We start from the raw sequence: 71,608 nt of genomic DNA, 5'->3' as shown, positions 1-71,608 counted from the left end.
TTCTCGGCGAGCTGAGCACTTTTTCTGAATTGTGCCGCTCCCGTCACTCTGGTTAGGTTGGCATCGAAAAAAACGCTATCGGGTGCTTTAGAGTGCCGAGTTATTCACTGCGCATGAAGAAATGACCACCTCCAACGTTTGGTTTATGTTTAATAAGCATTTTTAATTTTATTGCTTAAATCGCATTTTCTCGGCGAGCTGAGCACTTTTTCTGAATTGTGCCGCTCCCGTCACTCTGGTTAGGTTGGCATCGAAAAAAACGCTCTCGGGTGCTTTAGAGTGCCGAGTTTATTACTGCGCATTAAGAAATGACCACCTCCAACGTTTGGTTTATGTTTTATAAGCATTTTTAATTTTATTGCTTAAATCGCATTTTCTCGGCGAGCTGAGCACTTTTTCTGAATTGTGCCGCTCCCGTCACTCTGGTTAGGTTGGCATCGAAAAAAACGCTCTCGGGTGCTTTAGAGTGCCGAGTTTATTACTGCGCATTAAGAAATGACCACCTCCAACGTTTGGTTTATGTTTTATAAGCATTTTTAATTTTATTGCTTAAATCGCATTTTCTCGGCGAGCTGAGCACTTTTTCTGAATTGTGCCGCTCCCGTCACTCTGGTTAGGTTGGCATCGAAAAAAACGCTCTCGGGTGCTTTAGAGTGCCGAGTTATTCACTGCGCATGAAGAAATGACCACCTCCAACGTTTGGTTTATGTTTAATAAGCATTTTTAATTTTATTGCTTGAATCGCATCTTCTCGGCGAGCTGAGCACTTTTTCTGAATTGTGCCGCTCCCGTCACTCTGGTTAGGTTGGCATCGAAAAAAACGCTCTCGGGTGCTTTAGAGTGCCGAGTTTATCACTGCGCATGAAGAAATGACCACCTCCAACGTTTGGTTTATGTTTTATAAGCATTTTTAATTTTATTGCTTAAATCGCATTTTCTCGGCGAGCTGAGCGCTTTTTCTGAATTGTGCCGCTCCCGTCACTCTGGTTAGGTTGGCATCGAAAAAAACGCTCTCGGGTGCTTTAGAGTGCCGAGTTTATCACTGCGCATGAAGAAATGACCACCTCCAACGTTTGGTTTATGTTTTATAAGCATTTTTAATTTTATTGCTTAAATCGCATTTTCTCGGCGAGCTGAGCACTTTTTCTGAATTGTGCCGCTCCCGTCACTCTGGTTAGGTTGGCATAAAAAAAAACGCTCTCGGGTGCTTTAGAGTGCCGAGTTTATCACTGCGCATGAAGAAATGACCACCTCCAACGTTTGGTTTATGTTTTATAAGCATTTTTAATTTTATTGCTTAAATCGCATTTTCTCGGCGAGCTGAGCGCTTTTTCTGAATTGTGCCGCTCCCGTCACTCTGGTTAGGTTGGCATCGAAAAAAACGCTCTCGGGTGCTTTAGAGTGCCGAGTTATTCACTGCGCATGAAGAAATGACCACCTCCAACGTTTGGTTTATGTTTAATAAGCATTTTTAATTTTATTGCTTAAATCGCATTTTCTCGGCGAGCTGGGCGCTTTTTCTGAATTGTGCCGCTCCCGTCACTCTGGTTAGGTTGGCATCGAAAAAAACGCTCTCGGGTGCTTTAGAGTGCCGAGTTATTCACTGCGCACGAAGAAATGACCACCTCCAACGTTTGGTTTATGTTTTATAAGCATTTTTAAATTTATTGCTTAAATCGCATTTTCTCGGCGAGCTGAGCGCTTTTTCTGAATTGTGCCGCTCCCGTCACTCTGGTTAGGTTGGCATCGAAAAAAACGCTCTCGGGTGCTTTAGAGTGCCGAGTTATTCACTGCGCATGAAGAAATGACCACCTCCAACGTTTGGTTTATGTTTTATAAGCATTTTTAATTTTATTGCTTAAATCGCATTTTCTCGGCGAGCTGAGCACTTTTTCTGAATTGTGCCGCTCCCGTCACTCTGGTTAGGTTGGCATCGAAAAAAACGCTCTCGGGTGCTTTAGAGTGCCGAGTTTATCACTGCGCATGAAGAAATGACCACCTCCAACGTTTGGTTTATGTTTCATAAGCATTTTTAATTTTATTTCTTAAATCGCATTTTCTCGGCGAGCTGAGCGCTTTTTCTGAATTGTGCCGCTCCCGTCACTCTGGTTAGGTTGGCATCGAAAAAAACGCTCTCGGGTGCTTTAGAGTGCCGAGTTTATCACTGCGCATGAAGAAATGACCACCTCCAACGTTTGGTTTATGTTTTATAAGCATTTTTAATTTTATTGCTTAAATCGCATTTTCTCGGCGAGCTGAGCGCTTTTTCTGAATTGTGCCGCTCCCGTAACTCTGGTTAGGTTGGCATCGAAAAAAACGCTCTCGGGTGCTTTAGAGTGCCGAGTTTATCACTGCGCATGAAGAAATGACCACCTCCAACGTTTGGTTTATGTTTTATAAGCATTTTTAATTTTATTGCTTAAATCGCATTTTCTCGGCGAGCTGAGCGCTTTTTCTGAATTGTGCCGCTCCCGTCACTCTGGTTAGGTTGGCATCGAAAAAAACGCTCTCGGGTGCTTTAGAGTGCGGAGTTATTCACTGCGCATGAAGAAATGACCACCTCCAACGTTTGGTTTATGTTTAATAAGCATTTTTAATTTTATTGCTTAAATCGCATTTTCTCGGCGAGCTGAGCGCTTTTTCTGAATTGTGCCGCTCCCGTCACTCTGGTTAGGTTGGCATCGAAAAAAACGCTCTCGGGTGCTTTACAGTGCCGAGTTATTCACTGCGCATGAAGAAATGACCACCTCCAACGTTTGGTTTATGTTAAATAAGCATTTTTAATTTTATTGCTTAAATCGCATTTTCTCGGCGAGCTGAGCACTTTTTCTGAATTGTGCCGCTCCCGTCACTCTGGTTAGGTTGGCATCGAAAAAAACGCTCTGGGGTGCTTTAGAGTGCCGAGTTTATTACTGCGCATTAAGAAATGACCACCTCCAACGTTTGGTTTATGTTTTATAAGCATTTTTAATTTTATTGCTTAAGTCGCATTTTCTCGGCGAGCTGAGCACTTTTTCTGAATTGTGCCGCTCCCGTCACTCTGGTTAGGTTGGCATCGAAAAAAACGCTCTCGGGTGCTTTAGAGTGCCGAGTTATTCACTGCGCACGAAGAAATGACCACCTCCAACGTTTGGTTTATGTTTTATAAGCATTTTTAATTTTATTGCTTAAATCGCATTTTCTCGGCGAGCTGAGCGCTTTTTCTGAATTGTGCCGCTCCCGTCACTCTGGTTAGGTTGGCATCGAAAAAAACGCTCTCGGGTGCTTTAGAGTGCCGAGTTTATTACTGCGCATTAAGAAATGACCACCTCCAACGTTTGGTTTATGTTTTATAAGCATTTTTAATTTTATTGCTTAAATCGCATTTTCTCGGCGAGCTGAGCGCTTTTTCTGAATTGTGCCGCTCCCGTCACTCTGGTTAGGTTGGCATCGAAAAAAACGCTCTCGGGTGCTTTAGAGTGCCGAGTTATTCACTGCGCATGAAGAAATGACCACCTCCAACGTTTGGTTTATGTTTAATAAGCATTTTTAATTTTATTGCTTAAATCGCATTTTCTCGGCGAGCTGAGCGCTTTTTCTGAATTGTGCCGCTCCCGTCACTCTGGTTAGGTTGGCATCGAAAAAAACGCTCTCGGGTGCTTTAGAGTGCCGAGTTATTCACTGCGCATGAAGAAATGACCACCTCCAACGTTTGGTTTATGTTTAATAAGCATTTTTAATTTTATTGCTTAAATCGCATTTTCTCGGCGAGCTGAGCACTTTTTCTGAATTGTGCCGCTCCCGTCACTCTGGTTAGGTTGGCATCGAAAAAAACGCTCTCGGGTGCTTTAGAGTGCCGAGTTTATTACTGCGCAATAAGAAATGACCACCTCCAACGTTTGGTTTATGTTTTATAAGCATTTTTAATTTTATTGCTTAAATCGCATTTTCTCGGCGAGCTGAGCACTTTTTCTGAATTGTGCCGCTCCCGTCACTCTGGTTAGGTTGGCATTGAAAAAAACGCTATCGGGTGCTTTAGAGTGCCGAGTTATTCACTGCGCATGAAGAAATGACCACCTCCAACGTTTGGTTTATGTTTAATAAGCATTTTTAATTTTATTGCTTAAATCGCATTTTCTCGGCGAGCTGAGCACTTTTTCTGAATTGTGCCGCTCCCGTCACTCTGGTTAGGTTGGCATCGAAAAAAACGCTCTCGGGTGCTTTAGAGTGCCGAGTTTATTACTGCGCATTAAGAAATGACCACCTCCAACGTTTGGTTTATGTTTTATAAGCATTTTTAATTTTATTGCTTAAATCGCATTTTCTCGGCGAGCTGAGCACTTTTTCTGAATTGTGCCGCTCCCGTCACTCTGGTTAGGTTGGCATCGAAAAAAACGCTCTCGGGTGCTTTAGAGTGCCGAGTTTATCACTGCGCATGAAGAAATGACCACCTCCAACGTTTGGTTTATGTTTTATAAGCATTTTTAATTTTATTGCTTAAATCGCATTTTCTCGGCGAGCTGAGCGCTTTTTCTGAATTGTGCCGCTCCCGTCACTCTGGTTAGGTTGGCATCGAAAAAAACGCTCTCGGGTGCTTTAGAGTGCCGATTTTATCACTGCGCATGAAGAAACGACCACCTCCAACGTTTGGTTTATGTTTTATAAGCATTTTTAATTTTATTGCTTAAATCGCATTTTCTCGGCGAGCTGAGCGCTTTTTCTGAATTGTGCCGCTCCCGTAACTCTGGTTAGGTTGGCATCGAAAAAAACGCTCTCGGGTGCTTTAGAGTGCCGAGTTTATCACTGCGCATGAAGAAATGACCACTTCCAACGTTTGGTTTATGTTTTATAAGCATTTTTAATTTTATTGCTTAAATCGCATTTTCTCGGCGAGCTGAGCACTTTTTCTGAATTGTGCCGCTCCCGTCACTCTGGTTAGGTTGGCATCGAAAAAAACGCTCTCGGGTGCTTTAAGTGCCGAGTTTATTACTGTGCATTAAGAAATGACCACCTCCAACGTTTGGTTTATGTTTTATAAGCATTTTTAATTTTATTGCTTAAATCGCATTTTCTCGGCGAGCTGAGCACTTTTCTGAATTGTGCCGCTCCCGTCACTCTGGTTAGGTTGGCATCGAAAAAAACGCTATCGGGTGCTTTAGAGTGCCGAGTTATTCACTGCGCATGAAGAAATGACCACCTCCAACGTTTGGTTTATGTTTAATAAGCATTTTTAATTTTATTGCTTAAATCGCATTTTCTCGGCGAGCTGAGCACTTTTTCTGAATTGTGCCGCTCCCGTCACTCTGGTTAGGTTGGCATCGAAAAAAACGCTCTCGGGTGCTTTAGAGTGCCGAGTTTATTACTGCGCATTAAGAAATGACCACCTCCAACATTTGGTTTATGTTTTATAAGCATTTTTAATTTTATTGCTTAAATCGCATTTTCTCGGCGAGCTGAGCACTTTTTCTGAATTGTGCCGCTCCCGTCACTCTGGTTAGGTTGGCATCGAAAAAAACGCTCTCGGGTGCTTTAGAGTGCCGAGTTTATTACTGCGCATTAAGAAATGACCACCTCCAACGTTTGGTTTATGTTTTATAAGCATTTTTAATTTTATTGCTTAAATCGCATTTTCTCGGCGAGCTGAGCACTTTTTCTGAATTGTGCCGCTCCCGTCACTCTGGTTAGGTTGGCATCGAAAAAAACGCTCTCGGGTGCTTTAGAGTGCCGAGTTATTCACTGCGCATGAAGAAATGACCACCTCCAACGTTTGGTTTATGTTTAATAAGCATTTTTAATTTTATTGCTTGAATCGCATTTTCTCGGCGAGCTGAGCACTTTTTCTGAATTGTGCCGCTCCCGTCACTCTGGTTAGGTTGGCATCGAAAAAAACGCTCTCGGGTGCTTTAGAGTGCCGAGTTTATCACTGCGCATGAAGAAATGACCACCTCCAACGTTTGGTTTATGTTTTATAAGCATTTTTAATTTTATTGCTTAAATCGCATTTTCTCGGCGAGCTGAGCACTTTTTCTGAATTGTGCCGCTCCCGTCACTCTGGTTAGGTTGGCATCGAAAAAAACGCTCTCGGGTGCTTTAGAGTGCCGAGTTTATCACTGCGCATGAAGAAATGACCACCTCCAACGTTTGGTTTATGTTTTATAAGCATTTTTAATTTTATTGCTTAAATCGCATTTTCTCGGCGAGCTGAGCACTTTTTCTGAATTGTGCCGCTCCCGTCACTCTGGTTAGGTTGGCATCGAAAAAAACGCTCTCGGGTGCTTTAGAGTGCCGAGTTTATCACTGCGCATGAAGAAATGACCACCTCCAACGTTTGGTTTATGTTTTATAAGCATTTTTAATTTTATTGCTTAAATCGCATTTTCTCGGCGAGCTGAGCGCTTTTTCTGAATTGTGCCTCTCCCGTCACTCTGGTTAGGTTGGCATCGAAAAAAACGCTCTCGGGTGCTTTAGAGTGCCGAGTTATTCACTGCGCATGAAGAAAGGACCACCTCCAACGTTTGGTTTATGTTTAATAAGCATTTTTAATTTTATTGCTTGAATCGCATTTTCTCGGCGAGCTGAGCGCTTTTTCTGAATTGTGCCGCTCCCGTCACTCTGGTTAGGTTGGCATCGAAAAAAACGCTCTCGGGTGCTTTAGAGTGCCGAGTTATTCACTGCGCATGAAGAAATGACAACCTCCAACGTTTGGTTTATGTTTAATAAGCATTTTTAATTTTATTGCTTAAATCGCATTTTCTCGGCGAGCTGAGCACTTTTTCTGAATTCTGCCGCTCCCGTCACTCTGGTTAGGTTGGCATCGAAAAAAACGCTCTCGGGTGCTTTAGAGTGCCGAGTTTATTACTGCGCATTAAGAAACGACCACCTCCAACGTTTGGTTTATGTTTTATAAGCATTTTTAATTTTATTGCTTAAATCGCATTTTCTCGGCGAGCTGAGCGCTTTTTCTGAATTGTGCCGCTCCCGTCACTCTGGTTAGGTTGGCATCGAAAAAAACGCTATCGGGTGCTTTAGAGTGCCGAGTTATTCACTGCGCATGAAGAAATGACCACCTTCAACGTTTGGTTTATGTTTAATAAGCATTTTTAATTTTATTGCTTAAATCGCATTTTCTCGGCGAGCTGAGCACTTTTTCTGAATTGTGCCGCTCCCGTCACTCTGGTTAGGTTGGCATCGAAAAAAACGCTCTCGGGTGCTTTAGAGTGCCGAGTTTATTACTGCGCATTAAGAAATGACCACCTCCAACGTTTGGTTTATGTTTTATAAGCATTTTTAATTTTATTGCTTAAATCGCATTTTCTCGGCGAGCTGAGCACTTTTTCTGAATTGTGCCGCTCCCGTCACTCTGGTTAGGTTGGCATCGAAAAAAACGCTCTCGGGTGCTTTAGAGTGCCGAGTTTATTACTGCGCATTAAGAAATGACCACCTCCAACGTTTGGTTTATGTTTTATAAGCATTTTTAATTTTATTGCTTAAATCGCATTTTCTCGGCGAGCTGAGCACTTTTTCTGAATTGTGCCGCTCCCGTCACTCTGGTTAGGTTGGCCTCGAAAAAAACGCTCTCGGGTGCTTTAGAGTGCCGAGTTATTCACTGCGCATGAAGAAATGACCACCTCCAACGTTTGGTTTATGTTTAATAAGCATTTTTAATTTTATTGCTTGAATCGCATTTTCTCGGCGAGCTGAGCACTTTTTCTGAATTGTGCCGCTCCCGTCACTCTGGTTAGGTTGGCATCGAAAAAAACGCTCTCGGGTGCTTTAGAGTGCCGAGTTTATCACTGCGCATGAAGAAATGACCACCTCCAACGTTTGGTTTATGTTTTATAAGCATTTTTAATTTTATTGCTTAAATCGCATTTTCTCGGCGAGCTGAGCGCTTTTTCTGAATTGTGCCGCTCCCGTCACTCTGGTTAGGTTGGCATCGAAAAAAACGCTCTCGGGTGCTTTAGAGTGCCGAGTTTATCACTGCGCATGAAGAAATGACCACCTCCAACGTTTGGTTTATGTTTTATAAGCATTTTTAATTTTATTGCTTAAATCGCATTTTCTCGGCGAGCTGAGCACTTTTTCTGAATTGTGCCGCTCCCGTCACTCTGGTTAGGTTGGCATCGAAAAAAACGCTCTCGGGTTCTTTAGAGTGCCGAGTTATTCACTGCGCATGAAGAAATGACCACCTCCAACGTTTGGTTTATGTTTTATAAGCATTTTTAATTTTATTGCTTAAATCGCATTTTCTCGGCGAGCTGAGCGCTTTTTCTGAATTGTGCCTCTCCCGTCACTCTGGTTAGGTTGGCATCGAAAAAAACGCTCTCGGGTGCTTTAGAGTGCCGAGTTATTCACTGCGCATGAAGAAATGACCACCTCCAACGTTTGGTTTATGTTTTATAAGCATTTTTAATTTTATTGCTTAAATCGCATTTTCTCGGCGAGCTGAGCGCTTTTTCTGAATTGTGCCGCTCCCGTCACTCTGGTTAGGTTGGCATCGAAAAAAACGCTCTCGGGTGCTTTAGAGTGCCGAGTTTATTACTGCGCATTAAGAAATGACCACCTCCAACGTTTGGTTTATGTTTTATAAGCATTTTTAATTTTATTGCTTAAATCGCATTTTCTCGGCGAACTGAGCACTTTTTCTGAATTGTGCCGCTCCCGTCACTCTGGTTAGGTTGGCATCGAAAAAAACGCTCACGGGTGCTTTAGAGTGCCGAGTTTATTACTGCGCATTAAGAAATGACCACCTCCAACGTTTGGTTTATGTTTTATAAGCATTTTTAATTTTATTGCTTAAATCGCATTTTCTCGGCGAGCTGAGCACTTTTTCTGAATTGTGCCGCTCCCGTCACTCTGGTTAGGTTGGCATCGAAAAAAACGCTCTCGGGTGCTTTAGAGTGCCGAGTTTATCACTGCGCATGAAGAAATGACCACCTCCAACGTTTGGTTTATGTTTTATAAGCATTTTTAATTTTATTGCTTAAATCGCATTTTCTCGGCGAGCTGAGCACTTTTTCTGAATTGTGCCGCTCCCGTCACTCTGGTTAGGTTGGCATCGAAAAAAACGCTCTCGGGTGCTTTAGAGTGCCGAGTTTATCACTGCGCATGAAGAAATGACCACCTCCAACGTTTGGTTTATGTTTTATAAGCATTTTTAATTTTATTGCTTAAATCGCATTTTCTCGGCGAGCTGAGCGCTTTTTCTGAATTGTGCCTCTCCCGTCACTCTGGTTAGGTTGGCATCGAAAAAAACGCTCTCGGGTGCTTTAGAGTGCCGAGTTATTCACTGCGCATGAAGAAAGGACCACCTCCAACGTTTGGTTTATGTTTAATAAGCATTTTTAATTTTATTGCTTGAATCGCATTTTCTCGGCGAGCTGAGCGCTTTTTCTGAATTGTGCCGCTCCCGTCACTCTGGTTAGGTTGGCATCGAAAAAAACGCTCTCGGGTGCTTTAGAGTGCCGAGTTATTCACTGCGCATGAAGAAATGACAACCTCCAACGTTTGGTTTATGTTTAATAAGCATTTTTAATTTTATTGCTTAAATCGCATTTTCTCGGCGAGCTGAGCACTTTTTCTGAATTCTGCCGCTCCCGTCACTCTGGTTAGGTTGGCATCGAAAAAAACGCTCTCGGGTGCTTTAGAGTGCCGAGTTTATTACTGCGCATTAAGAAACGACCACCTCCAACGTTTGGTTTATGTTTTATAAGCATTTTTAATTTTATTGCTTAAATCGCATTTTCTCGGCGAGCTGAGCGCTTTTTCTGAATTGTGCCGCTCCCGTCACTCTGGTTAGGTTGGCATCGAAAAAAACGCTATCGGGTGCTTTAGAGTGCCGAGTTATTCACTGCGCATGAAGAAATGACCACCTTCAACGTTTGGTTTATGTTTAATAAGCATTTTTAATTTTATTGCTTAAATCGCATTTTCTCGGCGAGCTGAGCACTTTTTCTGAATTGTGCCGCTCCCGTCACTCTGGTTAGGTTGGCATCGAAAAAAACGCTCTCGGGTGCTTTAGAGTGCCGAGTTTATTACTGCGCATTAAGAAATGACCACCTCCAACGTTTGGTTTATGTTTTATAAGCATTTTTAATTTTATTGCTTAAATCGCATTTTCTCGGCGAGCTGAGCACTTTTTCTGAATTGTGCCGCTCCCGTCACTCTGGTTAGGTTGGCATCGAAAAAAACGCTCTCGGGTGCTTTAGAGTGCCGAGTTTATTACTGCGCATTAAGAAATGACCACCTCCAACGTTTGGTTTATGTTTTATAAGCATTTTTAATTGTATTGCTTAAATCGCATTTTCTCGGCGAGCTGAGCACTTTTTCTGAATTGTGCCGCTCCCGTCACTCTGGTTAGGTTGGCCTCGAAAAAAACGCTCTCGGGTGCTTTAGAGTGCCGAGTTATTCACTGCGCATGAAGAAATGACCACCTCCAACGTTTGGTTTATGTTTAATAAGCATTTTTAATTTTATTGCTTGAATCGCATTTTCTCGGCGAGCTGAGCACTTTTTCTGAATTGTGCCGCTCCCGTCACTCTGGTTAGGTTGGCATCGAAAAAAACGCTCTCGGGTGCTTTAGAGTGCCGAGTTTATCACTGCGCATGAAGAAATGACCACCTCCAACGTTTGGTTTATGTTTTATAAGCATTTTTAATTTTATTGCTTAAATCGCATTTTCTCGGCGAGCTGAGCGCTTTTTCTGAATTGTGCCGCTCCCGTCACTCTGGTTAGGTTGGCATCGAAAAAAACGCTCTCGGGTGCTTTAGAGTGCCGAGTTTATCACTGCGCATGAAGAAATGACCACCTCCAACGTTTGGTTTATGTTTTATAAGCATTTTTAATTTTATTGCTTAAATCGCATTTTCTCGGCGAGCTGAGCACTTTTTCTGAATTGTGCCGCTCCCGTCACTCTGGTTAGGTTGGCATCGAAAAAAACGCTCTCGGGTTCTTTAGAGTGCCGAGTTATTCACTGCGCATGAAGAAATGACCACCTCCAACGTTTGGTTTATGTTTTATAAGCATTTTTAATTTTATTGCTTAAATCGCATTTTCTCGGCGAGCTGAGCGCTTTTTCTGAATTGTGCCTCTCCCGTCACTCTGGTTAGGTTGGCATCGAAAAAAACGCTCTCGGGTGCTTTAGAGTGCCGAGTTATTCACTGCGCATGAAGAAATGACCACCTCCAACGTTTGGTTTATGTTTTATAAGCATTTTTAATTTTATTGCTTAAATCGCATTTTCTCGGCGAGCTGAGCGCTTTTTCTGAATTGTGCCGCTCCCGTCACTCTGGTTAGGTTGGCATCGAAAAAAACGCTCTCGGGTGCTTTAGAGTGCCGAGTTTATTACTGCGCATTAAGAAATGACCACCTCCAACGTTTGGTTTATGTTTTATAAGCATTTTTAATTTTATTGCTTAAATCGCATTTTCTCGGCGAGCTGAGCACTTTTTCTGAATTGTGCCGCTCCCGTCACTCTGGTTAGGTTGGCATCGAAAAAAACGCTCACGGGTGCTTTAGAGTGCCGAGTTTATTACTGCGCATTAAGAAATGACCACCTCCAACGTTTGGTTTATGTTTTATAAGCATTTTTAATTTTATTGCTTAAATCGCATTTTCTCGGCGAGCTGAGCACTTTTTCTGAATTGTGCCGCTCCCGTCACTCTGGTTAGGTTGGCATCGAAAAAAACGCTCTCGGGTGCTTTAGAGTGCCGAGTTATTCACTGCGCATGAAGAAATGACCACCTCCAACGTTTGGTTTATGTTTTATAAGCATTTTTAATTTTATTGCTTAAATCGCATTTTCTCGGCGAGCTGAGCGCTTTTTCTGAATTGTGCCGCTCCCGTCACTCTGGTTAGGTTGGCATCGAAAAAAACGCTCTCGGGTGCTTTAGAGTGCCGAGTTTATCACTGCGCATGAAGAAATGACCACCTCCAACGTTTGGTTTATGTTTTATAAGCATTTTTAATTTTATTGCTTAAATCGCATTTTCTCGGCGAGCTGAGCGCTTTTTCTGAATTGTGCCGCTCCCGTCACTCTGGTTAGGTTGGCATCGAAAAAAACGCTCTCGGGTGCTTTAGAGTGCCGAGTTTATCACTGCGCATGAAGAAATGACCACCTCCAACGTTTGGTTTATGTTTTATAAGCATTTTTAATTTTATTGCTTAAATCGCATTTTCTCGGCGAGCTGAGCGCTTTTTCTGAATTGTGCCGCTCCCGTCACTCTGGTTAGGTTGGCATCGAAAAAAACGCTCTCGGGTGCTTTAGAGTGCCGAGTTATTCACTGCGCATGAAGAAATGACCACCTCCAATGTTTGGTTTATGTTTAATAAGCATTTTTAATTTTATTGCTTAAATCGCATTTTCTCGGCGAGCTGAGCGCTTTTTCTGAATTGTGCCGCTCCCGTCACTCTGGTTAGGTTGGCATCGAAAAAAACGCTCTCGGGTGCTTTAGAGTGCCGAGTTATTCACTGCGCATGAAGAAATGACCACCTCCAACGTTTGGTTTATGTTTAATAAGCATTTTTAATTTTATTGCTTAAATCGCATTTTCTCGGCGAGCTGAGCACTTTTTCTGAATTGTGCCGCTCCCGTCACTCTGGTTAGGTTGGCATCGAAAAAAACGCTCTCGGGTGCTTTAGAGTGCCGAGTTTATTACTGCGCATTAGGAAATGACCACCTCCAACGTTTGGTTTATGTTTTATAAGCATTTTTAATTTTATTGCTTAAATCGCATTTTCTCGGCGAGCTGAGCGCTTTTTCTAAATTGTGCCGCTCCCGTCACTCTGGTTAGGTTGGCATCGAAAAAAACGCTCTCGGGTGCTTTAGAGTGCCGAGTTATTCACTGCGCATGAAGAAATGACCACCTCCAACGTTTGGTTTATGTTTTATAAGCATTTTTAGTTTTATTGCTTAAATCGCATTTTCTCGGCGAGCTGAGCACTTTTTCTGAATTGTGCCGCTCCCGTCACTCTGGTTAGGTTGGCATCGAAAAAAACGCTCTCGGGTGCTTTAGAGTGCCGAGTTTATTACTGCACATTAAGAAATGACCACCTCCAACGTTTGGTTTATGTTTTATAAGCATTTTTAATTTTATTGCTTAAATCGCATTTTCTCGGCGAGCTGAGCACTTTTTCTGAATTGTGCCGCTCCCGTCACTCTGGTTAGGTTGGCATCGAAAAAAACGCTCTCGGGTGCTTTAGAGTGCCGAGTTATTCACTGCGCATGAAGAAATGACCACCTCCAACGTTTGGTTTATGTTTAATAAGCATTTTTAATTTTATTGCTTAAATCGCATTTTCTCGGCGAGCTGAGCGCTTTTTCTGAATTGTGCCGCTCCCGTCACTCTGGTTAGGTTGGCATCGAAAAAAACGCTCTCGGGTGCTTTAGAGTGCCGAGTTATTCACTGCGCATGAAGAAATGACCACCTCCAACGTTTGGTTTATGTTTAATAAGCATTTTTAATTTTATTGCTTAAATCGCATTTTCTCGGCGAGCTGAGCACTTTTTCTGAATTGTGCCGCTCCCGTCACTCTGGTTAGGTTGGCATCGAAAAAAACGCTGTCGGGTGCTTTAGAGTGCGGAGTTTATTACTGCGCATTAAGAAATGACCACCTCCAACGTTTGGTTTATGTTTTATAAGCATTTTTAATTTTATTGCTTAAATCGCATTTTCTCGGCGAGCTGAGCGCTTTTTCTGAATTGTGCCGCTCCCGTCACTCTGGTTAGGTTGGCATCGAAAAAAACGCTCTCGGGTGCTTTAGAGTGCCGAGTTATTCACTGCGCACGAAGAAATGACCACCTCCAACGTTTGGTTCATGTTTTATAAGCATTTTTAATTTTATTGCTTAAATCGCATTTTCTCGGCGAGCTGAGCGCTTTTTCTGAATTGTGCCGCTCCCGTCACTCTGGTTAGGTTGCATCGAAAAAAACGCTCTCGGGTGCTTTAGAGTGCCGAGTTATTCACTGCGCATGAAGAAATGACCACCTCCAACGTTTGGTTTATGTTTAATAAGCATTTTTAATTTTATTGCTTAAATCGCATTTTCTCGGCGAGCTGAGCACTTTTTCTGAATTGTGCCGCTCCCGTCACTCTGGTTAGGTTGGCATCGAAAAAAACGCTCTCGGGTGCTTTAGAGTGCCGAGTTTATTACTGCGCATTAAGAAATGACCACCTCCAACGTTTGGTTTATGTTTTATAAGCATTTTTAATTTTATTGCTTAAATCGCATTTTCTCGGCGAGCTGAGCACTTTTTCTGAATTGTGCCGCTCCCGTCACTCTGGTTAGGTTGGCATCGAAAAAAACGCTCTCGGGTGCTTTAGAGTGCCGAGTTTATTACTGCGCATTAAGAAATGACCACCTCCAACGTTTGGTTTATGTTTTATAAGCATTTTTAATTTTATTGCTTAAATCGCATTTTCTCGGCGAGCTGAGCACTTTTTCTGAATTGTGCCGCTCCCGTCACTCTGGTTAGGTTGGCATCGAAAAAAACGCTCTCGGGTGCTTTAGAGTGCCGAGTTATTCACTGCGCATGAAGAAATGACCACCTCCAACGTTTGGTTTATGTTTAATAAGCATTTTTAATTTTATTGCTTGAATCGCATTTTCTCGGCGAGCTGAGCACTTTTTCTGAATTGTGCCGCTCCCGTCACTCTGGTTAGGTTGGCATCGAAAAAAACGCTCTCGGGTGCTTTAGAGTGCCGAGTTTATCACTGCGCATGAAGAAATGACCACCTCCAACGTTTGGTTTATGTTTTATAAGCATTTTTAATTTTATTGCTTAAATCGCATTTTCTCGGCGAGCTGAGCGCTTTTTCTGAATTGTGCCGCTCCCGTCACTCTGGTTAGGTTGGCATCGAAAAAAACGCTCTCGGGTGCTTTAGAGTGCCGAGTTATTCACTGCGCATGAAGAAATGACCACCTCCAACGTTTGGTTTATGTTTAATAATTATTTTTAATTTTATTGCTTAAATCGCATTTTCTCGGCGAGCTGAGCGCTTTTTCTGAATTGTGCCGCTCCCGTCACTCTGGTTAGGTTGGCATCGAAAAAAACGCTCTCGGGTGCTTTAGAGTGCCGAGTTTATTACTGCGCATTAAGAAATGACCACCTCCAACGTTTGGTTTATGTTTTATAAGCATTTTTAATTTTATTGCTTAAATCGCATTTTCTCGGCGAGCTGAGCACTTTTTCTGAATTGTGCCGCTCCCGTCACTCTGGTTAGGTTGGCATCGAAAAAAACGCTCTCGGGTGCTTTAGAGTGCCGAGTTTATCACTGCGCATGAAGAAATGACCACCTCCAACGTTTGGTTTATGTTTTATAAGCATTTTTAATTTTATTGCTTAAATCGCATTTTCTCGGCGAGCTGAGCGCTTTTTCTGAATTGTGCCTCTCCCGTCACTCTGGTTAGGTTGGCATCGAAAAAAACGCTCTCGGGTGCTTTAGAGTGCCGAGTTATTCACTGCGCATGAAGAAATGACCACTTCCAACTTTTGGTTTATGTTTTATAAGCATTTTTAATTTTATTGCTTAAATCGCATTTTCTCGGCGAGCTGAGCACTTTTTCTGAATTGTGCCGCTCCGTCACTCTGGTTAGTTTGGCATCGAAAAAAACGCTCTCGGGTGCTTTAGAGTGCCGAGTTTATTACTGCGCATTAAGAAATGACCACCTCCAACGTTTGGTTTATGTTTTATAAGCATTTTTAATTTTATTGCTTAAATCGCATTTTCTCGGCGAGCTGAATTGTGCCGCTCCCGTCACTCTGGTTAGGTTGGCATCGAAAAAAACGCTCTCGGGTGCTTTAGAGTGCCGAGTTATTCACTGCGCATGAAGAAATGACCACCTCCAACGTTTGGTTTATGTTTTATAAGCATTTTTAATTTTATTGCTTAAATCGCATTTTCTCGGCGAGCTGAGCACTTTTTCTGAATTGTGCCGCTCCCGTCACTCTGGTTAGGTTGGCATCGAAAAAAACGCTCTCGGGTGCTTTAGAGTGCCGAGTTTATCACTGCGCATGAAGAAATGACCACCTCCAACGTTTGGTTTATGTTTTATAAGCATTTTTAATTTTATTGCTTAAATCGCATTTTCTCGGCGAGCTGAGCGCTTTTTCTGAATTGTGCCGCTCCCGTCACTCTGGTTAGGTTGGCATCGAAAAAAACGCTCTCGGGTGCTTTAGAGTGCCGAGTTATTCACTGCGCATGAAGAAATGACCACCTCCAACGTTTGGTTTATGTTTAATAATTATTTTTAATTTTATTGCTTAAATCGCATTTTCTCGGCGAGCTGAGCGCTTTTTCTGAATTGTGCCGCTCCCGTCACTCTGGTTAGGTTGGCATCGAAAAAAACGCTCTCGGGTGCTTTAGAGTGCCGAGTTTATTACTGCGCATTAAGAAATGACCACCTCCAACGTTTGGTTTATGTTTTATAAGCATTTTTAATTTTATTGCTTAAATCGCATTTTCTCGGCGAGCTGAGCACTTTTTCTGAATTGTGCCGCTCCCGTCACTCTGGTTAGGTTGGCATCGAAAAAAACGCTCTCGGGTGCTTTAGAGTGCCGAGTTTATCACTGCGCATGAAGAAATGACCACCTCCAACGTTTGGTTTATGTTTTATAAGCATTTTTAATTTTATTGCTTAAATCGCATTTTCTCGGCGAGCTGAGCGCTTTTTCTGAATTGTGCCGCTCCCGTCACTCTGGTTAGGTTGGCATCGAAAAAAACGCTCTCGGGTGCTTTAGAGTGCCGAGTTTATCACTGCGCATGAAGAAATGACCACCTCCAACGTTTGGTTTATGTTTTATAAGCATTTTTAATTTTATTGCTTAAATCGCATTTTCTCGGCGAGCTGAGCGCTTTTTCTGAATTGTGCCGCTCCCGTAACTCTGGTTAGGTTGGCATCGAAAAAAACGCTCTCGGGTGCTTTAGAGTGCCGAGTTTATCACTGCGCATGAAGAAATGACCACTTCCAACGTTTGGTTTATGTTTTATAAGCATTTTTAATTTTATTGCTTAAATCGCATTTTCTCGGCGAGCTGAGCACTTTTTCTGAATTGTGCCGCTCCCGTCACTCTGGTTAGGTTGGCATCGAAAAAAACGCTCTCGGGTGCTTTCAGTGCCGAGTTTATTACTGCGCATTAAGAAATTACCACCTCCAACGTTTGGTTTATGTTTTATAAGCATTTTTAATTTTATTGCTTAAATCGCATTTTCTCGGCGAGCTGAGCACTTTTTCTGAATTGTGCCGCTCCCGTCACTCTGGTTAGGTTGGCATCGAAAAAAACGCTCTCGGGTGCTTTAGAGTGCCGAGTTATTCACTGCGCATGAAGAAATGACCACCTCCAACGTTTGGTTTATGTTTTATAAGCATTTTTAATTTTATTGCTTAAATCGCATTTTCTCGGCGAGCTGAGCACTTTTTCTGAATTGTGCCGCTCCCGTCACTCTGGTTAGGTTGGCATCGAAAAAAACGCTCTCGGGTGCTTTAGAGTGCCGAGTTTATCACTGCGCATGAAGAAATGACCACCTCCAACGTTTGGTTTATGTTTTATAAGCATTTTTAATTTTATTGCTTAAATCGCATTTTCTCGGCGAGCTGAGCGCTTTTTCTGAATTGTGCCGCTCCCGTCACTCTGGTTAGGTTGGCATCGAAAAAAACGCTCTCGGGTGCTTTAGAGTGCCGAGTTATTCACTGCGCATGAAGAAATGACCACCTCCAACGTTTGGTTTATGTTTAATAAGCATTTTTAATTTTATTGCTTAAATCGCATTTTCTCGGCGAGCTGGGCGCTTTTTCTGAATTGTGCCGCTCCCGTCACTCTGGTTAGGTTGGCATCGAAAAAAACGCTCTCGGGTGCTTTAGAGTGCCGAGTTATTCACTGCGCATGAAGAAATGACCACCTCCAACGTTTGGTTTATGTTTAATAAGCATTTTTAATTTTATTGCTTAAATCGCATTTTCTCGGCGAGCTGAGCACTTTTTCTGAATTGTGCCGCTCCCGTCACTCTGGTTAGGTTGGCATCGAAAAAAACGCTCTCGGGTGCTTTAGAGTGCCGAGTTTATTACTGCGCATTAAGAAATGACCACCTCCAACGTTTGGTTTGTGTTTTATAAGCATTTTTAATTTTATTGCTTAAATCGCATTTTCTCGGCGAGCTGAGCACTTTTTCTGAATTGTGCCGCTCCCGTCACTCTGGTTAGGTTGGCATCGAAAAAAAGGCTCTCGGGTGCTTTAGAGTGTCGAGTTATTCACTGCGCACGAAGAAATGACCACCTCCAACGTTTGGTTTATGTTTTATAAGCATTTTTTAATTAATTGCTTAAATCGCATTTTCTCGGCGAGCTGAGCGCTTTTTCTGAATTGTGCCGCTCCCGTCACTCTGGTTAGGTTGGCATCGAAAAAAACGCTCTCGGGTGCTTTAGAGTGCGGAGTTATTCACTGCGCATGAAGAAATGACCACCTCCAACGTTTGGTTTATGTTTTATAAGCATTTTTAGTTTTATTGCTTAAATCGCATTTTCTCGGCGAGCTGAGCACTTTTTCTGAATTGTGCCGCTCCCGTCACTCTGGTTAGGTTGGCATCGAAAAAAACGCTCTCGGGTGCTTTAGAGTGCCGAGTTTATTACTGCGCATTAAGAAATGACCACCTCCAACGTTTGGTTTATGTTTTATAAGCATTTTTAATTTTATTGCTTAAATCGCATTTTCTCGGCGAGCTGAGCACTTTTTCTGAATTGTGCCGCTCCCGTCACTCTGGTTAGGTTGGCATCGAAAAAAACGCTCTCGGGTGCTTTAGAGTGCCGAGTTTATTACTGCGCATTAAGAAATGACCACCTCCAACGTTTGGTTTATGTTTTATAAGCATTTTTAATTTTATTGCTTAAATCGCATTTTCTCGGCGAGCTGAGCACTTTTTCTGAATTGTGCCGCTCCCGTCACTCTGGTTAGGTTGGCATCGAAAAAAACGCTCTCGGGTGCTTTAGAGTGCCGAGTTTATTACTGCGCATTAAGAAATGACCACCTCCAACGTTTGGTTTATGTTTTATAAGCATTTTTAATTTTATTGCTTAAATCGCATTTTCTCGGCGAGCTGAGCACTTTTTCTGAATTGTGCCGCTCCCGTCACTCTGGTTAGGTTGGCATCGAAAAAAACGCTCTCGGGTGCTTTAGAGTGCCGAGTTATTCACTGCGCACGAAGAAATGACCACCTCCAACGTTCGGTTTATGTTTTATAAGCATTTTTAATTTTATTGCTTAAATCGCATTTTCTCGGCGAGCTGAGCGCTTTTTCTGAATTGTGCCGCTCCCGTCACTCTGGTTAGGTTGGCATCGAAAAAAACGCTATCGGGTGCTTTAGAGTGCCGAGTTATTCACTGCGCATGAAGAAATGACCACCTCCAACGTTTGGTTTATGTTTAATAAGCATTTTTAATTTTATTGCTTAAATCGCATTTTCTCGGCGAGCTGAGCACTTTTTCTGAATTGTGCCGCTCCCGTCACTCTGGTTAGGTTGGCATCGAAAAAAACGCTCTCGGGTGCTTTAGAGTGCCGAGTTTATTACTGCGCATTAAGAAATGACCACCTCCAACGTTTGGTTTATGTTTTATAAGCATTTTTAATTTTATTGCTTAAATCGCATTTTCTCGGCGAGCTGAGCACTTTTTTTGAATTGTGCCGCTCCCGTCACTCTGGTTGGCATCGAAAAAAACGCTCTCGGGTGCTTTAGAGTGCCGAGTTTATTACTGCGCATTAAGAAATGACCACCTCCAACGTTTGGTTTATGTTTTATAAGCATTTTTAATTTTATTGCTTAAATCGCATTTTCTCGGCGAGCTGAGCACTTTTTCTGAATTGTGCCGCTCCCGTCACTCTGGTTAGGTTGGCATCGAAAAAAACGCTCTCGGGTGCTTTAGAGTGCCGAGTTATTCACTGCGCATGAAGAAATGACCACCTCCAACGTTTGGTTTATGTTTAATAAGCATTTTTAATTTTATTGCTTGAATCGCATTTTCTCGGCGAGCTGAGCACTTTTTCTGAATTGTGCCGCTCCCGTCACTCTGGTTAGGTTGGCATCGAAAAAAACGCTCTCGGGTGCTTTAGAGTGCCGAGTTTATCACTGCGCATGAAGAAATGACCACCTCCAACGTTTGGTTTATGTTTTATAAGCATTTTTAATTTTATTGCTTAAATCGCATTTTCTCGGCGAGCTGAGCGCTTTTTCTGAATTGTGCCGCTCCCGTCACTCTGGTTAGGTTGGCATCGAAAAAAACGCTCTCGGGTGCTTTAGAGTGCCGAGTTTATCACTGCGCATGAAGAAATGACCACCTCCAACGTTTGGTTTATGTTTTATAAGCATTTTTAATTTTATTGCTTAAATCGCATTTTCTCGGCGAGCTGAGCACTTTTTCTGAATTGTGCCGCTCCCGTCACTCTGGTTAGGTTGGCATCGAAAAAAACGCTCTCGGGTGCTTTAGAGTGCCGAGTTTATCACTGCGCATGAAGAAATGACCACCTCCAACGTTTGGTTTATGTTTTATAAGCATTTTTAATTTTATTGCTTAAATCGCATTTTCTCGGCGAGCTGAGCGCTTTTTCTGAATTGTGCCTCTCCCGTCACTCTGGTTAGGTTGGCATCGAAAAAAACGCTCTCGGGTGCTTTAGAGTGCCGAGTTATTCACTGCGCATGAAGAAAGGACCACCTCCAACGTTTGGTTTATGTTTAATAAGCATTTTTAATTTTATTGCTTAAATCGCATTTTCTCGGCGAGCTGAGCGCTTTTTCTGAATTGTGCCGCTCCCGTCACTCTGGTTAGGTTGGCATCGAAAAAAACGCTCTCGGGTGCTTTAGAGTGCCGAGTTTATTACTGCGCATTAAGAAATGACCACCTCCAACGTTTGGTTTATGTTTTATAAGCATTTTTAATTTTATTGCTTAAATCGCATTTTCTCGGCGAGCTGAGCGCTTTTTCTGAATTGTGCCGCTCCCGTCACTCTGGTTAGGTTGGCATCGAAAAAAACGCTATCGGGTGCTTTAGAGTGCCGAGTTATTCACTGCGCATGAAGAAATGACCACCTTCAACGTTTGGTTTATGTTTAATAAGCATTTTTAATTTTATTGCTTAAATCGCATTTTCTCGGCGAGCTGAGCACTTTTTCTGAATTGTGCCGCTCCCGTCACTCTGGTTAGGTTGGCATTGAAAAAAACGCTCTCGGGTGCTTTAGAGTGCCGAGTTTATTACTGCGCATTAAGAAATGACCACCTCCAACGTTTGGTTTATGTTTTATAAGCATTTTTAATTTTATTGCTTAAATCGCATTTTCTCGGCGAGCTGAGCACTTTTTCTGAATTGTGCCGCTCCCGTCACTCTGGTTAGGTTGGCATCGAAAAAAACGCTCTCGGGTGCTTTAGAGTGCCGAGTTTATTACTGCGCATTAAGAAATGACCACCTCCAACGTTTGGTTTATGTTTTATAAGCATTTTTAATTTTATTGCTTAAATCGCATTTTCTCGGCGAGCTGAGCACTTTTTCTGAATTGTGCCGCTCCCGTCACTCTGGTTAGGTTGGCATCGAAAAAAACGCTCTCGGGTGCTTTAGAGTGCCGAGTTATTCACTGCGCATGAAGAAATGACCACCTTCAACGTTTGGTTTATGTTTAATAAGCATTTTTAATTTTATTGTTTGAATCGCATTTTCTCGGCGAGCTGAGCACTTTTTCTGAATTGTGCCGCTCCCGTCACTCTGGTTAGGTTGGCATCGAAAAAAACGCTCTCGGGTGCTTTAGAGTGCCGAGTTTATCACTGCGCATGAAGAAATGACCACCTCCAACGTTTGGTTTATGTTTTATAAGCATTTTTAATTTTATTGCTTAAATCGCATTTTCTCGGCGAGCTGAGCGCTTTTTCTGAATTGTGCCGCTCACGTCACTCTGGTTAGGTTGGCATCGAAAAAAACGCTCTCGGGTGCTTTAGAGTGCCGAGTTTATCACTGCGCATGAAGAAATGACCACCTCCAACGTTTGGTTTATGTTTTATAAGCATTTTTAATTTTATTGCTTAAATCGCATTTTCTCGGCGAGCTGAGCACTTTTTCTGAATTGTGCCGCTCCCGTCACTCTGGTTAGGTTGGCATCGAAAAAAACGCTCTCGGGTGCTTTAGAGTGCCGAGTTTATCACTGCGCATGAAGAAATGACCACCTCCAACGTTTGGTTTATGTTTTATAAGCATTTTTAATTTTATTGCTTAAATCGCATTTTCTCGGCGAGCTGAGCGCTTTTTCTGAATTGTGCCTCTCCCGTCACTCTGGTTAGGTTGGCATCGAAAAAAACGCTCTCGGGTGCTTTAGAGTGCCGAGTTATTCACTGCGCATGAAGAAATGACCACCTCCAACGTTTGGTTTATGTTTAATAAGCATTTTTAATTTTATTGCTTAAATCGCATTTTCTCGGCGAGCTGAGCGCTTTTTCTGAATTGTGCCGCTCCCGTCACTCTGGTTAGGTTGGCATCGAAAAAAACGCTCTCGGGTGCTTTAGAGTGCCGAGTTATTCACTGCGCATGAAGAAATGACAACCTCCAACGTTTGGTTCATGTTTAATAAGCATTTTTAATTTTATTGCTTAAATCGCATTTTCTCGGCGAGCTGAGCACTTTTTCTGAATTCTGCCGCTCCCGTCACTCTGGTTAGGTTGGCATCGAAAAAAACGCTCTCGGGTGCTTTAGAGTGCCGAGTTTATTACTGCGCATTAAGAAATGACCACCTCCAACGTTTGGTTTATGTTTTATAAGCATTTTTAATTTTATTGCTTAAATCGCATTTTCTCGGCGAGCTGAGCGCTTTTTCTGAATTGTGCCGCTCCCGTCACTCTGGTTAGGTTGGCATCGAAAAAAACGCTCTCGGGTGCTTTAGAGTGCCGAGTTTATTACTGCGCATTAAGAAATGACCACCTATAACGTTTGGTTTATGTTTTATAAGCATTTTTAATTTTATTGCTTAAATCGCATTTTCTCGGCGAGCTGAGCACTTTTTCTGAATTGTGCCGCTCCCGTCACTCTGGTTAGGTTGGCATCGAAAAAAACGCTCACGGGTGCTTTAGAGTGCCGAGTTTATTACTGCGCATTAAGAAATGACCACCTCCAACGTTTGGTTTATGTTTTATAAGCATTTTTAATTTTATTGCTTAAATCGCATTTTCTCGGCGAGCTGAGCACTTTTTCTGAATTGTGCCGCTCCCGTCACTCTGGTTAGGTTGGCATCGAAAAAAACGCTCTCGGGTGCTTTAGAGTGCCGAGTTATTCACTGCGCATGAAGAAATGACCACCTCCAACGTTTGGTTTATGTTTTATAAGCATTTTTAATTTTATTGCTTAAATCGCATTTTCTCGGCGAGCTGAGCGCTTTTTCTGAATTGTGCCGCTCCCGTCACTCTGGTTAGGTTGGCATCGAAAAAAACGCTCTCGGGTGCTTTAGAGTGCCGAGTTTATCACTGCGCATGAAGAAATGACCACCTCCAACGTTTGGTTTATGTTTTATAAGCATTTTTAATTTTATTGCTTAAATCGCATTTTCTCGGCGAGCTGAGCGCTTTTTCTGAATTGTGCCGCTCCCGTCACTCTGGTTAGGTTGGCATCGAAAAAAACGCTCTCGGGTGCTTTAGAGTGCCGAGTTTATCACTGCGCATGAAGAAATGACCACCTCCAACGTTTGGTTTATGTTTTATAAGCATTTATAATTTTATTGCTTAAATCGCATTTTCTCGGCGAGCTGAGCGCTTTTTCTGAATTGTGCCGCTCCCGTCACTCTGGTTAGGTTGGCATCGAAAAAAACGCTCTCGGGTGCTTTAGAGTGCCGAGTTATTCACTGCGCATGAAGAAATGACCACCTCCAATGTTTGGTTTATGTTTAATAAGCATTTTTAATTTTATTGCTTAAATCGCATTTTCTCGGCGAGCTGAGCGCTTTTTCTGAATTGTGCCGCTCCCGTCACTCTGGTTAGGTTGGCATCGAAAAAAACGCTCTCGGGTGCTTTAGAGTGCCGAGTTATTCACTGCGCATGAAGAAATGACCACCTCCAACGTTTGGTTTATGTTTAATAAGCATTTTTAATTTTATTGCTTAAATCGCATTTTCTCGGCGAGCTGAGCACTTTTTCTGAATTGTGCCGCTCCCGTCACTCTGGTTAGGTTGGCATCGAAAAAAACGCTCTCGGGTGCTTTAGAGTGCCGAGTTTATTACTGCGCATTAGGAAATGACCACCTCCAACGTTTGGTTTATGTTTTATAAGCATTTTTAATTTTATTGCTTAAATCGCATTTTCTCGGCGAGCTGAGCGCTTTTTCTGAATTGTGCCGCTCCCGTCACTCTGGTTAGGTTGGCATCGAAAAAAACGCTCTCGGGTGCTTTAGAGTGCCGAGTTATTCACTGCGCATGAAGAAATGACCACCTCCAACGTTTGGTTTATGTTTTATAAGAATTTTTAGTTTTATTGCTTAAATCGCATTTTCTCGGCGAGCTGAGCACTTTTTCTGAATTGTGCCGCTCCCGTCACTCTGGTTAGGTTGGCATCGAAAAAAACGCTCTCGTGTGCTTTAGAGTGCCGAGTTTATTACTGCGCATTAAGAAATGACCACCTCCAACGTTTGGTTTATGTTTTATAAGCATTTTTAATTTTATTGCTTAAATCGCATTTTCTCGGCGAGCTGAGCACTTTTTCTGAATTGTGCCGCTCCCGTCACTCTGGTTAGGTTGGCATCGAAAAAAACGCTCTCGGGTGCTTTAGAGTGCCGAGTTATTCACTGCGCATGAAGAAATGACCACCTCCAACGTTTGGTTTATGTTTTATAAGCATTTTTAATTTTATTGCTTAAATCGCATTTTCTCGGCGAGCTGAGCGCTTTTTCTGAATTGTGCCGCTCCCGTCACTCTGGTTAGGTTGGCATCGAAAAAAACGCTCTCGGGTGCTGTAGAGTGCCGAGTTATTCACTGCGCATGAAGAAAGGACCACCTCCAACGTTTGGTTTATGTTTAATAAGCATTTTTAATTTTATTGCTTAAATCGCATTTTCTCGGCGAGCTGAGCGCTTTTTCTGAATTGTGCCGCTCCCGTCACTCTGGTTAGGTTGGCATCGAAAAAAACGCTCTCGGGTGCATTAGAGTGCCGAGTTATTCACTGCGCATGAAGAAATGACAACCTCCAACGTTTGGTTTATGTTTAATAAGCATTTTTAATTTTATTGCTTAAATCGCATTTTCTCGGCGAGCTGAGCACTTTTTCTGAATTCTGCCGCTCCCGTCACTCTGGTTAGGTTGGCATCGAAAAAAACGCTCTCGGGTGCTTTAGAGTGCCGAGTTTATTACTGCGCATTAAGAAATGACCACCTCCAACGTTTGGTTTATGTTTTATAAGCATTTTTAATTTTATTGCTTAAATCGCATTTTCTCGGCGAGCTGAGCGCTTTTTCTGAATTGTGCCGCTCCCGTCACTCTGGTTAGGTTGGCATCGAAAAAAACGCTATCGGGTGCTTTAGAGTGCCGAGTTATTCACTGCGCATGAAGAAATGACCACCTTCAACGTTTGGTTTATGTTTAATAAGCATTTTTAATTTTATTGCTTAAATCGCATTTTCTCGGCGAGCTGAGCACTTTTTCTGAATTGTGCCGCTCCCGTCACTCTGGTTAGGTTGGCATCGAAAAAAACGCTCTCGGGTGCTTTAGAGTGCCGAGTTTATTACTGCGCATTAAGAAATGACCACCTCCAACGTTTGGTTTATGTTTTATAAGCATTTTTAATTTTATTGCTTAAATCGCATTTTCTCGGCGAGCTGAGCACTTTTTCTGAATTGTGCCGCTCCCGTCACTCTGGTTAGGTTGGCATCGAAAAAAACGCTCTCGGGTGCTTTAGAGTGCCGAGTTTATTACTGCGCATTAAGAAATGACCACCTCCAACGTTTGGTTTATGTTTTATAAGCATTTTTAATTTTATTGCTTAAATCGCATTTTCTCGGCGAGCTGAGCACTTTTTCTGAATTGTGCCGCTCCCGTCACTCTGGTTAGGTTGGCATCGAAAAAAACGCTCTCGGGTGCTTTAGAGTGCCGAGTTATTCACTGCGCATGAAGAAATGACCACCTTCAACGTTTGGTTTATGTTTAATAAGCATTTTTAATTTTATTGTTTGAATCGCATTTTCTCGGCGAGCTGAGCACTTTTTCTGAATTGTGCCGCTCCCGTCACTCTGGTTAGGTTGGCATCGAAAAAAACGCTCTCGGGTGCTTTAGAGTGCCGAGTTTATCACTGCGCATGAAGAAATGACCACCTCCAACGTTTGGTTTATGTTTTATAAGCATTTTTAATTTTATTGCTTAAATCGCATTTTCTCGGCGAGCTGAGCGCTTTTTCTGAATTGTGCCGCTCACGTCACTCTGGTTAGGTTGGCATCGAAAAAAACGCTCTCGGGTGCTTTAGAGTGCCGAGTTTATCACTGCGCATGAAGAAATGACCACCTCCAACGTTTGGTTTATGTTTTATAAGCATTTTTAATTTTATTGCTTAAATCGCATTTTCTCGGCGAGCTGAGCACTTTTTCTGAATTGTGCCGCTCCCGTCACTCTGGTTAGGTTGGCATCGAAAAAAACGCTCTCGGGTGCTTTAGAGTGCCGAGTTTATCACTGCGCATGAAGAAATGACCACCTCCAACGTTTGGTTTATGTTTTATAAGCATTTTTAATTTTATTGCTTAAATCGCATTTTCTCGGCGAGCTGAGCGCTTTTTCTGAATTGTGCCTCTCCCGTCACTCTGGTTAGGTTGGCATCGAAAAAAACGCTCTCGGGTGCTTTAGAGTGCCGAGTTATTCACTGCGCATGAAGAAATGACCACCTCCAACGTTTGGTTTATGTTTAATAAGCATTTTTAATTTTATTGCTTAAATCGCATTTTCTCGGCGAGCTGAGCGCTTTTTCTGAATTGTGCCGCTCCCGTCACTCTGGTTAGGTTGGCATCGAAAAAAACGCTCTCGGGTGCTTTAGAGTGCCGAGTTATTCACTGCGCATGAAGAAATGACAACCTCCAACGTTTGGTTCATGTTTAATAAGCATTTTTAATTTTATTGCTTAAATCGCATTTTCTCGGCGAGCTGAGCACTTTTTCTGAATTCTGCCGCTCCCGTCACTCTGGTTAGGTTGGCATCGAAAAAAACGCTCTCGGGTGCTTTAGAGTGCCGAGTTTATTACTGCGCATTAAGAAATGACCACCTCCAACGTTTGGTTTATGTTTTATAAGCATTTTTAATTTTATTGCTTAAATCGCATTTTCTCGGCGAGCTGAGCGCTTTTTCTGAATTGTGCCGCTCCCGTCACTCTGGTTAGGTTGGCATCGAAAAAAACGCTCTCGGGTGCTTTAGAGTGCCGAGTTTATTACTGCGCATTAAGAAATGACCACCTATAACGTTTGGTTTATGTTTTATAAGCATTTTTAATTTTATTGCTTAAATCGCATTTTCTCGGCGAGCTGAGCACTTTTTCTGAATTGTGCCGCTCCCGTCACTCTGGTTAGGTTGGCATCGAAAAAAACGCTCACGGGTGCTTTAGAGTGCCGAGTTTATTACTGCGCATTAAGAAATGACCACCTCCAACGTTTGGTTTATGTTTTATAAGCATTTTTAATTTTATTGCTTAAATCGCATTTTCTCGGCGAGCTGAGCACTTTTTCTGAATTGTGCCGCTCCCGTCACTCTGGTTAGGTTGGCATCGAAAAAAACGCTCTCGGGTGCTTTAGAGTGCCGAGTTATTCACTGCGCATGAAGAAATGACCACCTCCAACGTTTGGTTTATGTTTTATAAGCATTTTTAATTTTATTGCTTAAATCGCATTTTCTCGGCGAGCTGAGCGCTTTTTCTGAATTGTGCCGCTCCCGTCACTCTGGTTAGGTTGGCATCGAAAAAAACGCTCTCGGGTGCTTTAGAGTGCCGAGTTTATCACTGCGCATGAAGAAATGACCACCTCCAACGTTTGGTTTATGTTTTATAAGCATTTTTAATTTTATTGCTTAAATCGCATTTTCTCGGCGAGCTGAGCGCTTTTTCTGAATTGTGCCGCTCCCGTCACTCTGGTTAGGTTGGCATCGAAAAAAACGCTCTCGGGTGCTTTAGAGTGCCGAGTTTATCACTGCGCATGAAGAAATGACCACCTCCAACGTTTGGTTTATGTTTTATAAGCATTTATAATTTTATTGCTTAAATCGCATTTTCTCGGCGAGCTGAGCGCTTTTTCTGAATTGTGCCGCTCCCGTCACTCTGGTTAGGTTGGCATCGAAAAAAACGCTCTCGGGTGCTTTAGAGTGCCGAGTTATTCACTGCGCATGAAGAAATGACCACCTCCAATGTTTGGTTTATGTTTAATAAGCATTTTTAATTTTATTGCTTAAATCGCATTTTCTCGGCGAGCTGAGCGCTTTTTCTGAATTGTGCCGCTCCCGTCACTCTGGTTAGGTTGGCATCGAAAAAAACGCTCTCGGGTGCTTTAGAGTGCCGAGTTATTCACTGCGCATGAAGAAATGACCACCTCCAACGTTTGGTTTATGTTTAATAAGCATTTTTAATTTTATTGCTTAAATCGCATTTTCTCGGCGAGCTGAGCACTTTTTCTGAATTGTGCCGCTCCCGTCACTCTGGTTAGGTTGGCATCGAAAAAAACGCTCTCGGGTGCTTTAGAGTGCCGAGTTTATTACTGCGCATTAGGAAATGACCACCTCCAACGTTTGGTTTATGTTTTATAAGCATTTTTAATTTTATTGCTTAAATCGCATTTTCTCGGCGAGCTGAGCGCTTTTTCTGAATTGTGCCGCTCCCGTCACTCTGGTTAGGTTGGCATCGAAAAAAACGCTCTCGGGTGCTTTAGAGTGCCGAGTTATTCACTGCGCATGAAGAAATGACCACCTCCAACGTTTGGTTTATGTTTTATAAGAATTTTTAGTTTTATTGCTTAAATCGCATTTTCTCGGCGAGCTGAGCACTTTTTCTGAATTGTGCCGCTCCCGTCACTCTGGTTAGGTTGGCATCGAAAAAAACGCTCTCGGGTGCTTTAGAGTGCCGAGTTTATTACTGCGCATTAAGAAATGACCACCTCCAACGTTTGGTTTATGTTTTATAAGCATTTTTAATTTTATTGCTTAAATCGCATTTTCTCGGCGAGCTGAGCACTTTTTCTGAATTGTGCCGCTCCCGTCACTCTGGTTAGGTTGGCATCGAAAAAAACGCTCTCGGGTGCTTTACAGTGCCGAGTTATTCACTGCGCATGAAGAAATGACCACCTCCAACGTTTGGTTTATGTTTTATAAGCATTTTTAATTTTATTGCTTAAATCGCATTTTCTCGGCGAGCTGAGCGCTTTTTCTGAATTGTGCCGCTCCCGTCACTCTGGTTAGGTTGGCATCGAAAAAAACGCTCTCGGGTGCTTTAGAGTGCCGAGTTTATCACTGCGCATGAAGAAATGACCACCTCCAACGTTTGGTTTATGTTTTATAAGCATTTTTAATTTTATTGCTTAAATCGCATTTTCTCGGCGAGCTGAGCGCTTTTTCTGAATTGTGCCGCTCCCGTCACTCTGGTTAGGTTGGCATCGAAAAAAACGCTCTCGGGTGCTGTAGAGTGCCGAGTTATTCACTGTGCATGAAGAAATGACCACCTCCAACGTTCGGTTTATGTTTTATAAGCATTTTTAATTTTATTGCTTAAATCGCATTTTCTCGGCGAGCTGAGCACTTTTTCTGAATTGTGCCGCTCCCGTCACTCTGGTTAGGTTGGCATCGAAAAAAACGCTCTCGGGTGCTTTAGAGTGCCGAGTTTATCACTGCGCATGAAGAAATGACCACCTCCAACGTTTGGTTTATGTTTTATAAGCATTTTTAATTTTATTGCTTAAATCGCATTTTCTCGGCGAGCTGAGCGCTTTTTCTGAATTGTGCCGCTCCCGTAACTCTGTTTAGGTTGGCATCGAAAAAAACGCTCTCGGGTGCTTTAGAGTGCCGAGTTTATCACTGCGCATGAAGAAATGACCACTTCCAACGTTTGGTTTATGTTTTATAAGCATTTTTAATTTTATTGCTTAAATCGCATTTTCTCGGCGAGCTGAGCACTTTTTCTGAATTGTGCCGCTCCCGTCAATCTGGTTAGGTTGGCATCGAAAAAAACGCTCTCGGGTGCTTTAGAGTGCCGAGTTTATTACTGCGCATTAAGAAATGACCACCTCCAACGTTTGGTTTATGTTTTATAAGCATTTTTAATTTTATTGCTTAAATCGCATTTTCTCGGCGAGATGAGCACTTTTTCTGAATTGTGCCGCTCCCGTCACTCTGGTTAGGTTGGCATCGAAAAAAACGCTCTCGGGTGCTTTAGAGTGCCGAGTTATTCACTGCGCATGAAGAAATGACCACCTCCAACGTTTGGTTTATGTTTTATAAGCATTTTTAATTTTATTGCTTAAATCGCATTTTCTCGGCGAGCTGAGCACTTTTTCTGAATTGTGCCACTCCCGTCACTCTGGTTAGGTTGGCATCGAAAAAAACGCTCTCGGGTGCTTTAGAGTGCCGAGTTTATCACTGCGCATGAAGAAATGACCACCTCCAACGTTTGGTTTATGTTTTATAAGCATTTTTAATTTTATTGCTTAAATCGCATTTTCTCGGCGAGCTGAGCGCTTTTTCTGAATTGTGCCGCTCCCGTCACTCTGGTTAGGTTGGCATCGAAAAAAACGCTCTCGGGTGCTTTAGAGTGCCGAGTTATTCACTGCGCACGAAGAAATGACCACCTCCAACGTTTGGTTTATGTTTTATAAGCATTTTTATTTTTATTGCTTAAATCGCATTTTCTCGGCGAGCTGAGCGCTTTTTCTGAATTGTGCCGCTCCCGTCACTCTGGTTAGGTTGGCATCGAAAAAAACGCTCTCGGGTGCTTTAGAGTGCCGAGTTTATCACTGCGCATGAAGAAATGACCACCTCCAACGTTTGGTTTATGTTTTATAAGCATTTTTAATTTTATTGCTTAAATCGCATTTTCTCGGCGAGCTGAGCGCTTTTTCTGAATTGTGCCGCTCCCGTCACTCTGGTTAGGTTGGCATCGAAAAAAACGCTCTCGGGTGCTTTAGAGTGCCGAGTTTATCACTGCGCATGAAGAAATGACCACCTCCAACGTTTGGTTTATGTTTTATAAGCATTTTTAATTTTATTGCTTAAATCGCATTGTCTCGGCGAGCTGAGCACTTTTTCTGAATTGTGCCGCTCCCGTCACTCTGGTTAGGTTGGCATCGAAAAAAACGCTCTCGGGTGCTTTAGAGTGCCGAGTTTATCACTGCGCATGAAGAAATGACCACCTCCAACGTTTGGTTTATGTTTTATAAGCATTTTTAATTTTATTGCTTAAATCGCATTTTCTCGGCGAGCTGAGCGCTTTTTCTGAATTGTGCCTCTCCCGCCACTCTGGTTAGGTTGGCATCGAAAAAAACGCTCTCGGGTGCTTTAGAGTGCCGAGTTATTCACTGCGCATGAAGAAATGACCACCTCCAACGTTTGGTTTATGTTTAATAAGCATTTTTAATTTTATTGCTTAAATCGCATTTTCTCGGCGAGCTGAGCGCTTTTTCTGAATTGTGCCGCTCCCGTCACTCTGGTTAGGTTGGCATCGAAAAAAACGCTCTCGGGTGCTTTAGAGTGCTGAGTTATTCACTGCGCATGAAGAAATGACAACCTCCAACGTTTGGTTTATGTTTAATAAGCATTTTTAATTTTATTGCTTAAATCGCATTTTCTCGGCGAGCTGAGCGCTTTTTCTGAATTGTGCCGCTCCCGTCACTCTGGTTAGGTTGGCATCGAAAAAAACGCTCTCGGGTGCTTTAGAGTGCCGAGTTATTCACTGCGCATGAAGAAATGACCACCTCCAACGTTTGGTTTATGTTTAATAAGCATTTTTAATTTTATTGCTTAAATCGCATTTTCTCGGCGAGCTGAGCGCTTTTTCTGAATTGTGCCGCTCCCGTCACTCTGGTTAGGTTGGCATCGAAAAAAACGCTCTCGGGTGCTTTAGAGTGCCGAGTTATTCACTGCGCATGAAGAAATGACCACCTCCAACGTTTGGTTTATGTTTAATAAGCATTTTTAATTTTATTGCTTAAATCGCATTTTCTCGGCGAGCTGAGCACTTTTTCTGAATTGTGCCGCTCCCGTCACTCTGGTTAGGTTGGCATCGAAAAAAACGCTCTCGGGTGCTTTAGAGTGCCGAGTTTATTACTGCGCATTAAGAAATGACCACCTCCAACGTTTGGTTTATGTTTTATAAGCATTTTTAATTTTATTGCTTAAATCGCATTTTCTCGGCGAGCTGAGCACTTTTTCTGAATTGTGCCGCTCCCGTCACTCTGGTTAGGTTGGCATCGAAAAAAACGCTCTCGGGTGCTTTAGAGTGCCGAGTTATTCACTGCGCACGAAGAAATGACCACCTCCAACGTTTGGTTTATGTTTTATAAGCATTTTTAATTTTATTGCTTAAATCGCATTTTCTCGGCGAGCTGAGCGCTTTTTCTGAATTGTGCCGCTCCCGTCACTCTGGTTAGGTTGGCATCGAAAAAAACGCTCTCGGGTGCTTTAGAGTGCCGAGTTATTCACTGCGCATGAAGAAATGACCACCTCCAACGTTTGGTTTATGTTTAATAAGCATTTTTAATTTTATTGCTTGAATCGCATTTTCTCGGCGAGCTGAGCACTTTTTCTGAATTGTGCCGCTCCCGTCACTCTGGTTAGGTTGGCATCGAAAAAAACGCTCTCGGGTGCTTTAGAGTGCCGAGTTTATCACTGCGCATGAAGAAATGACCACCTCCAACGTTTGGTTTATGTTTTATAAGCATTTTTAATTTTATTGCTTAAATCGCATTTTCTCGGCGAGCTGAGCGCTTTTTCTGAATTGTGCCTCTCCCGTCACTCTGGTTAGGTTGGCATCGAAAAAAACGCTCTCGGGTGCTTTAGAGTGCCGAGTTATTCACTGCGCATGAAGAAAGGACCACCTCCAACGTTTGGTTTATGTTTAATAAGCATTTTTAATTTTATTGCTTAAATCGCATTTTCTCGGCGAGCTGAGCGCTTTTTCTGAATTGTGCCGCTCCCGTCACTCTGGTTAGGTTGGCATCGAAAAAAACGCTCTCGGGTGCTTTAGAGTGCCGAGTTATTCACTGCGCATGAAGAAATGACAACCTCCAACGTTTGGTTTACGTTTAATAAGCATTTTTAATTTTATTGCTTAAATCGCATTTTCTCGGCGAGCTGAGCACTTTTTCTGAATTCTGCCGCTCCCGTCACTCTGGTTAGGTTGGCATCGAAAAAAACGCTCTCGGGTGCTTTAGAGTGCCGAGTTTATTACTGCGCATTAAGAAATGACCACCTCCAACGTTTGGTTTATGTTTTATAAGCATTTTTAATTTTATTGCTTAAATCGCATTTTCTCGGCGAGCTGAGCGCTTTTTCTGAATTGTGCCGCTCCCTCACTCTGGTTAGGTTGGCATCGAAAAAAACGCTATCGGGTGCTTTAGAGTGCCGAGTTATTCACTGCGCATGAAGAAATGACCACCTCCAACGTTTGTTTTATGTTTAATAAGCATTTTTAATTTTATTGCTTAAATCGCATTTTCTCGGCGAGCTGAGCACTTTTTCTGAATTGTGCCGCTCCCGTCACTCTGGTTAGGTTGGCATCGAAAAAAACGCTCTCGGGTGCTTTAGAGTGCCGAGTTTATTACTGCGCATTAAGAAATGACCACCTCCAACGTTTGGTTTATGTTTTATAAGCATTTTTAATTTTATTGCTTAAATCGCATTTTCTCGGCGAGCTGAGCACTTTTTCTGAATTGTGCCGCTCCCGTCACTCTGGTTAGGTTGGCATCGAAAAAAACGCTCTCGGGTGCTTTAGAGTGCCGAGTTTATTACTGCGCATTAAGAAATGACCACCTCCAACGTTTGGTTTATGTTTTATAAGCATTTTTAATTTTATTGCTTAAATCGCATTTTCTCGGCGAGCTGAGCACTTTTTCTGAATTGTGCCGCTCCCGTCACTCTGGTTAGGTTGGCATCGAAAAAAACGCTCTCGGGTGCTTTAGAGTGCCGAGTTATTCACTGCGCATGAAGAAATGACCACCTCCAACGTTTGGTTTATGTTTAATAAGCATTTTTAATTTTATTGCTTGAATCGCATTTTCTCGGCGAGCTGAGCACTTTTTCTGAATTGTGCCGCTCCCGTCACTCTGGTTAGGTTGGCATCGAAAAAAACGCTCACGGGTGCTTTAGAGTGCCGAGTTTATTACTGCGCATTAAGAAATGACCACCTCCAACGTTTGGTTTATGTTTTATAAGCATTTTTAATTTTATTGCTTAAATCGCATTTTCTCGGCGAGCTGAGCACTTTTTCTGAATTGTGCCGCTCCCGTCACTCTGGTTAGGTTGGCATCGAAAAAAACGCTCTCGGGTGCTTTAGAGTGCCGAGTTATTCACTGCGCATGAAGAAATGACCACCTCCAACGTTTGGTTTATGTTTTATAAGCATTTTTAATTTTATTGCTTAAATCGCATTTTCTCGGCGAGCTGAGCGCTTTTTCTGAATTGTGCCGCTCCCGTCACTCTGGTTAGGTTGGCATCGAAAAAAACGCTCTCGGGTGCTTTAGAGTGCCGAGTTTATCACTGCGCATGAAGAAATGACCACCTCCAACGTTTGGTTTATGTTTTATAAGCATTTTTAATTTTATTGCTTAAATCGCATTTTCTCGGCGAGCTAAGCGCTTTTTCTGAATTGTGCCGCTCCCGTCACTCTGGTTAGGTTGGCATCGAAAAAAACGCTCTCGGGTGCTTTAGAGTGCCGAGTTTATCACTGCGCATGAAGAAATGACCACCTCCAACGTTTGGTTTATGCTTTATAAGCATTTTTAATTTTATTGCTTAAATCGCATTTTCTCGGCGAGCTGAGCGCTTTTTCTGAATTGTGCCGCTCCCGTAACTCTGGTTAGGTTGGCATCGAAAAAAACGCTCTCGGGTGCTTTAGAGTGCCGAGTTTATCACTGCGCATGAAGAAATGACCACTTCCAACGTTTGGTTTATGTTTTATAAGCATTTTTAATTTTATTGCTTAAATCGCATTTTCACGGCGAGCTGAGCACTTTTTCTGAATTGTGCCGCTCCCGTCACTCTGGTTAGGTTGGCATCGAAAAAAACGCTCTCGGGTGCTTTAGAGTGCCGAGTTTATTACTGCGCATTAAGAAATGACCACCTCCAACGTTTGGTTTATGTTTTATAAGCATTTTTAATTTTATTGCTTAAATCGCATTTTCTCGGCGAGCTGAGCACTTTTTCTGAATTGTGCCGCTCCCGTCACTCTGGTTAGGTTGGCATCGAAAAAAACGCTATCGGGTGCTTTAGAGTGCTGAGTTATTCACTGCGCATGAAGAAATGACCACCTCCAACGTTTGGTTTATGTTTAATAAGCATTTTTAATTTTATTGCTTAAATCGCATTTTCTCGGCGAGCTGAGCACTTTTTCTGAATTGTGCCGCTCCCGTCACTCTGGTTAGGTTGGCATCGAAAAAAACGCTCTCGGGTGCTTTAGAGTGCCGAGTTTATTACTGCGCATTAAGAAATGACCACCTCCAACGTTTGGTTTATGTTTTATAAGCATTTTTAATTTTATTGCTTAAATCGCATTTTCTCGGCGAGCTGAGCACTTTTTCTGAATTGTGCCGCTCCCGTCACTCTGGTTAGGTTGGCATCGAAAAAAACGCTCTCGGGTGCTTTAGAGTGCCGAGTTTATTACTGCGCATTAAGAAATGACCACCTCCAACGTTTGGTTTATGTTTTATAAGCATTTTTAATTTTATTGCTTAAATCGCATTTTCTCGGCGAGCTGAGCACTTTTTCTGAATTGTGCCGCTCCCGTCACTCTGGTTAGGTTGGCATCGAAAAAAACGCTCTCGGGTGCTTTAGAGTGCCGAGTTATTCACTGCGCATCAAGAAATGACCACCTCCAACGTTTGGTTTATGTTTAATAAGCATTTTTAATTTTATTGCTTGAATCGCATTTTCTCGGCGAGCTGAGCACTTTTTCTGAATTGTGCCGCTCCCGTCACTCTGGTTAGGTTGGCATCGAAAAAAACGCTCTCGGGTGCTTTAGAGTGCCGAGTTTATCACTGCGCATGAAGAAATTACCACCTCCAACGTTTGGTTTATGTTTTATAAGCATTTTTAATTTTATTGCTTAAATCGCATTTTCTCGGCGAGCTGAGCGCTTTTTCTGAATTGTGCCGCTCCCGTCACTCTGGTTAGGTTGGCATCGAAAAAAACGCTCTCGGGTGCTTTAGAGTGCCGAGTTTATCACTGCGCATGAAGAAATTACCACCTCCAACGTTTGGTTTATGTTTTATAAGCATTTTTAATTTTATTGCTTAAATCGCATTTTCTCGGCGAGCTGAGCGCTTTTTCTGAATTGTGCCGCTCCCGTCACTCTGGTTAGGTTGGCATCGAAAAAAACGCTCTCGGGTGCTTTAGAGTGCCGAGTTTATCACTGCGCATGAAGAAATGACCACCTCCAACGTTTGGTTTATGTTTTATAAGCATTTTTAATTTTATTGCTTAAATCGCATTTTCTCGGCGAGCTGAGCGCTTTTTCTGAATTGTGCCGCTCCCGTCACTCTGGTTAGGTTGGCATCGAAAAAAACGCTCTCGGGGTGCTTTAGAGTGCCGAGTTTATCACTGCGCATGAAGAAATGACCACCTCCAACGTTTGGTTTATGTTTTATAAGCATTTTTAATTTTATTGCTTAAATCGCATTTTCTCGGCGAGCTGAGCGCTTTTTCTGAATTGTGCCGCTCCCGTAACTCTGGTTAGGTTGGCATCGAAAAAAACGCTCTCGGGTGCTTTAGAGTGCCGAGTTTATCACTGCGCATGAAGAAATGACCACTTCCAACGTTTGGTTTATGTTTTATAAGCATTTCTAATTTTATTGCTTAAATCGCATTTTCTCGGCGAGCTGAGCACTTTTTCTGAATTGTGCCGCTCCCGTCACTCTGGTTAGGTTGGCATCGAAAAAAACGCTCTCGGGTGCTTTAGAGTGCCGAGTTTATTACTGCGCATTAAGAAATGACCACCTCCAACGTTTGGTTTATGTTTTATAAGCATTTTTAATTTTATTGCTTAAATCGCATTTTCTCGGCGAGCTGAGCACTTTTTCTGAATTGTGCCGCTCCCGTCACTCTGGTTAGGTTGGCATCGAAAAAAACGCTCTCGGGTGCTTTAGAGTGCCGAGTTTATTACTGCGCATTAAGAAATGACCACCTCCAACGTTTGGTTTATGTTTTATAAGCATTTTTAATTTTATTGCTTAAATCGCATTTTCTCGGCGAGCTGAGCACTTTTTCTGAATTGTGCCGCTCCCGTCACTCTGGTTAGGTTGGCATCGAAAAAAACGCTCTCGGGTGCTTTAGAGTGCCGAGTTATTCACTGCGCACGAAGAAATGACCACCTCCAACGTTTGGCTTATGTTTTATAAGCATTTTTAATGTTATTGCTTAAATCGCATTTTGTCGGCGAGCTGAGCACTTTTTCTGAATTGTGCCGCTCCCGTCACTCTGGTTAGGTTGGCATCGAACAAAACGCTCTCGGGTGCTTTAGAGTGCCGACTTTATCACTGCGCATGAAGAAATGACCACCTCCAACGTTTGGTTTATGTTTTATAAGCATTTTTAATTTTATTGCTTAAATCGCATTTTCTCGGCGAGCTGAGCACTTTTTCTGAATTGTGCCGCTCCCGTCACTCTGGTAAGGTTGGCATCGAAAAAAACGCTCACGGGTGCTTTAGAGTGCCGAGTTTATTACTGCGCATTAAGAAATGACCACCTCCAACGTTTGGTTTATGTTTTATAAGCATATTTAATTTTATTGGTTAAATCGCATTTTCTCGGCGAGCTGAGCACTTTTTCTGAATTGTGCCGCTCCCGTCACTCTGGTTAGGTTGGCATCGAAAAAAACGCTCTCGGGTGCTTTAGAGTGCCGAGTTATTCACTGCGCATGAAGAAATGACCACCTCCAACGTTTGGTTTATGTTTTATAAGCATTTCTAATTTTATTGCTTAAATCGCATTTTCTCGGCGAGCTGAGCACTTTTTCTGAATTGTGCCGCTCCCGTCACTCTGGTTAGGTTGGCATCAAAAAAAAACGCTCTCGGGTGCTTTAGAGTTCCGAGTTTATCACTGCGCATGAAGAAATGACCACCTCCAACGTTTGGTTTATGTTTTATAAGCATTTTTAATTTTATTGCTTAAATCGCATTTTCTCGGCGAGCTGAGCGCTTTTTCTGAATTGTGCCGCTCCCGTCACTCTGGTTAGGTTGGCATCGAAAAAAACGCTCTCGGGTGCTTTAGAGTGCCGAATTTATCACTGCGCATGAAGAAATGACCACCTCCAACGTTTGGTTTATGTTTTATAAGCATTTTTAATTTTATTGCTTAAATCGCATTTTCTCGGCGAGCTGAGCGCTTTTTCTGAATTGTGCCGCTCCCGTAACTCTGGTTAGGTTGGCATCGAAAAAAACACTCTCGGTTGCTTTAGAGTGCCGAGTTTATCACTGCGCATGAAGAAATGACCACTTCCAACGTTTGGTTTATGTTTTATAAGCATTTTTAATTTTATTGCTTAAATCGCATTTTCTCGGCGAGCTGAGCACTTTTTCTGAATTGTGCCGCTCCCGTCACTCTGGTTAGGTTGGCATCGAAAAAAACGCTCTCGGGTGCTTTAGAGTGCCGAGTTTATTACTGCGCATTAAGAAATGACCACCTCCAACGTTTGGTTTATGTTTTATAAGCATTTTTAATTTTATTGCTTAAATCGCATTTTCTCGGCGAGCTGAGCACTTTTTCTGAATTGTGCCGCTCCCGTCACTCTGGTTAGGTTGGCATCGAAAAAAACGCTCTCGGGTGCTTTAGAGTGCCGAGTTATTCACTGCGCATGAAGAAATGACCACCTCCAACGTTTGGTTTATGTTTTAATTTTATTGCTTAAATCGCATTTTCTCGGCGAGCTGAGCACTTTTTCTGAATTGTGCCGCTCCCGTCACTCTGGTTAGGTTGGCATCGAAAAAAACGCTGTCGGGTGCTTTAGAGTGCGGAGTTTATTACTGCGCATTAAGAAATGACCACCTCCAACGTTTGGTTTATGTTTTATAAGCATTTTTAATTTTATTGCTTAAATCGCATTTTCTCGGCGAGCTGAGCGCTTTTTCTGAATTGTGCCGCTCCCGTCACTCTGGTTAGGTTGGCATCGAAAAAAACGCTCTCGGGTGCTTTAGAGTGCCGAGTTATTCTCTGCGCACGAAGAAATGACCACCTCCAACGTTTGGTTTATGTTTTATAAGCATTTTTAATTTTATTGCTTAAATCGCATTTTCTCGGCGAGCTGAGCGCTTTTTCTGAATTGTGCCGCTCCCGTCACTCTGGTTAGGTTGGCATCGAAAAAAACGCTCTCGGGTGCTTTAGAGTGCCGAGTTTATTACTGCGCATTAAGAAATGACCACCTCCAACGTTTGGTTTATGTTTTATAAGCATTTTTAATTTTATTGCTTAAATCGCATTTTCTCGGCGAGCTGAGCACTTTTTCTGAATTGTGCCGCTCCCGTCACTCTGGTTAGGTTGGCATCGAAAAAAACGCTCTCGGGTGCTTTAGAGTGCCGAGTTTATTACTGCGCATTAAGAAATGACCACCTCCAACGTTTGGTTTATGTTTTATAAGCATTTTTAATTTTATTGCTTAAATCGCATTTTCTCGGCGAGCTGAGCACTTTTTCTGAATTGTGCCGCTCCCGTCACTCTGGTTAGGTTGGCATCGAAAAAAACGCTCTCGGGTGCTTTAGAGTGCCGAGTTTATTACTGCGCATTAAGAAATGACCACCTCCAACGTTTGGTTTATGTTTTATAAGCATTTTTAATTTTATTGCTTAAATCGCATTTTCTCGGCGAGCTGAGCACTTTTTCTGAATTGTGCCGCTCCCGTCACTCTGGTTAGGTTGGCATCGAAAAAAACGCTCTCGGGTGCTTTAGAGTGCCGAGTTATTCACTGCGCATGAAGAAATGACCACCTCCAACGTTTGGTTTATGTTTAATAAGCATTTTTAATTTTATTGCTTGAATCGCATTTTCTCGGCGAGCTGAGCACTTTTTCTGAATTGTGCCGCTCCCGTCACTCTGGTTAGGTTGGCATCGACAAAAACGCTCTCGGGTGCTTTAGAGTGCCGAGTTTATCACTGCGCATGAAGAAATGACCACCTCCAACGTTTGGTTTATGTTTTATAAGCATTTTTAATTTTATTGCTTAAATCGCATTTTCTCGGCGAGCTGAGCGCTTTTTCTGAATTGTGCCGCTCCCGTCACTCTGGTTAGGTTGGCATCGAAAAAAACGCTCTCGGGTGCTTTAGAGTGCCGAGTTTATCACTGCGCATGAAGAAATGACCACCTCCAACGTTTGGTTTATGTTTTATAAGCATTTTTAATTTTATTGCTTAAATCGCATTTTCTCGGCGAGCTGAGCACTTTTTCTGAATTGTGCCGCTCCCGTCACTCTGGTTAGGTTGGCATCGAAAAAAACGCTCTCGGGTGCTTTAGAGTGCCGAGTTTATCACTGCGCATGAAGAAATGACCACCTCCAACGTTTGGTTTATGTTTTATAAGCATTTTTAATTTTATTGGTTAAATCGCATTTTCTCGGCGAGCTGAGCGCTTTTTCTGAATTGTGCCTCTCCCGTCACTCTGGTTAGGTTGGCATCGAAAAAAACGCTCTCGGGTGCTTTATAGTGCCGAGTTATTCACTGCGCATGAAGAAATGACCACTTCCAACTTTTGGTTTATGTTTTATAAGCATTTTTAATTTTATTGCTTAAATCGCATTTTCTCGGCGAGCTGAGCACTTTTTCTGAATTGTGCCGCTCCGTCACTCTGGTTAGGTTGGCATCGAAAAAAACGCTCTCGGGTGCTTTAGAGTGCCGAGTTTATTACTGCGCATTAAGAAATGACCACCTCCAACGTTTGGTTTATGTTTTATAAGCATTTTTAATTTTATTGCTTAAATCGCATTTTCTCGGCGAGCTGAGCACTTTTTCTGAATTGTGCCGCTCCCGTCACTCTGGTTAGGTTGGCATCGAAAAAAACGCTCTCGGGTGCTTTAGAGTGCCGAGTTATTCACTGCGCATGAAGAAATGACCACCTCCAACGTTTGGTTTATGTTTTATAAGCATTTTTAATTTTATTGCTTAAATCGCATTTTCTCGGCGAGCTGAGCACTTTTTCTGAATTGTGCCGCTCCCGTCACTCTGGTTAGGTTGGCATCGAAAAAAAGGCTCTCGGGTGCTTTAGAGTGTCGAGTTATTCACTGCGCACGAAGAAATGACCACCTCCAACGTTTGGTTTATGTTTTATAAGCATTTTTAAATTTATTGCTTAAATCGCATTTTCTCGGCGAGCTGAGCGCTTTTTCTGAATTGTGCCGCTCCCGTCACTCTGGTTAGGTTGGCATCGAAAAAAACGCTCTCGGGTGCTTTAGAGTGCCGAGTTATTCACTGCGCATGAAGAAATGACCACCTCCAACGTTTGGTTTATGTTTTATAAGCATTTTTAATTTTATTGCTTAAATCGCATTTTCTCGGCGAGCTGAGCACTTTTTCTGAATTGTGCCGCTCCCGTCACTCTGGTTAGGTTGGCATCGAAAAAAACGCTCTCGGGTGCTTTAGAGTGCCGAGTTTATTACTGCGCATTAAGAAATGACCACCTCCAACGTTTGGTTTATGTTTTATAAGCATTTTTAATTTTATTGCTTAAATCGCATTTTCTCGGCGAGCTGAGCACTTTTTCTGAATTGTGCCGCTCCCGTCACTCTGGTTAGGTTGGCATCGAAAAAAACGCTCTCGGGTGCTTTAGAGTGCCGAGTTATTCACTGCGCATGAAGAAATGACCACCTCCAACGTTTGGTTTATGTTTTATAAGCATTTTTAATTTTATTGCTTAAATCGCATTTTCTCGGCGAGCTGAGCACTTTTTCTGAATTGTGCCGCTCCCGTCACTCTGGTTAGGTTGGCATCGAAAAAAACGCTCTCGGGTGCTTTAGAGTGCCGAGTTTATCACTGCGCATGAAGAAATGACCACCTCCAACGTTTGGTTTATGTTTTATAAGCATTTTTAATTTTATTGCTTAAATCGCATTTTCTCGGCGAGCTGAGCGCTTTTTCTGAATTGTGCCGCTCCCGTCACTCTGGTTAGGTTGGCATCGAAAAAAACGCTCTCGGGTGCTTTAGAGTGCCGAGTTATTCACTGCGCATGAAGAAATGACTTCCTCCAACGTTTGGTTTATGTTTAATAAGCATTTTTAATTTTATTGCTTAAATCGCATTTTCTCGGCGAGCTGAGCACTTTTTCTGAATTGTGCCGCTCCCGTCACTCTGGTTAGGTTGGCATCGAAAAAAACGCTATCGGGTGCTTTAGAGTGCCGAGTTATTCACTGCGCATGAAGAAATGACCACCTCCAACGTTTGGTTTATGTTTAATAAGCATTTTTAATTTTATTGCTTAAATCGCATTTTCTCGGCGAGCTGAGCACTTTTTCTGAATTGTGCCGCTCCCGTCACTCTGGTTAGGTTGGCATCGAAAAAAACGCTCTCGGGTGCTTTAGAGTGCCGAGTTTATTACTGCGCATTAAGAAATGACCACCTCCAACGTTTGGTTTATGTTTTATAAGCATTTTTAATTTTATTGCTTAAATCGCATTTTCTCGGCGAGCTGAGCACTTTTTCTGAATTGTGCCGCTCCCGTCACTCTGGTTAGGTTGGCATCGAAAAAAACGCTCTCGGGTGCTTTAGAGTGCCGAGTTTATTACTGCGCAATAAGAAATGACCACCTCCAACGTTTGGTTTATGTTTTATAAGCATTTTTAATTATATTGCTTAAATCGCATTTTCTCGGCGAGCTGAGCACTTTTTCTGAATTGTGCCGCTCCCGTCACTCTGGTTAGGTTGGCATCGAAAAAAACGCTCTCGGGTGCTTTAGAGTGCCGAGTTTATCACTGCGCATGAAGAAATGACCACCTCCAACGTTTGGTTTATGTTTTATAAGCATTTTTAATTTTATTGCTTAAATCGCATTTTCTCGGCGAGCTGAGCGCTTTTTCTGAATTGTGCCGCTCCCGTCACTCTGGTTAGGTTGGCATCGAAAAAAACGCTCTCGGGTGCTTTAGAGTGCCGAGTTATTCACTGCGCATGAAGAAATGACTTCCTCCAACGTTTGGTTTATGTTTAATAAGCATTTTTAATTTTATTGCTTAAATCGCATTTTCTCGGCGAGCTGAGCGCTTTTTCTGAATTGTGCCGCTCCCGTCACTCTGGTTAGGTTGGCATCGAAAAAAACGCTCTCGGGTGCTTTAGAGTGCCGAGTTATTCACTGCGCATGAAGAAATGACCACCTCCAACGTTTGGTTTATGTTTAATAAGCATTTTTAATTTTATTGCTTAAATCGCATTTTCTCGGCGAGCTGAGCACTTTTTCTGAATTGTGCCGCTCCCGTCACTCTGGTTAGGTTGGCATCGAAAAAAACGCTCTCGGGTGCTTTAGAGTGCCGAGTTTATTACTGCGCAATAAGAAATGACCACCTCCAACGTTTGGTTTATGTTTTATAAGCATTTTTAATTTTATTGCTTAAATCGCATTTTCTCGGCGAGCTGAGCACTTTTTCTGAATTGTGCCGCTCCCGTCACTCTGGTTAGGTTGGCATCGAAAAAAACGCTATCGGGTGCTTTAGAGTGCCGAGTTATTCACTGCGCATGAAGAAATGACCACCTCCAACGTTTGGTTTATGTTTAATAAGCATTTTTAATTTTATTGCTTAAATCGCATTTTCTCGGCGAGCTGAGCACTTTTTCTGAATTGTGCCGCTCCCGTCACTCTGGTTAGGTTGGCATCGAAAAAAACGCTCTCGGGTGCTTTAGAGTGCCGAGTTTATTACTGCGCATTAAGAAATGACCACCTCCAACGTTTGGTTTATGTTTTATAAGCATTTTTAATTTTATTGCTTAAATCGCATTTTCTCGGCGAGCTGAGCACTTTTTCTGAATTGTGCCGCTCCCGTCAGTCTGGTTAGGTTGGCATCGAAAAAAACGCTCTCGGGTGCTTTAGAGTGCCGAGTTTATTACTGCGCATTAAGAAATGACCACCTCCAACGTTTGGTTTATGTTTTATAAGCATTTTTAATTTTATTGCTTAAATCGCATTTTCTCGGCGAGCTGAGCACTTTTTCTGAATTGTGCCGCTCCCGTCACTCTGGTTAGGTTGGCATCGAAAAAAACGCTATCGGGTGCTTTAGAGTGCCGAGTTATTCACTGCGCATGAAGAAATGACCACCTCCAACGTTTGGTTTATGTTTAATAAGCATTTTTAATTTTATTGCTTAAATCGCATTTTCTCGGCGAGCTGAGCACTTTTTCTGAATTGTGCCGCTCCCGTCACTCTGGTTAGGTTGGCATCGAAAAAAACGCTCTCGGGTGCTTTAGAGTGCCGAGTTTATTACTGCGCATTAAGAAATGACCACCTCCAACGTTTGGTTTATGTTTTATAAGCATTTTTAATTTTATTGCTTAAATCGCATTTTCTCGGCGAGCTGAGCACTTTTTCTGAATTGTGCCGCTCCCGTCACTCTGGTTAGGTTGGCATCGAAAAAAACGCTCTCGGGTGCTTTAGAGTGCCGAGTTTATTACTGCGCAATAAGAAATGACCACCTCCAACGTTTGGTTTATGTTTTATAAGCATTTCTAATTATATTGCTTAAATCGCATTTTCTCGGCGAGCTGAGCACTTTTTCTGAATTGTGCCGCTCCCGTCACTCTGGTTAGGTTGGCATCGAAAAAAACGCTATCGGGTGCTTTAGAGTGCCAAGTTATTCACTGCGCATGAAGAAATGACCACCTCCAACGTTTGGTTTATGTTTAATAAGCATTTTTAATTTTATTGCTTAAATCGCATTTTCTCGGCGAGCTGAGCACTTTTTCTGAATTGTGCCGCTCCCGTCACTCTGGTTAGGTTGGCATCGAAAAAAACGCTCTCGGGTGCTTTAGAGTGCCGAGTTTATTACTGCGCATTAAGAAATGACCACCTCCAACGTTTAGTTTATGTTTTATAAGCATTTTTAATTTTATTGCTTAAATCGCATTTTCTCGGCGAGCTGAGCACTTTTTCTGAATTGTGCCGCTCCCGTCAGTCTGGTTAGGTTGGCATCGAAAAAAACGCTCTCGGGTGCTTTAGAGTGCCGAGTTTATTACTGCGCATTAAGAAATGACCACCTCCAACGTTTGGTTTATGTTTTATAAGCATTTTTAATTTTATTGCTTAAATCGCATTTTCTCGGCGAGCTGAGCACTTTTTCTGAATTGTGCCGCTCCCGTCACTCTGGTTAGGTTGGCATCGAAAAAAACGCTATCGGGTGCTTTAGAGTGCCGAGTTATTCACTGCGCATGAAGAAATGACCACCTCCAACGTTTGGTTTATGTTTAATAAGCATTTTTAATTTTATTGCTTAAATCGCATTTTCTCGGCGAGCTGAGCACTTTTTCTGAATTGTGCCGCTCCCGTCACTCTGGTTAGGTTGGCATCGAAAAAAACGCTCTCGGGTGCTTTAGAGTGCCGAGTTTATTACTGCGCATTAAGAAATGACCACCTCCAACGTTTGGTTTATGTTTTATAAGCATTTTTAATTTTATTGCTTAAATCGCATTTTCTCGGCGAGCTGAGCACTTTTTCTGAATTGTGCCGCTCCCGTCACTCTGGTTAGGTTGGCATCGAAAAAAACGCTCTCGGGTGCTTTAGAGTGCCGAGTTTATTACTGCGCATTATGAAATGACCACCTCCAACGTTTGGTTTATGTTTTATAAGCATTTTTAATTTTATTGCTTAAATCGCATTTTCTCGGCGAGCTGAGCACTTTTTCTGAATTGTGCCGCTCCCGTCACTCTGGTTAGGTTGGCATCGAAAAAAACGCTCTCGGGTGCTTTAGAGTGCCGAGTTATTCACTGCGCATGAAGAAATGACCACCTCCAACGTTTGGTTTATGTTTAATAAGCATTTTTAATTTTATTGCTTGAATCGCATTTTCTCGGCGAGCTGAGCACTTTTTCTGAATTGTGCCGCTCCCGTCACTCTGGTTAGGTTGGCATCGAAAAAAACGCTCTCGGGTGCTTTAGAGTGCCGAGTTTATCACTGCGCATTAAGAAATGACCACCTCCAACGTTTGGTTTATGTTTTATAAGCATTTTTAATTTTATTGCTTAAATCGCATTTTCTCGGCGAGCTGAGCGCTTTTTCTGAATTGTGCCGCTCCCGTCACTCTGGTTAGGTTGGCATCGAAAAAAACGCTCTCGGGTGCTTTAGAGTGCCGAGTTTATCACTGCGCATGAAGAAATGACCACCTCCAACGTTTGGTTTATGTTTTATAAGCATTTTTAATTTTATTGCTTAAATCGCATTTTCTCGGCGAGCTGAGCACTTTTTCTGAATTGTGCCGCTCCCGTCACTCTGGTTAGGTTGGCATCGAAAAAAACGCTCTCGGGTGCTTTAGAGTGCCGAGTTTATCACTGCGCATGAAGAAATGACCACCTCCAACGTTTGGTTTATGTTTTATAAGCATTTTTAATTTTATTGATTAAATCGCATTTTCTCGGCGAGCTGAGCGCTTTTTCTGAATTGTGCCTCTCCCGTCACTCTGGTTAGGTTGGCATCGAAAAAAACGCTCTCGGGTGCTTTAGAGTGCCGAGTTATTCACTGCGCATGAAGAAAGGACCACCTCCAACGTTTGGTTTATGTTTAATAAGCATTTTTAATTTTATTGCTTAAATCGCATTTTCTCGGCGAGCTGAGCGCTTTTTCTGAATTGTGCCGCTCCCGTCACTCTGGTTAGGTTGGCATCGAAAAAAACGCTCTCGGGTGCTTTAGAGTGCCGAGTTATTCACTGCGCATGAAGAAATGACAACCTCCAACGTTTGGTTTATGTTTAATAAGCATTTTTAATTTTATTGCTTAAATCGCATTTTCTCGGCGAGCTGAGCACTTTTTCTGAATTCTGCCGCTCCCGTCACTCTGGTTAGGTTGGCATCGAAAAAAACGCTCTCGGGTGCTTTAGAGTGCCGAGTTTATTACTGCGCATTAAGAAATGACCACCTCCAACGTTTGGTTTATGTTTTATAAGCATTTTTAATTTTATTGCTTAAATCGCATTTTCTCGGCGAGCTGAGCGCTTTTTCTGAATTGTGCCGCTCCCGTCACTCTGGTTAGGTTGGCATCGAAAAAAACGCTATCGGGTGCTTTAGAGTGCCGAGTTATTCACTGCGCATGAAGAAATGACCACCTTCAACGTTTGGTTTATGTTTAATAAGCATTTTTAATTTTATTGCTTAAATCGCATTTTCTCGGCGAGCTGAGCACTTTTTCTGAATTGTGCCGCTCCCGTCACTCTGGTTAGGTTGGCATCGAAAAAAACGCTCTCGGGTGCTTTAGAGTGCCGAGTTTATTACTGCGCATTAAGAAATGACCACCTCCAACGTTTGGTTTATGTTTTATAAGCATTTTTAATTTTATTGCTTAAATCGCATTTTCTCGGCGAGCTGAGCACTTTTTCTGAATTGTGCCGCTCCCGTCACTCTGGTTAGGTTGGCATCGAAAAAAACGCTCTCGGGTGCTTTAGAGTGCCGAGTTTATTACTGCGCATTAAGAAATGACCACCTCCAACGTTTGGTTTATGTTTTATAAGCATTTTTAATTTTATTGCTTAAATCGCATTTTCTCGGCGAGCTGAGCACTTTTTCTGAATTGTGCCGCTCCCGTCACTCTGGTTAGGTTGGCATCGAAAAAAACGCTCTCGGGTGCTTTAGAGTGCCGAGTTATTCACTGCGCATGAAGAAATGACCACCTTCAACGTTTGGTTTATGTTTAATAAGCATTTTTAATTTTATTGCTTGAATCGCATTTTCTCGGCGAGCTGAGCACTTTTTCTGAATTGTGCCGCTCCCGTCACTCTGGTTAGGTTGGCATCGAAAAAAACGCTCTCGGGTGCTTTAGAGTGCCGAGTTTATCACTGCGCATGAAGAAATGACCACCTCCAACGTTTGGTTTATGTTTTATAAGCATTTTTAATTTTATTGCTTAAATCGCATTTTCTCGGCGAGCTGAGCGCTTTTTCTGAATTGTGCCGCTCACGTCACTCTGGTTAGGTTGGCATCGAAAAAAACGCTCTCGGGTGCTTTAGAGTGCCGAGTTTATCACTGCGCATGAAGAAATGACCACCTCCAACGTTTGGTTTATGTTTTATAAGCATTTTTAATTTTATTGCTTAAATCGCATTTTCTCGGCGAGCTGAGCACTTTTTCTGAATTGTGCCGCTCCCGTCACTCTGGTTAGGTTGGCATCGAAAAAAACGCTCTCGGGTGCTTTAGAGTGCCGAGTTTATCACTGCGCATGAAGAAATGACCACCTCCAACGTTTGGTTTATGTTTTATAAGCATTTTTAATTTTATTGCTTAAATCGCATTTTCTCGGCGAGCTGAGCGCTTTTTCTGAATTGTGCCTCTCCCGTCACTCTGGTTAGGTTGGCATCGAAAAAAACGCTCTCGGGTGCTTTAGAGTGCCGAGTTATTCACTGCGCATGAAGAAATGACCACCTCCAACGTTTGGTTTATGTTTAATAAGCATTTTTAATTTTATTGCTTAAATCGCATTTTCTCGGCGAGCTGAGCGCTTTTTCTGAATTGTGCCGCTCCCGTCACTCTGGTTAGGTTGGCATCGAAAAAAACGCTCTCGGGTGCTTTAGAGTGCCGAGTTATTCACTGCGCATGAAGAAATGACAACCTCCAACGTTTGGTTCATGTTTAATAAGCATTTTTAATTTTATTGCTTAAATCGCATTTTCTCGGCGAGCTGAGCACTTTTTCTGAATTCTGCCGCTCCCGTCACTCTGGTTAGGTTGGCATCGAAAAAAACACTCTCGGGTGCTTTAGAGTGCCGAGTTTATTACTGCGCATTAAGAAATGACCACCTCCAACGTTTGGTTTATGTTTTATAAGCATTTTTAATTTTATTGCTTAAATCGCATTTTCTCGGCGAGCTGAGCGCTTTTTCTGAATTGTGCCGCTCCCGTCACTCTGGTTAGGTTGGCATCGAAAAAAACGCTCTCGGGTGCTTTAGAGTGCCGAGTTTATTACTGCGCATTAAGAAATGACCACCTATAACGTTTGGTTTATGTTTTATAAGCATTTTTAATTTTATTGCTTAAATCGCATTTTCTCGGCGAGCTGAGCACTTTTTCTGAATTGTGCCGCTCCCGTCACTCTGGTTAGGTTGGCATCGAAAAAAACGCTCACGGGTGCTTTAGAGTGCCGAGTTTATTACTGCGCATTAAGAAATGACCACCTCCAACGTTTGGTTTATGTTTTATAAGCATTTTTAATTTTATTGCTTAAATCGCATTTTCTCGGCGAGCTGAGCACTTTTTCTGAATTGTGCCGCTCCCGTCACTCTGGTTAGGTTGGCATCGAAAAAAACGCTCTCGGGTGCTTTAGAGTGCCGAGTTATTCACTGCGCATGAAGAAATGACCACCTCCAACGTTTGGTTTATGTTTTATAAGCATTTTTAATTTTATTGCTTAAATCGCATTTTCTCGGCGAGCTGAGCGCTTTTTCTGAATTGTGCCGCTCCCGTCACTCTGGTTAGGTTGGCATCGAAAAAAACGCTCTCGGGTGCTTTAGAGTGCCGAGTTTATCACTGCGCATGAAGAAATGACCACCTCCAACGTTTGGTTTATGTTTTATAAGCATTTTTAATTTTATTGCTTAAATCGCATTTTCTCGGCGAGCTGAGCGCTTTTTCTGAATTGTGCCGCTCCCGTCACTCTGGTTAGGTTGGCATCGAAAAAAACGCTCTCGGGTGCTTTAGAGTGCCGAGTTTATCACTGCGCATGAAGAAATGACCACCTCCAACGTTTGGTTTATGTTTTATAAGCATTTTTAATTTTATTGCTTAAATCGCATTTTCTCGGCGAGCTGAGCGCTTTTTCTGAATTGTGCCGCTCCCGTCACTCTGGTTAGGTTGGCATCGAAAAAAACGCTCTCGGGTGCTTTAGAGTGCCGAGTTATTCACTGCGCATGAAGAAATGACCACCTCCAATGTTTGGTTTATGTTTAATAAGCATTTTTAATTTTATTGCTTAAATCGCATTTTCTCGGCGAGCTGAGCGCTTTTTCTGAATTGTGCCGCTCCCGTCACTCTGGTTAGGTTGGCATCGAAAAAAACGCTCTCGGGTGCTTTAGAGTGCCGAGTTATTCACTGCGCATGAAGAAATGACCACCTCCAACGTTTGGTTTATGTTTAATAAGCATTTTTAATTTTATTGCTTAAATCGCATTTTCTCGGCGAGCTGAGCACTTTTTCTGAATTGTGCCGCTCCCGTCACTCTGGTTAGGTTGGCATCGAAAAAAACGCTCTCGGGTGCTTTAGAGTGCCGAGTTTATTACTGCGCATTAGGAAATGACCACCTCCAACGTTTGGTTTATGTTTTATAAGCATTTTTAATTTTATTGCTTAAATCGCATTTTCTCGGCGAGCTGAGCGCTTTTTCTGAATTGTGCCGCTCCCGTCACTCTGGTTAGGTTGGCATCGAAAAAAACGCTCTCGGGTGCTTTAGAGTGCCGAGTTATTCACTGCGCATGAAGAAATGACCACCTCCAACGTTTGGTTTATGTTTTATAAGAATTTTTAGTTTTATTGCTTAAATCGCATTTTCTCGGCGAGCTGAGCACTTTTTCTGAATTGTGCCGCTCCCGTCACTCTGGTTAGGTTGGCATCGAAAAAAACGCTCTCGGGTGCTTTAGAGTGCCGAGTTTATTACTGCGCATTAAGAAATGACCACCTCCAACGTTTGGTTTATGTTTTATAAGCATTTTTAATTTTATTGCTTAAATCGCATTTTCTCGGCGAGCTGAGCACTTTTTCTGAATTGTGCCGCTCCCGTCACTCTGGTTAGGTTGGCATCGAAAAAAACGCTCTCGGGTGCTTTAGAGTGCCGAGTTTATTACTGCGCATTAAGAAATGACCACCTCCAACGTTTGGTTTATGTTTTATAAGCATTTTTAATTTTATTGCTTAAATCGCATTTTCTCGGCGAGCTGAGCGCTTTTTCTGAATTGTGCCGCTCCCGTCACTCTGGTTAGGTTGGCATCGAAAAAAACGCTCTCGGGTGCTTTAGAGTGCCGAGTTATTCACTGCGCATGAAGAAATGACCACCTCCAACGTTTGGTTTATGTTTAATAAGCATTTTTAATTTTATTGCTTAAATCGCATTTTCTCGGCGATCTGAGCGCTTTTTCTGAATTGTGCCGCTCCCGTCACTCTGGTTAGGTTGGCATCGAAAAAAACGCTCTCGGGTGCTTTAGAGTGCCGAGTTATTCACTGCGCATGAAGAATTGACCACCTCCAACGTTTGGTTTATGTTTAATAAGCATTTTTAATTTTATTGCTTAAATCGCATTTTCTCGGCGAGCTGAGCACTTTTTCTGAATTGTGCCGCTCCCGTCACTCTGGTTAGGTTGGCATCGAAAAAAACGCTCTCGGGTGCTTTAGAGTGCCGAGTTATTCACTGCGCATGAAGAAATGACCACCTCCAACGTTTGGTTTATGTTTAATAAGCATTTTTAATTTTATTGCTTAAATCGCATTTTCTCGGCGAGCTGAGCACTTTTTCTGAATTGTGCCGCTCCCGTCACTCTGGTTAGGTTGGCATCGAAAAAAACGCTCTCGGGTGCTTTAGAGTGCCGAGTTTATTACTGCGCATTAAGAAATGACCACCTCCAACGTTTGGTTTATGTTTTATAAGCATTTTTAATTTTATTGCTTAAATCGCATTTTCTCGGCGAGCTGAGCACTTTTTCAGAATTGTGCCGCTCCAGTCACTCTGGTTAGGTTGGCATCGAAAAAAACGCTCTCGGGTGCTTTAGAGTGCCGAGTTTATTACTGCGCATTAAGAAATGACCACCTCCAACGTTTGGTTTAGGTTTTATAAGCATTTTTAATTTTATTGCTTAAATCGCATTTTCTCGGCGAGCTGAGCACTTTTTCTGAATTGTGCCGCTCCCGTCACTCTGGTTAGGTTGGCATCGAAAAAAACGCTCTCGGGTGCTTTAGAGTGCCGAGTTATTCACTGCGCATGAAGAAATGACCACCTCCAACGTTTGGTTTATGTTTAATAAGCATTTTTAATTTTATTGCTTGAATCGCATTTTCTCGGCGAGCTGAGCACTTTTTCTGAATTGTGCCGCTCCCGTCACTCTGGTTAGGTTGGCATCGAAAAAAACGCTCTCGGGTGCTTTAGAGTGCCGAGTTTATCACTGCGCATGAAGAAATGACCACCTCCAACGTTTGGTTTATGTTTTATAAGCATTTTTAATTTTATTGCTTAAATCGCATTTTCTCGGCGAGCTGAGCACTTTTTCTGAATTGTGCCGCTCCCGTCACTCTGGTTAGGTTGGCATCGAAAAAAACGCTCTCGGGTGCTTTAGAGTGCCGAGTTTATCACTGCGCATGAAGAAATGACCACCTCCAACGTTTGGTTTATGTTTTATAAGCATTTTTAATTTTATTGCTTAAATCGCATTTTCTCGGCGAGCTGAGCGCTTTTTCTGAATTGTGCCTCTCCCGTCACTCTGGTTAGGTTGGCATCGAAAAAAACGCTCTCGGGTGCTTTAGAGTGCCGTTATTCACTGCGCATGAAGAAAGGACCACCTCCAACGTTTGGTTTATGTTTAATAAGCATTTTTAATTTTATTGCTTAAATCGCATTTTCTCGGCGAGCTGAGCGCTTTTTCTGAATTGTGCCGCTCCCGTCACTCTGGTTAGGTTGGCATCGAAAAAAACGCTCTCGGGTGCTTTAGAGTGCCGAGTTATTCACTGCGCATGAAGAAATGACAACCTCCAACGTTTGGTTTACGTTTAATAAGCATTTTTAATTTTATTGCTTAAATCGCATTTTCTCGGCGAGCTGAGCACTTTTTCTGAATTCTGCCGCTCCCGTCACTCTGGTTAGGTTGGCATCGAAAAAAACGCTCTCGGGTGCTTTAGAGTGCCGAGTTTATTACTGCGCATTAAGAAATGACCACCTCCAACGTTTGGTTTATGTTTTATAAGCATTTTTAATTTTATTGCTTAAATCGCATTTTCTCGGCGAGCTGAGCGCTTTTTCTGAATTGTGCCGCTCCCTCACTCTGGTTAGGTTGGCATCGAAAAAAACGCTATCGGGTGCTTTAGAGTGCCGAGTTATTCACTGCGCATGAAGAAATGACCACCTCCAACGTTTGTTTTATGTTTAATAAGCATTTTTAATTTTATTGCTTAAATCGCATTTTCTCGGCGAGCTGAGCACTTTTTCTGAATTGTGCCGCTCCCGTCACTCTGGTTAGGTTGGCATCGAAAAAAACGCTCTCGGGTGCTTTAGAGTGCCGAGTTTATTACTGCGCATTAAGAAATGACCACCTCCAACGTTTGGTTTATGTTTTATAAGCATTTTTAATTTTATTGCTTAAATCGCATTTTCTCGGCGAGCTGAGCACTTTTTCTGAATTGTGCCGCTCCCGTCACTCTGGTTAGGTTGGCATCGAAAAAAACGCTCTCGGGTGCTTTAGAGTGCCGAGTTATTCACTGCGCATGAAGAAATGACCACCTCCAACGTTTGGTTTATGTTTTATAAGCATTTTTAATTTTATTGCTTAAATCGCATTTTCTCGGCGAGCTGAGCGCTTTTTCTGAATTGTGCCGCTCCCGTCACTCTGGTTAGGTTGGCATCGAAAAAAACGCTCTCGGGTGCTTTAGAGTGCCGAGTTTATCACTACGCATGAAGAAATGACCACCTCCAACGTTTGGTTTATGTTTTATAAGCATTTTTAATTTTATTGCTTAAATCGCATTTTCTCGGCGAGCTGAGCGCTTTTTCTGAATTGTGCCGCTCCCGTCACTCTGGTTAGGTTGGCATCGAAAAAAACGCTCTCGGGTGCTTTAGAGTGCCGAGTTTATCACTGCGCATGAAGAAATGACCACCTCCAACGTTTGGTTTATGTTTTATAAGCATTTTTAATTTTATTGCTTAAATCGCATTTTCTCGGCGAGCTGAGCGCTTTTTCTGAATTGTGCCGCTCCCGTAACTCTGGTTAGGTTGGCATCGAAAAAAACGCTCTCGGGTGCTTTAGAGTGCCGAGTTTATCACTGCGCATGAAGAAATGACCACTTCCAACGTTTGGTTTATGTTTAATAAGCATTTTTAATTTTATAGCTTGAATCGCATTTTCTCGGCGAGCTGAGCACTTTTTCTGAATTGTGCCGCTCCCGTCACTCACGGGTGCTTTAGAGTGCCGAGTTTATTACTGCGCATTAAGAAATGACCACCTCCAACGTTTGGTTTATGTTTTATAAGCATTTTTAATTTTATTGCTTAAATCGCATTTTCTCGGCGAGCTGAGCACTTTTTCTGAATTGTGCCGCTCCCGTCACTCTGGTTAGGTTGGCATCGAAAAAAACGCTCTCGGGTGCTTTAGAGTGCCGAGTTATTCACTGCGCATGAAGAAATGACCACCTCCAACGTTTGGTTTATGTTTTATAAGCATTTTTAATTTTATTGCTTAAATCGCATTTTCTCGGCGAGCTGAGCGCTTTTTCTGAATTGTGCCGCTCCCGTCACTCTGGTTAGGTTGGCATCGAAAAAAACGCTCTCGGGTGCTTTAGAGTGCCGAGTTTATCACTACGCATGAAGAAATGACCACCTCCAACGTTTGGTTTATGTTTTATAAGCATTTTTAATTTTATTGCTTAAATCGCATTTTCTCGGCGAGCTGAGCGCTTTTTCTGAATTGTGCCGCTCCCGTCACTCTGGTTAGGTTGGCATCGAAAAAAACGCTCTCGGGTGCTTTAGAGTGCCGAGTTTATCACTGCGCATGAAGAAATGACCACCTCCAACGTTTGGTTTATGTTTTATAAGCATTTTTAATTTTATTGCTTAAATCGCATTTTCTCGGCGAGCTGAGCGCTTTTTCTGAATTGTGCCGCTCCCGTAACTCTGGTTAGGTTGGCATCGAAAAAAACGCTCTCGGGTGCTTTAGAGTGCCGAGTTTATCACTGCGCATGAAGAAATGACCACTTCCAACGTTTTGTTTATGTTTTATAAGCATTTTTAATTTTATTGCTTAAATCGCATTTTCACGGCGAGCTGAGCACTTTTTCTGAATTGTGCCGCTCCCGTCACTCTGGTTAGGTTGGCATCGAAAAAAACGCTCTCGGGTGCTTTAGAGTGCCGAGTTTATTACTGCGCATTAAGAAATGACCACCTCCAACGTTTGGTTTATGTTTTATAAGCATTTTTAATTTTATTGCTTAAATCGCATTTTCTCGGCGAGCTGAGCACTTTTTCTGAATTGTGCCGCTCCCGTCACTCTGGTTAGGTTGGCATCGAAAAAAACGCTATCGGGTGCTTTAGAGTGCTGAGTTATTCACTGCGCATGAAGAAATGACCACCTCCAACGTTTGGTTTATGTTTAATAAGCATTTTTAATTTTATTGCTTAAATCGCATTTTCTCGGCGAGCTGAGCACTTTTTCTGAATTGTGCCGCTCCCGTCACTCTGGTTAGGTTGGCATCGAAAAAAACGCTCTCGGGTGCTTTAGAGTGCCGAGTTTATTACTGCGCATTAAGAAATGACCACCTCCAACGTTTGGTTTATGTTTTATAAGCATTTTTAATTTTATTGCTTAAATCGCATTTTCTCGGCGAGCTGAGCACTTTTTCTGAATTGTGCCGCTCCCGTCACTCTGGTTAGGTTGGCATCGAAAAAAACGCTCTCGGGTGCTTTAGAGTGCCGAGTTTATTACTGCGCATTAAGAAATGACCACCTCCAACGTTTGGTTTATGTTTTATAAGCATTTTTAATTTTATTGCTTAAATCGCATTTTCTCGGCGAGCTGAGCACTTTTTCTGAATTGTGCCGCTCCCGTCACTCTGGTTAGGTTGGCATCGAAAAAAACGCTCTCGGGTGCTTTAGAGTGCCGAGTTATTCACTGTGCATCAAGAAATGACCACCTCCAACGTTTGGTTTATGTTTAATAAGCATTTTTAATTTTATTGCTTGAATCGCATTTTCTCGGCGAGCTGAGCACTTTTTCTGAATTGTGCCGCTCCCGTCACTCTGGTTAGGTTGGCATCGAAAAAAACGCTCTCGGGTGCTTTAGAGTGCCGAGTTTATCACTGCGCATGAAGAAATTACCACCTCCAACGTTTGGTTTATGTTTTATAAGCATTTTTAATTTTATTGCTTAAATCGCATTTTCTCGGCGAGCTGAGCGCTTTTTCTGAATTGTGCCGCTCCCGTCACTCTGGTTAGGTTGGCATCGAAAAAAACGCTCTCGGGTGCTTTAGAGTGCCGAGTTTATCACTGCGCATGAAGAAATTACCACCTCCAACGTTTGGTTTATGTTTAATAAGCATTTTTAATTTTATTGCTTAAATCGCATTTTCTCGGCGAGCTGAGCGCTTTTTCTGAATTGTGCCGCTCCCGTCACTCTGGTTAGGTTGGCATCGAAAAAAACGCTCTCGGGTGCTTTAGAGTGCCGAGTTTATCACTGCGCATGAAGAAATGACCACCTCCAACGTTTGGTTTATGTTTTATAAGCATTTTTAATTTTATTGCTTAAATCGCATTTTCTCGGCGAGCTGAGCGCTTTTTCTGAATTGTGCCGCTCCCGTCACTCTGGTTAGGTTGGCATCGAAAAAAACGCTCTCGGGGTGCTTTAGAGTGCCGAGTTTATCACTGCGCATGAAGAAATGACCACCTCCAACGTTTGGTTTATGTTTTATAAGCATTTTTAATTTTATTGCTTAAATCGCATTTTCTCGGCGAGCTGAGCGCTTTTTCTGAATTGTGCCGCTCCCGTAACTCTGGTTAGGTTGGCATCGAAAAAAACGCTCTCGGGTGCTTTAGAGTGCCGAGTTTATCACTGCGCATGAAGAAATGACCACTTCCAACGTTTGGTTTATGTTTTATAAGCATTTCTAATTTTATTGCTTAAATCGCATTTTCTCGGCGAGCTGAGCACTTTTTCTGAATTGTGCCGCTCCCGTCACTCTGGTTAGGTTGGCATCGAAAAAAACGCTCTCGGGTGCTTTAGAGTGCCGAGTTTATTACTGCGCATTAAGAAATGACCACCTCCAACGTTTGGTTTATGTTTTATAAGCATTTTTAATTTTATTGCTTAAATCGCATTTTCTCGGCGAGCTGAGCACTTTTTCTGAATTGTGCCGCTCCCGTCACTCTGGTTAGGTTGGCATCGAAAAAACGCTCTCGGGTGCTTTAGAGTGCCGAGTTTATTACTGCGCATTAAGAAATGACCACCTCCAACGTTTGGTTTATGTTTTATAAGCATTTTTAATTTTATTGCTTAAATCGCATTTTCTCGGCGAGCTGAGCACTTTTTCTGAATTGTGCCGCTCCCGTCACTCTGGTTAGGTTGGCATCGAAAAAAACGCTCTCGGGTGCTTTAGAGTGCCGAGTTATTCACTGCGCACGAAGAAATGACCACCTCCAACGTTTGGCTTATGTTTTATAAGCATTTTTAATGTTATTGCTTAAATCGCATTTTGTCGGCGAGCTGAGCACTTTTTCTGAATTGTGCCGCTCCCGTCACTCTGGTTAGGTTGGCATCGAACAAAACGCTCTCGGGTGCTTTAGAGTGCCGACTTTATCACTGCGCATGAAGAAATGACCACCTCCAACGTTTGGTTTATGTTTTATAAGCATTTTTAATTTTATTGCTTAAATCGCATTTTCTCGGCGAGCTGAGCACTTTTTCTGAATTGTGCCGCTCCCGTCACTCTGGTAAGGTTGGCATCGAAAAAAACGCTAACGGGTGCTTTAGAGTGCCGAGTTTATTACTGCGCATTAAGAAATGACCACCTCCAACGTTTGGTTTATGTTTTATAAGCATTTTTAATTTTATTGGTTAAATCGCATTTTCTCGGCGAGCTGAGCACTTTTTCTGAATTGTGCCGCTCCCGTCACTCTGGTTAGGTTGGCATCGAAAAAAACGCTCTCGGGTGCTTTAGAGTGCCGAGTTATTCACTGCGCATGAAGAAATGACCACCTCCAACGTTTGGTTTATGTTTTATAAGCATTTTTAATTTTATTGCTTAAATCGCATTTTCTCGGCGAGCTGAGCGCTTTTTCTGAATTGTGCCGCTCCCGTAACTCTGGTTAGGTTGGCATCGAAAAAAACACTCTCGGGTGCTTTAGAGTGCCGAGTTTATCACTGCGCATGAAGAAATGACAACTTCCAACGTTTGGTTTATGTTTTAATTTTATTGCTTAAATCGCATTTTCTCGGCGAGCTGAGCACTTTTTCTGAATTGTGCCGCTCCCGTCACTCTGGTTAGGTTGGCATCGAAAAAAACGCTCTCGGGTGCTTTAGAGTGCCGAGTTTATTACTGCGCATTAAGAAATGACCACCTCCAACGTTTGGTTTATGTTTTATAAGCATTTTTAATTTTATTGCTTAAATCGCATTTTCTCGGCGAGCTGAGCACTTTTTCTGAATTGTGCCGCTCCCGTCACTCTGGTTAGGTTGGCATCGAAAAAAACGCTCTCGGGTGCTTTAGAGTGCCGAGTTATTCACTGCGCACGAAGAAATGACCACCTCCAACGTTTGGTTTATGTTTTATAAGCATTTTTAATTTTATTGCTTAAATCGCATTTTCTCGGCGAGCTGAGCGCTTTTTCTGAATTGTGCCGCTCCCGTCACTCTGGTTAGGTTGGCATCGAAAAAAACGCTCTCGGGTGCTTTAGAGTGCCGAGTTTATTACTGCGCATTAAGAAATGACCACCTCCAACGTTTGGTTTATGTTTTATAAGCATTTTTAATTTTATTGCTTAAATCGCATTTTCTCGGCGAGCTGAGCACTTTTTCTGAATTGTGCCGCTCCCGTCACTCTGGTTAGGTTGGCATCGAAAAAAACGCTCTCGGGTGCTTTAGAGTGCCGAGTTTATTACTGCGCATTAAGAAATGACCACCTCCAACGTTTGGTTTATGTTTTATAAGCATTTTTAATTTTATTGCTTAAATCGCATTTTCTCGGCGAGCTGAGCACTTTTTCTGAATTGTGCCGCTCCCGTCACTCTGGTTAGGTTGGCATCGAAAAAAACGCTCTCGGGTGCTTTAGAGTGCCGACTTTATCACTGCGCATGAAGAAATGACCACCTCCAACGTTTGGTTTATGTTTTATAAGCATTTTTAATTTTATTGCTTAAATCGCATTTTCTCGGCGAGCTGAGCACTTTTTCTGAATTGTGCCGCTCCCGTCACTCTGGTTAGGTTGGCATCGAAAAAAACGCTCTCGGGTGCTTTAGAGTGCCGAGTTATTCACTGCGCATGAAGAAATGACCACCTCCAACGTTTGGTTTATGTTTTAATTTTATTGCTTAAATCGCATTTTCTCGGCGAGCTGAGCACTTTTTCTGAATTGTGCCGCTCCCGTCACTCTGGTTAGGTTGGCATCGAAAAAAACGCTCTCGGGTGCTTTAGAGTGCCGACTTTATCACTGCGCATGAAGAAATGACCACCTCCAACGTTTGGTTTATGTTTTATAAGCATTTTTAATTTTATTGCTTAAATCGCATTTTCTCGGCGAGCTGAGCACTTTTTCTGAATTGTGCCGCTCCCGTCACTCTGGTAAGGTTGGCATCGAAAAAAACGCTCACGGGTGCTTTAGAGTGCCGAGTTTATTACTGCGCATTAAGAAATGACCACCTCCAACGTTTGGTTTATGTTTTATAAGCATTTTTAATTTTATTGGTTAAATCGCATTTTCTCGGCGAGCTGAGCACTTTTTCTGAATTGTGCCGCTCCCGTCACTCTGGTTAGGTTGGCATCGAAAAAAACGCTCTCGGGTGCTTTAGAGTGCCGAGTTATTCACTGCGCATGAAGAAATGACCACCTCCAACGTTTGGTTTATGTTTTATAAGCATTTCTAATTTTATTGCTTAAATCGCATTTTCTCGGCGAGCTGAGCACTTTTTCTGAATTGTGCCGCTCCCGTCACTCTGGTTAGGTTGGCATCGAAAAAAACGCTCTCGGGTGCTTTAGAGTGCCGAGTTTATCACTGCGCATGAAGAAATGACCACCTCCAACGTTTGGTTTATGTTTTATAAGCATTTTTAATTTTATTGCTTAAATCGCATTTTCTCGGCGAGCTGAGCGCTTTTTCTGAATTGTGCCGCTCGCGTAACTCTGGTTAGGTTGGCATCGAAAAAAACACTCTCGGGTGCTTTAGAGTGCCGAGTTTATCACTGCGCATGAAGAAATGACCACTTCCAACGTTTGGTTTATGTTTTATAAGCATTTTTAATTTTATTGCTTAAATCGCATTTTCTCGGCGAGCTGAGCACTTTTTCTGAATTGTGCCGCTCCCGTCACTCTGGTTAGGTTGGCATCGAAAAAAACGCTCTCGGGTGCTTTAGAGTGCCGAGTTTATTACTGCGCATTAAGAAATGACCACCTCCAACGTTTGGTTTATGTTTTATAAGCATTTTTAATTTTATTGCTTAAATCGCATTTTCTCGGCGAGCTGAGCACTTTTTCTGAATTGTGCCGCTCCCGTCACTCTGGTTAGGTTGGCATCGAAAAAAACGCTCTCGGGTGCTTTAGAGTGCCGAGTTTATCACTGCGCATGAAGAAATGACCACCTCCAACGTTTGGTTTATGTTTTATAAGCATTTTTAAATTTATTGCTTAAATCGCATTTTCTCGGCGAGCTGAGCGCTTTTTCTGAATTGTGCCGCTCCCGTCACTCTGGTTAGGTTGGCATCGAAAAAAACGCTCTCGGGTGCTTTAGAGTGCCGAGTTTATTACTGCGCATGAAGAAATGACCACCTCCAACGTTTGGTTTATGTTTTATAAGCATTTTTAAATTTATTGCTTAAATCGCATTTTCTCGGCGAGCTGAGCGCTTTTTCTGAATTGTGCCGCTCCCGTCACTCTGGTTAGGTTGGCATCGAAAAAAACGCTCTCGGGTGCTTTAGAGTGCCGAGTTATTCACTGCGCATGAAGAAATGACCACCTCCAACGTTTGGTTTATGTTTTATAAGCATTTTTAGTTTTATTGCTTAAATCGCATTTTCTCGGCGAGCTGAGCACTTTTTCTGAATTGTGCCGCTCCCGTCACTCTGGTTAGGTTGGCATCGAAAAAAACGCTCTCGGATGCTGTAGAGTGCCGAGTTTATCACTGCGCATGAAGAAATGACCACCTCCAACGTTTGGTTTATGTTTAATAAGCATTTTTAATTTTATTGCTTAAATCGCATTTTCTCGGCGAGCTGAGCACTTTTTCTGAATTGTGCCGCTCCCGTCACTCTGGTTAGGTTGGCATCGAAAAAAACGCTCTCGGGTGCTTTAGAGTGCCGACTTTATCACTGCGCATGAAGAAATGACCACCTCCAACGTTTGGTTTATGTTTTATAAGCATTTTTAATTTTATTGCTTAAATCGCATTTTCTCGGCGAGCTGAGCACTTTTTCTGAATTGTGCCGCTCCCGTCACTCTGGTTAGGTTGGCATCGAAAAAAACGCTCACGGGTGCTTTAGAGTGCCGAGTTTATTACTGCGCATTAAGAAATGACCACCTCCAACGTTTGGTTTATGTTTTATAAGCATTTTTAATTTTATTGCTTAAATCGCATTTTCTCGGCGAGCTGAGCACTTTTTCTGAATTGTGCCGCTCCCGTCACTCTGGTTAGGTTGGCATCGAAAAAAACGCTCTCGGGTGCTTTAGAGTGCCGAGTTATTCACTGCGCATGAAGAAATGACCACCTCCAACGTTTGGTTTATGTTTTATAAGCATTTTTAATTTTATTGCTTAAATCGCATTTTCTCGGCGAGCTGAGCACTTTTTCTGAATTGTGCCGCTCCCGTCACTCTGGTTAGGTTGGCATCGAAAAAAACGCTCTCGGGTGCTTTAGAGTGCCGAGTTTATCACTGCGCATGAAGAAATGACCACCTCCAACGTTTGGTTTATGTTTTATAAGCATTTTTAATTTTATTGCTTAAATCGCATTTTCTCGGCGAGCTGAGCGCTTTTTCTGAATTGTGCCGCTCCCGTCACTCTGGTTAGGTTGGCATCGAAAAAAACGCTCTCGGGTGCTTTAGAGTGCCGAGTTTATCACTGCGCATGAAGAAATGACCACCTCCAACGTTTGGTTTATGTTTTATAAGCATTTTTAATTTTATTGCTTAAATCGCATTTTCTCGGCGAGCTGAGCGCTTTTTCTGAATTGTGCCGCTCCCGTAACTCTGGTTAGGTTGGCATCGAAAAAAACGCTCTCGGGTGCTTTAGAGTGCCGAGTTTATCACTGCGCATGAAGAAATGACCACTTCCAACGTTTGGTTTATGTTTTATAAGCATTTTTAATTTTATTGCTTAAATCGCATTTTCTCGGCGAGCTGAGCACTTTTTCTGAATTGTGCCGCTCCCGTCACTCTGGTTAGGTTGGCATCGAAAAAAACGCTCTCGGGTGCTTTAGAGTGCCGAGTTTATTACTGCGCATTAAGAAATGACCACCTCCAACGTTTGGTTTATGTTTTATAAGCATTTTTAATTTTATTGCTTAAATCGCATTTTCTCGGCGAGCTGAGCGCTTTTTCTGAATTGTGCCGCTCCCGTCACTCTGGTTAGGTTGGCATCGAAAAAAACGCTATCGGGTGCTTTAGAGTGCCGAGTTATTCACTGCGCATGAAGAAATGACCACCTCCAACGTTTGGTTTATGTTTAATAAGCATTTTTAATTTTATTGCTTAAATCGCATTTTCTCGGCGAGCTGAGCACTTTTTCTGAATTGTGCCGCTCCCGTCACTCTGGTTAGGTTGGCATCGAAAAAAACGCTCTCGGGTGCTTTAGAGTGCCGAGTTTATTACTGCGCATTAAGAAATGACCACCTCCAACGTTTGGTTTATGTTTTATAAGCATTTTTAATTTTATTGCTTAAATCGCATTTTCTCGGCGAGCTGAGCACTTTTTCTGAATTGTGCCGCTCCCGTCACTCTGGTTAGGTTGGCATCGAAAAAAACGCTCTCGGGTGCTTTAGAGTGCCGAGTTTATTACTGCGCATTAAGAAATGACCACCTCCAACGTTTGGTTTATGTTTTATAAGCATTTTTAATTTTATTGCTTAAATCGCATTTTCTCGGCGAGCTGAGCACTTTTTCTGAATTGTGCCGCTCCCGTCACTCTGGTTAGGTTGGCATCGAAAAAAACGCTCTCGGGTGCTTTAGAGTGCCGAGTTTATTACTGCGCATTAAGAAATGACCACCTCCAACGTTTGGTTTATGTTTTATAAGCATTTTTAATTTTATTGCTTAAATCGCATTTTCTCGGCGAGCTGAGCACTTTTTCTGAATTGTGCCGCTCCCGTCACTCTGGTTAGGTTGGCATCGAAAAAAACGCTCTCGGGTGCTTTAGAGTGCCGAGTTTATTACTGCGCATTAAGAAATGACCACCTCCAACGTTTGGTTTATGTTTTATAAGCATTTTTAATTTTATTGCTTAAATCGCATTTTCTCGGCGAGCTGAGCACTTTTTCTGAATTGTGCCGCTCCCGTCACTCTGGTTAGGTTGGCATCGAAAAAAACGCTCTCGGGTGCTTTAGAGTGCCGAGTTTATCACTGCGCATGAAGAAATGACCACCTCCAACGTTTGGTTTATGTTTTATAAGCATTTTTAAATTTATTGCTTAAATCGCATTTTCTCGGCGAGCTGAGCGCTTTTTCTGAATTGTGCCGCTCCCGTCACTCTGGTTAGGTTGGCATCGAAAAAAACGCTCTCGGGTGCTTTAGAGTGCCGAGTTTATTACTGCGCATTAAGAAATGACCACCTCCAAAGTTTGGTTTATGTTTTATAAGCATTTTTAATTTTATTGCTTAAATCGCATTTTCTCGGCGAGCTGAGCACTTTTTCTGAATTGTGCCGCTCCCGTCACTCTGGTTAGGTTGGCATCGAAAAAAACGCTCTCGGGTGCTTTAGAGTGCCGAGTTTATTACTGCGCATTAAGAAATGACCACCTCCAACGTTTGGTTTATGTTTTATAAGCATTTTTAATTTTATTGCTTAAATCGCATTTTCTCGGCGAGCTGAGCACTTTTTCTGAATTGTGCCGCTCCCGTCACTCTGGTTAGGTTGGCATCGAAAAAAACGCTCTCGGGTGCTTTAGAGTGCCGAGTTATTCACTGCGCATGAAGAAATGACCACCTCCAACGTTTGGTTTATGTTTAATAAGCATTTTTAATTTTATTGCTTGAATCGCATTTTCTCGGCGAGCTGAGCACTTTTTCTGAATTGTGCCGCTCCCGTCACTCTGGTTAGGTTGGCATCGAAAAAAAACGCTCTCGGGTGCTTTAGAGTGCCGAGTTTATCACTGCGCATGAAGAAATGACCACCTCCAACGTTTGGTTTATGTTTTATAAGCATTTTTAATTTTATTGCTTAAATCGCATTTTCTCGGCGAGCTGAGCGCTTTTTCTGAATTGTGCCGCTCCCGTCACTCTGGTTAGGTTGGCATCGAAAAAAACGCTCTCGGGTGCTTTAGAGTGCCGAGTTTATCACTGCGCATGAAGAAATGACCACCTCCAACGTTTGGTTTATGTTTTATAAGCATTTTTAATTTTATTGCTTAAATCGCATTTTCTCGGCGAGCTGAGCACTTTTTCTGAATTGTGCCGCTCCCGTCACTCTGGTTAGGTTGGCATCGAAAAAAACGCTCTCGGGTGCTTTAGAGTGCCGAGTTTATCACTGCGCATGAAGAAATGACCACCTCCAACGTTTGGTTTATGTTTTATGAGCATTTTTAATTTTATTGCTTAAATCGCATTTTCTCGGCTTGCTGAGCGCTTTTTCTGAATTGTGCCTCTCCCGTCACTCTGGTTAGGTTGGCATCGAAAAAAACGCTCTCGGGTGCTTTAGAGTGCCGAGTTATTCACTGCGCATGAAGAAATGACCACCTCCAACGTTTGGTTTATGTTTAATAAGCATTTTTAATTTAAATTGCTTAAATCGCATTTTCTCGGCGAGCTGAGCACTTTTTCTGAATTCTGCCGCTCCCGTCACTCTGGTTAGGCTGGCATAAAAAAAAACGCTCTCGGGTGCTTTAGAGTGCCGAGTTTATCACTGCGCATGAAGAAATGACCACCTCCAACGTTTGGTTTATGTTTTATAAGCATTTTTAATTTTATTGCTTAAATCGCATTTTCTCGGCGAGCTGAGCGCTTTTTCTGAATTGTGCCGCTCCCGTCACTCTGGTTAGGTTGGCATCGAAAAAAACGCTCTCGGGTGCTTTAGAGTGCCGAGTTTATCACTGCGCATGAAGAAATGACCACCTCCAACGTTTGGTTTATGTTTTATAAGCATTTTTAATTTTATTGCTTAAATCGCATTTTCTCGGCGAGCTGAGCGCTTTTTCTGAATTGTGCCGCTCCCGTAACTCTGGTTAGGTTGGCATCGAAAAAAAACGCTCTCGGGTGCTTTAGAGTGCCGAGTTTATCACTGCGCATGAAGAAATGACCACTTCCAACGTTTGGTTTATGTTTTATAAGCATTTTTAATTTTATTGCTTAAATCGCATTTTCTCGGCGAGTTGAGCACTTTTTCTGAATTGTGCCGCTCCCGTCACTCTGGTTAGGTTGGCATCAAAAAAAACGCTCTCGGGTGCTTTAGAGTGCCGAGTTTATTACTGCGCATTAAGAAATGACCACCTCCAACGTTTGGTTTATGTTTTATAAGCATTTTTAATTTTATTGCTTAAATCGCATTTTCTCGGCGAGCTGAGCACTTTTTCTGAATTGTGCCGCTCCCGTCACTCTGGTTAGGTTGGCATCGAAAAAAACGCTCTCGGGTGCTTTAGAGTGCCGAGTTTATCACTGCGCATGAAGAAATGACCACCTCCAACGTTTGGTTTATGTTTAATAAGCATTTTTAATTTTATTGCTTAAATCGCATTTTCTCGGCGAGCTGAGCGCTTTTTCTGAATTGTGCCGCTCCCGTCACTCTGGTTAGGTTGGCATCGAAAAAAACGCTCTCGGGTGCTTTAGAGTGCCGAGTTTATTACTGCGCATTAGGAAATGACCACCTCCAACGTTTGGTTTATGTTTTATAAGCATTTTTAATTTTATTGCTTAAATCGCATTTTCTCGGCGAGCTGAGCGCTTTTTCTGAATTGTGCCGCTCCCGTCACTCTGGTTAGGTTGGCATCGAAAAAAACGCTCTCGGGTGCTTTAGAGTGCCGAGTTTATTACTGCGCATTAAGAAATGACCACCTCCAACGTTTGGTTTATGTTTTATAAGCATTTTTAATTTTATTGCTTAAATCGCATTTTCTCGGCGAGCTGAGCACTTTTTCTGAATTGTGCCGCTCCCGTCACTCTGGTTAGGTTGGCATCGAAAAAAACGTTCTCGGGTGCTTTAGAGTGCCGAGTTTATTACTGCGCATTAAGAAATGACCACCTCCAACGTTTGGTTTATGTTTTATAAGCATTTTTAATTTTATTGCTTAAATCGCATTTTCTCGGCGAGCTGAGCACTTTTTCTGAATTGTGCCGCTCCCGTCACTCTGGTTAGGTTGGCATCGAAAAAAACGCTCTCGGGTGCTTTAGAGTGCCGAGTTATTCACTGCGCATGAAGAAATGACCACCTCCAACGTTTGGTTTATGTTTAATAAGCATTTTTAATTTTATTGCTTAAATCGCATTTTCTCGGCGAGCTGAGCACTTTTTCTGAATTGTGCCGCTCCCGTCACTCTGGTTAGGTTGGCATAAAAAAAACGCTCTCGGGTGCTTTAGAGTGCCGAGTTATTCACTGCGCATGAAGAAATGACCACCTCCAACGTTTGGTTTATGTTTAATAAGCATTTTTAATTTTATTGCTTAAATCGCATTTTCTCGGCGAGCTGAGCACTTTTTCTGAATTGTGCCGCTCCCGTCACTCTGGTTAGGTTGGCATCGAAAAAAACGCTCTCGGGTGCTTTAGAGTGCCGAGTTTATTACTGCGCATTAAGAAATGACCACCTCCAACGTTTGGTTTATGTTTTATAAGCATTTTTAATTTTATTGCTTAAATCGCATTTTCTCGGCGAGCTGAGCGCTTTTTCTGAATTGTGCCGCTCCCGTCACTCTGGTTAGGTTGGCATCGAAAAAAACGCTCTCGGGTGCTTTGGAGTGCCGAGTTATTCACTGCGCATGAAGAAATGACCACCTCCAACGTTTGGTTTATGTTTTATAAGCATTTTTAATTTTATTGCTTAAATCGCATTTTCTCGGCGAGCTGAGCACTTTTTCTGAATTGTGCCGCTCCCGTCACTCTGGTTTGGTTGGCATCGAAAAAAACGCTCTCGGGTGCTTTAGAGTGCCGAGTTTATTACTGCGCATTAAGAAATGACCACCTCCAACGTTTGGTTTATGTTTTATAAGCATTTTTAATTTTATTGCTTAAATCGCATTTTCTCGGCGAGCTGAGCACTTTTTCTGAATTGTGCCGCTCCCGTCACTCTGGTTAGGTTGGCATCGAAAAAAACGCTCTCGGGTGCTTTAGAGTGCCGAGTTTATTACTGCGCATTAAGAAATGACCACCTCCAACGTTTGGTTTATGTTTTATAAGCATTTTTAATTTTATTGCTTAAATCGCATTTTCTCGGCGAGCTGAGCACTTTTTCTGAATTGTGCCGCTCCCGTCTCTCTGGTTAGGTTGGCATCGAAAAAAACGCTATCGGGTGCTTTAGAGTGCCGAGTTATTCACTGCGCATGAAGAAATGACCACCTCCAACGTTTGGTTTATGTTTAATAAGCATTTTTAATTTTATTGCTTAAATCGCATTTTCTCGGCGAGCTGAGCACTTTTTCTGAATTGTGCCGCTCCCGTCACTCTGGTTAGGTTGGCATCGAAAAAAACGCTCTCGGGTGCTTTAGAGTGCCGAGTTTATTACTGCGCATTAAGAAATGACCACCTCCAACGTTTGGTTTATGTTTTATAAGCATTTTTAATTTTATTGCTTAAATCGCATTTTCTCGCCGAGCTGAGCACTTTTTCTGAATTGTGACGCTCCCGTCACTCTGGTTAGGTTGGCATCGAAAAAAACGCTCTCGGGTGCTTTAGAGTGCCGACTTTATCACTGCGCATGAAGAAATGACCACCTCCAACGTTTGGTTTATGTTTAATAAGCATTTTTAATTTTATTGCTTAAATCGCATTTTCTCGGCGAGCTGAGCACTTTTTCTGAATTGTGCCGCTCCCGTCACTCTGGTTAGGTTGGCATAAAAAAAACGCTCTCGGGTGCTTTAGAGTGCCGAGTTATTCACTGCGCATGAAGAAATGACCACCTCCAACGTTTGGTTTATGTTTAATAAGCATTTTTAATTTTATTGCTTAAATCGCATTTTCTCGGCGAGCTGAGCACTTTTTCTGAATTGTGCCGCTCCCGTCACTCTGGTTAGGTTGGCATCGAAAAAAACGCTCTCGGGTGCTTTAGAGTGCCGAGTTTATTACTGCGCATTAAGAAATGACCACCTCCAACGTTTGGTTTATGTTTTATAAGCATTTTTAATTTTATTGCTTAAATCGCATTTTCTCGGCGAGCTGAGCGCTTTTTCTGAATTGTGCCGCTCCCGTCACTCTGGTTAGGTTGGCATCGAAAAAAACGCTCTCGGGTGCTTTGGAGTGCCGAGTTATTCACTGCGCATGAAGAAATGACCACCTCCAACGTTTGGTTTATGTTTTATAAGCATTTTTAATTTTATTGCTTAAATCGCATTTTCTCGGCGAGCTGAGCACTTTTTCTGAATTGTGCCGCTCCCGTCACTCTGGTTTGGTTGGCATCGAAAAAAACGCTCTCGGGTGCTTTAGAGTGCCGAGTTTATTACTGCGCATTAAGAAATGACCACCTCCAACGTTTGGTTTATGTTTTATAAGCATTTTTAATTTTATTGCTTAAATCGCATTTTCTCGGCGAGCTGAGCACTTTTTCTGAATTGTGCCGCTCCCGTCACTCTGGTTAGGTTGGCATCGAAAAAAACGCTCTCGGGTGCTTTAGAGTGCCGAGTTTATTACTGCGCATTAAGAAATGACCACCTCCAACGTTTGGTTTATGTTTTATAAGCATTTTTAATTTTATTGCTTAAATCGCATTTTCTCGGCGAGCTGAGCACTTTTTCTGAATTGTGCCGCTCCCGTCTCTCTGGTTAGGTTGGCATCGAAAAAAACGCTATCGGGTGCTTTAGAGTGCCGAGTTATTCACTGCGCATGAAGAAATGACCACCTCCAACGTTTGGTTTATGTTTAATAAGCATTTTTAATTTTATTGCTTAAATCGCATTTTCTCGGCGAGCTGAGCACTTTTTCTGAATTGTGCCGCTCCCGTCACTCTGGTTAGGTTGGCATCGAAAAAAACGCTCTCGGGTGCTTTAGAGTGCCGAGTTTATTACTGCGCATTAAGAAATGACCACCTCCAACGTTTGGTTAATGTTTTATAAGCATTTCTAATTTTATTGCTTAAATCGCATTTTCTCGGCGAGCTGAGCACTTTTTCTGAATTGTGCCGCTCCCGTCACTCTGGTTAGGTTGGCATCGAAAAAAACGCTCTCGGGTGCTTTAGAGTGCCGAGTTTATTACTGCGCATTAAGAAATGACCACCTCCAACGTTTGGTTTATGTTTTATAAGCATTTTTAATTTTATTGCTTAAATCGCATTTTCTCGCCGAGCTGAGCACTTTTTCTGAATTGTGACGCTCCCGTCACTCTGGTTAGGTTGGCATCGAAAAAAACGCTCTCGGGTGCTTTAGAGTGCCGACTTTATCACTGCGCATGAAGAAATGACCACCTCCAACGTTTGGTTTATGTTTTATAAGCATTTTTAATTTTATTGCTTAAATCGCATTTTCTCGGCGAGCTGAGCACTTTTTCTGAATTGTGCCGCTCCCGTCACTCTGGTTAGGTTGGCATCGAAAAAAACGCTCTCGGGTGCTTTAGAGTGCCGAGTTTATTACTGCGCATTAAGAAATGACCACCTCCAACGTTTGGTTTATGTTTTATAAGCATTTTTAATTTTATTGCTTAAATCGCATTTTCTCGGCGAGCTGAGCGCTTTTTCTGAATTGTGCTGCTCCCGTCACTCTGGTTAGGTTGGCATCGAAAAAAACGCTCTCGGGTGCTTTAGAGTGCCGAGTTATTCACTGCGCATGAAGAAATGACCACCTCCAACGTTTGGTTTATGTTTAATAAGCATTTTTAATTTTATTGCTTAAATCGCATTTTCTCGGCGAGCTGAGCACTTTTTCTGAATTGTGCCGCTCCCGTCACTCTGGTTAGGTTGGCATCGAAAAAAACGCTCTCGGGTGCTTTAGAGTGCCGAGTTTATTACTGCGCATTAAGAAATGACCACCTCCAACGTTTGGTTTATGTTTTATAAGCATTTTTAATTTTATTGCTTAAATCGCATTTTCTCGGCGAGCTGAGCACTTTTTCTGAATTGTGCCGCTCCCGTCACTCTGGTTAGGTTGGCATCGAAAAAAACGCTCTCGGGTGCTTTAGAGTGCCGAGTTATTCACTGCGCACGAAGAAATGACCACCTCCAACGTTTGGTTTATGTTTTATAAGCATTTTTAATTTTATTGCTTAAATCGCATTTTCTCGGCGAGCTGAGCGCTTTTTCTGAATTGTGCCGCTCCCGTCACTCTGGTTAGGTTGGCATCGAAAAAAACGCTCTCGGGTGCTTTAGAGTGCCGAGTTTATTACTGCGCATTAAGAAATGACCACCTCCAACGTTTGGTTTATGTTTTATAAGCATTTTTAATTTTATTGCTTAAATCGCATTTTCTCGGCGAGCTGAGCACTTTTTCTAAATTGTGCCGCTCCCGTCACTCTGGTTAGGTTGGCATCGAAAAAAACGCTCTCGGGTGCTTTAGAGTGCCGAGTTTATTACTGCGCATTAAGAAATGACCACCTCCAACGTTTGGTTTATGTTTTATAAGCATTTTTAATTTTATTGCTTAAATCGCATTTTCTCGGCGAGCTGAGCACTTTTTCTGAATTGTGCCGCTCCCGTCACTCTGGTTAGGTTGGCATCGAAAAAAACGCTCTCGGGTGCTTTAGAGTGCCGACTTTATCACTGCGCATGAAGAAATGACCACCTCCAACGTTTGGTTTATGTTTTATAAGCATTTTTAATTTTATTGCTTAAATCGCATTTTCTCGGCGAGCTGAGCACTTTTTCTGAATTGTGCCGCTCCCGTCACTCTGGTAAGGTTGGCATCGAAAAAAACGCTCACGGGTGCTTTAGAGTGCCGAGTTTATTACTGCGCATTAAGAAATGACCACCTCCAACGTTTGGTTTATGTTTTATAAGCATTTTTAATTTTATTGGTTAAATCGCATTTTCTCGGCGAGCTGAGCACTTTTTCTGAATTGTGCCGCTCCCGTCACTCTGGTTAGGTTGGCATCGAAAAAAACGCT

The sequence above is a fragment of the Syngnathus typhle genome, unplaced genomic scaffold (assembly GCF_033458585.1).
Source record: "Syngnathus typhle isolate RoL2023-S1 ecotype Sweden unplaced genomic scaffold, RoL_Styp_1.0 HiC_scaffold_80, whole genome shotgun sequence".
NCBI lineage: Eukaryota > Metazoa > Chordata > Actinopteri > Syngnathiformes > Syngnathidae > Syngnathus > Syngnathus typhle.
This window is presented reverse-complemented; position numbering follows the sequence as displayed.